Genomic DNA, 72089 nt, shown 5'->3' with positions numbered 1-72089 from the left:
TTGACTTGAGCGCCCAGACAGAGATAAGGCTGTAACTGAAGGACCTTGTCATCACACTAGGACATGCAAGTTGGATCTTCTCCATCAGTATAATTCTTCCAATCATTTCAATCTCCAAGTGACATGGTAAGTATGCAGCAAATCACAGGACAGATAAATTAGTCCCTGGCCTCTGCTCTGCTTTTTTTTTTTTCAGTTTGCATTTTTCTGGAAACCTGAATTCTCTCTCCCACCACACAGATGTTATTACATGGCCAAAATACACATAACCACTCTAACATATGAGGAGTTCATTCTAGTCATTTAATAGAAGAAGGTATGCTTGTTAGATCACCTATTCACACATCTGTATGACTGGAGGTGTAATAAAGAGGGATCAATATGATTGTAGAACAATGTGTTAGAGATGGTAATGATTTGTTGTGGTCTCAAAAGTTGGACGATACTGCTTGCAGTTCAGGTACAGGGAGAAACTAAACCATACATTTGCCAGTAGCTTACAAACAGAGAGATGCACTTCTTAGGCTAGTTAATATGACAGTTGTAGCCAGCAGATATTTCAGGTAAACAATGGCAGGACATGACTTTTTTACCATCAAAAGGATTATTTACTGCTGTAAGTACCTTGCTTTTCAGAGCAGAACATACAAGCGTTGTTAAAGAACATAACTGTCTGTTTCCAAAGGTTGCTGCCTCATAGACCATATAGGAAAAGCATGTCATCCAGCTTCAAAATATGTGTATAAATCTCAAGGCAGAGCATGAAAATAATAGTGAATACTTTCTCAAGTTGTTGCTTCTCAGTGCTCATTAGTGTTCAAAGTCTTTAAACTAGAAATCTTTTTAAATACAATGTTTAAGAGAAGGACAAATCTTTCTTGAGTATCTAAACTGCTTTCAGGTGGGAAGGGGCTATTTTGCGTGGTTTGTTTCATTTTCTTCATGGGAAGGCCTTATCTATTCATTGTATCTGTCTTCACTACTTAAATTATTTTTTCCTTATTCTTTAGGTGAAAACATTACTGTCTTGAAGGTACTTATATTCATTTCCAATCTATATAATTAAAGCTAACATCTATGCAGAAGCAAAGCAGAGATACTAATTGGCTTTCCAAGCTCACACAGAATTGCTCAAGTCCAAGACTAATGCTATATCCACCAGAGGTGAGCTCTGTCAAAGCATTTAACCCAGGAGAGCTGCCCAGCTATGAGCTGGACCACAGGTGAAAGGAAAAAGAAAAGCATGTCCAGACTGGCTAATGTGAGGCTGATAAATTCTGTATTACCAAAATTTAAAACATTTAGGTCAATATTCTTATATTAGCCTTCAACTACACCATGAGTTTGAAATCAATATAATGAGGAATGTATGTTGTGGTTCCTGTTGGACCAAGCTACATTTATAAGCCTCATGAAACTCTAGCTGCTAAAATTTGTTTAAAGACCTAGGCTGTGTGGAATAATTTGGAAGCTTGCAGTAATCCAACCTTGAAAGTACAGAGGAACAAAAAAAGGAGATAAAGGGCTGTGACCTATTGATCAGAGTGGCATTACAATGGTTTCAGTTTTTATAACATAGATTTCATGAAATAAATATGAATATTTGAAAGAATGTGATCCTTTTAGGGTACAGTTCCATTTTATTAAAAAACCCCATAAAATTATCTCATAAAAAACTATTGCTTTTCCTCTGAAAAGAAGGAAAAAACTCATTTTAGCTACATAAAGATGCAAAACCCACAATCATGTAAGAAAGGGGCTTAAAGAAAACACCACCATAGCAAATAGCCACTACTTTCATACTGCTCACCTACCAGAACTCTGACAAGGCTAACAGCAGCAGCAGTTTTAAAGCTTCAGAGAAACTTCCTCCTTAAATATGCTTATGATGCTGTATCCACGGACCAAGCAACTAATCCGGGTAGCTGATAGTTGTTATTTTCATGGCTTCCCTTTAAATTGTAGAAAGCAGTTTTATTTTGGATAAGAAAAAGTCTCAGCTAGAACTGAGAATGATTAAATCACAGTTCTATACCTCGAGTTAGGTCATGACCTGACTACCGGGGTGAAGGAATGAGAAGATCACAGGAGAACCCAAAGGTGCAAATCATCCAAGAGCCACAAAAGTGAAAACAGACTTTTTCTGCTATCCTTTCCACTGCCTACACTTGTCCTTTTGTTCCCAGTCATTTTGCACTACTAAATAAAGAGCTCTGTCAGAACTGGTTACTTCTTTAAACAAGAAATTTGTAAACCCTTTGCACAAACCTGCATACTTCATTTTTCCTTCCCTTACAGTCCACACCTTAACTATGTAGAGAAGCATGCAAGATTGAAAAATATATTGGAATTATTCATGAACGCAAAATGTAGATGGAGAAGAAAATTTCTTGAGCAATTTTTCTGTTTTTCTTATAGACACCTCGTCTTCCTTTTACTCGCACACAGAATTTTTTTTACTACAAACCTAATAAGACAAGGATAAACTGCATTCTGCTATGGTTCTTTCATCATCAACAAAATAATCATTTGCATTCTAACTGCAAGCCCTTTATTATTCATGACCAATCAGAAAGAACACTGACAATTTTCAAAACCTCAATTAAATTTCAAGGCTCAGAATGTGAAGGGGATGGGGGGGGTGTGTGGGACCCCCTTGATTTGTCCCTAAAAACCATGAGCAAATTTGACAGCAAAGAGACAGAAAGAACCCCCACAGGGCTGTTTTATGAAGCGTTTTTCCTGCTTCTTTTGGGCTGTCAGTCTCTGGATTAGAGAGAGAAATAAGCTTACCAGAAGTGTATTTCTCTACCAGAAATATATAGCAGGTCAAAGCTGAATTAAAAGTTAACTTTTCATGGCAACTTCAAGAAATGTAATTGCAAGCTGAATAGTCTTAGTAGGCATAACTTTTTATCAGATGTTCCTCATGATTTGCAACACATATCACATGTAGATTCAAATATATGCATGTATAAACACTTCTTTGTCTTTGAGGGGAGAAATGTCTAACCCATTTTCTCTCTGGGATTTCCATTGACTGATGTGATACCTTTAGCAGGGGCAAAACTGGTCAACCTGAAAGATCCCTGCTGAACTCAGTCAACAGGCTGAACATGACCTTGGCAGCTGTTTCTGCTTTCAAGGTCACTACAAACCTTATAAACTGTTTTCCTTTCCATTCCTCATAGGATTAAACAGCAATATGGTCAAAAATAACTAACTTAAATATAAGTCTCAGGAGAAAGTCAAAAAACAATAAATATATCCAATGGGGAGATATAAGGTGCAGAAAAAGGTCCATTCAGGGTCATATCCATGGACTATGGCTCCTACTCTGCTGCGGTTTGCTACACCTCTTGCTGAAGGCAGACTGTTATCTTGCACATTTAGAATCTCTACACCACCATCCCCTGCCTTTCTTTTTGTCAGAACATGCTTCTTACAGGATGAAATGAATCAGATGATAGGAAGAAGGCATTATGTCTTTAATGTTCTGAACTAGAGACGTTCAGCCTGCAGCCTAGACGCTATGAATAAAGACGGTGAGAAAGAAAGGATTTATTCCTTTCTTCCATTACAAGTTTAGAAACCCCACCCTGAGCATGATGGGAACATGAATAGCTATAAAGGAACTTGGGGTTTTTGCCAGTCACTTGGGGCACACCAGAGGTTGAGAGCAAAAAGTAGAAACTGTGACTTGGATATATGTTTGTCCCTACCTAAGGTTAAGCAAATTGGGAATTACTTTTGTAATGTAGTAGTGATTGGCAAGGAATCTCTGGGAATAGGTGAAGCAAAATGTGCCATACTTTCATTTTCCCCACAGCCATTTAGTCTCCTGTACTCAGGGAAAAAGAGTCACAGCATGAGAGTACACTGAAATTCAGGACTACCACACAGCGGGGAATCCCTAGTAGTATTCTGTGAGAAGTTTCTGCTTACTTTCACCATGCATACAGTTCAAGTAGAGTCAAGCTGCTGAAGGAAGCTTTTCCAAGGACCTAATTTTACCCTTGGATCAAAACAGTATATGCGTTCATGGAAGTAAACATGGACACACTGACTGTTCAGTGTGTAACATGATTTAAATATATCCAAGCATTTGTCTACCAATCCTTCCCTCCTACTTTCAGGTGATAGGATACAGAGCATGTTCAAGATGCATGGGCATTTGGATATTGTTTGAGTATTTTCTCTCCTTGCCCAGTCTCCTTATGGAGAAATAAACAGAAGTGTCAGAAAACTTACAAAAGACCTGTTCTTTTCAAATTGCCAGATTACTTTTGAAGGCTCAGATTTTCATTCTTCCTAACAGGATGGAACTGCCGACTTTACAATTTCTTTGAACTGCCACAATGGCCCTAAGCAGTCATAGAAAGGCTAAGAATCTGGACCAGAAAGTTTGGAATGGCTTCAGAAAATCATCCCAAATTTCCTCTGCTATACCAGCTCATGTTGCCAAAGGAATAACATCCGCTGCTTTGGTGCTGTGCAGCGCAGCTGTGTGACTATTCAAAAGTACATTGGAAAACTGCAAAATCAGCAGGCTTCATTTGCATGCAGTTCTGGATTCTCAAATAGGTCTAATTTAGCAAATACCCCACAGGAATAGGAAACACTATGAACATATTGAGATAATTGAGAAAATTCCGGGAAAAAATGCAGGGAGTTGTTATGTACACTAATCATTATTTCTGTCACTTATTCCAATTTGTTTCGCCTGCTTTTGTTTAACTGTTCCTTTTTTCTTCTTATATTTTTTCCTCTACTCTATTAACCTGTGAAACAACGGCTTATGAGATACAATTAAAAAAGAGCTTGTCAAATTTATTTTAATATAAGAATTATGTATTGGTATTGTATTTTGGTGGCATTTGCAATTACACATTAGGATAAAGCCTATAAGGATTATGAATCTTCCTATTCTAAAATGATTGTCATCTGCTGTTAGGAAGAATTTTTTCCCTCTATAGAGGATACTATATAGCACATTTAGGTGTATAAAAAGGATTTCATGTCTCTGCCTGAAACACTGGGTAAGGTTTTTATTTATTCATTTATTCATCAATTTATTCTATTTCAGTAATACTTCAGGAGTGCAATCAGGGGAACTATTGTGCTAGGCACTGAACGAATGAAATCCAAAAAGTCCTTGATCCAGAATATTTATAATGCACGATGGAACTGTAGAATTAAATATTCTCTTTCTATTCAGTGTCTAAACAGACAATTAACCTTTTCCCAGCATGGTAATTCTTGAGACTTGCCTCAGGTCAGTGAAGTAACAGTAAAGAAACAGATGAAGTACAATAATAAGATCAGCTTGTAAATTGATGGAATTCTTTTCGCAGTTGCTTCTAAACTTTCTGCAGTAACAATGAAAGAAATCTGGGTCCTACATAGTCACCCAGTACTTGATTGTATGCTCTACTCAGCAATTCATGCTAAGCAATATAGTGAGAGTTCTAAAACATCAGTTCTGGCACCGGGTACCTGTGAAGACAACTGTCTGTAAAGCGGTCGTGCAATACTATCAGTCACACGTACCCAAGCAATACGCACTCCTGTGTGGAAAAGAGGGCTGATTTACATACTTGCATATAAAAATGCTCTTTAGATTCTTTTTGCATCCTCTTTATATTCAGAACTGATTTGATTAGCTATGTCTTCTCACTCCCTGGGTGCACTCTATTAGTCAGCATTGTGGCCCAAACCAACTCTTCATCTTCCCTGAAGGAGAGCCTAAGGATTCATGTCACGAGGAAGTCCACATAACTAACTTCGTCTGGCCTTTCTTTGTGTATCGTGCTTGGAGAGGTTGATGCGGACATAGAAGGAGGCACTGTTGTACGTGAAAGAAATTTCCTGAATTTCCTAAGGCTCTAGGAAACCCTGGAATAATTATAGTTGTTGCAGCAATTTGCTTTTAGGGGAAAAAAAAAAAAATCTTCTCCTAGATTGAATAAAAATTTGACCTCTTTTTTTTTGCATAGCTATACCACAACATAGCTCCACGTGCCCATATGTCTTTTGTATCCCTGTTTCCCCTGTCTTTGCATGCTGTTTTTCTTTTGATAATACTGTCCTTCATCAGCCCTTCATTTCATGTCTTTCCAAGACCTTAATTAAAAACTACGGTTCTACATTTCAACAGATGACTCTAAAGCATGCAAAAAAACTGCAACAGGTTAGCAACACGGAGATAATCAGTTAAGGGCTGGAGGGAAGAAGAGATAGGAGAAAAACTGTGTTTCTCCAGGTTAGCAGAAAATCTTTTCGTTTCATACGGTCTTTCTTTTAAAGCCTTACTCTCCAATATTTGTATACAATACAGAAAGCAGAAAAAAAGCAAATAAAGACACTCATTCATGTATAAAATGCAAACAAAGAAAAAAATCATTGCTGAGTACCAGGAATTGGTTGGGGTTTTTTTTATTTGTTGGGTTTCGTTTTGTATTTTTTTTTCCTGTCTGAAAGCTGTTGCCTGGGTCCATTTCCAAAGAACTAAACATATAATTATATAACATGTAATTACTCAGCTTTCCAATTATATACATCAGGGTCAGAAGTTCCCTGCATTTGCATGAAAGGACTAATGAAATGGGTCTCAACACCTGGTCCTTACTTGAGGAAAATAAATTTATTGAATGAAATCCAGTGGTAAAAAAAATAGCATTAGTGTTTTGTATACTTATTTTTGCCAACAATTTTGCTTTCTTAATAAAAATGAGAACAATGCAGTAGAATTAGGTTGGAAGTCTCAAAGGTCTTGAGTCCCTCGATCTTCCTAAGGACAGGTAAGATACTTAAGGCAGCAAAGAATTAGAATTACTTTCCTAATTCTCCCAAACCACCAACAAAGCTGTAGCCTGGCATATCCCATTATGGAAGCCCATTATAGGGACATCCAAACCAGAAAAATAGATGGCCTACTTCCCAAAGAAGACTATTTATATTCTAAACAAGTGTATTCACCTTATTAAAGTCTATGCTTTTTTCACTAAATACAAGGTACGAGTCTGCCAGGAATTCTGGAACAAAAACCAGATCTTTTAGACTCCTTTATCAAAAGTTCCCAGTGTAAATTTTGAGTCCACTGGCATTAGCAGAATTCTTAAGTAGTCTCAGTATGGTCATGTTTTCACCCAAGATCTTTCCAAATTCTAGTCAACCAGGTTCCATGAAATTTTATGAGTTTAAAAAAAATTAAAACATTTATTCATTGCTTAGAAAATGCTGTGACATTTTCCTATGGAGCAGCCAATAATCATTCTACTCATGTGGAATGCCATCCACAGCTATGTGATTCATTGCCAACTGGCATAAAAAAAAAATGCATCACTTAAAGGCAAAAAAACCTTTGTCCTTTTGTTGATCGGTAATATGAGGCAGCGAAGTGTTGAAACAGTGAACATTTGTCATATATCACACAAATTCAAAGTCAAGTGTTGGAGACAGGGCAAAAAGCTGGTTCCAGATTTTCTGAAGATTTTTGCTGAATCATTCAGAGTGTAAAGTTAATGTCTGGCAGCTATAGTGAAATTTGCAATGGTTAGCAAGGTCCTTAAGGTAGAAAGACAGATGCTCAGAATGAAACTCAGAACACTAAGGAAGGAAACATCTAAGCCAGCCAAAAAATTTAGTAGACATAAGTCTAGCTGATATTCACCCTTTCTTTGAAATCTGGTTGCCTGCCTGCACCCTTGAGTTGGGTGATTCCATTGGAAACTAGAGTTTTCAGCAAGATTTAGTTTTTAGGCTTTCACCTTCATGCTTTGCTTTTTTTAAGAAAAAAAAAAAGTTTTTGTAAACTGCCCTGCTACAGTTACATGAGTTCTATGAAATGGGTAGTTTATTTGCCTAATTTTTTTGTTCAGTCTGGGCCTTTGTCATCACCATCTCAAAATGATTATCACAATATAAACAAACCTGGGAAATATAGTTCTTCTCATGGGAGAAAAATTAAATAAAGTAAGCTTCAACTATGGTACGTACAGGCAAATATTAGCTACAGTAAGACATTACTGAGATGGCTAATGGAACTACACTGATTTGTACCAGCTGAGACCTAGTTCAGTACATTCAGTCGAGTGATACCATGAGTCACTGCCCATGAGGGTTATTCCTTTGACCCACAGTACTTTTGAGGTGTATGAACCCTTATTATTAGGAACATCTGTTCCTGAAAGTGTGTCACTTAGCCCTAAACCCCTGAGCCCAGTAACTGAGCCCCACAGGTCATTGAGCAATTCAATCTCAGGGCCCTTGTTTCAGTAAAGATTCTTTCCAATAGTCCTTTACTGTCTTCATCAGCCTCCTCTACTGTAGGTTTCTTCTTAATGAGATTTTCCATACCTTTTCAGAATTATTTCAGTTCCAATCTTTCTTCCCTATAATTTTCAAGTCTCTCTTATGTACTCTTAGTGCTTACTATACAAACCCCATTTCACTTCATTAGCACTTAGAACTATTAAACCACTTTTTCCACCCCAAATGTCTGTTTTCCATGAGAGAAAGAGAGCATCTCAAGCTTAACCCATTAGTATCATTAATATGTTTTCAGTTTTTCATTCCTATCATATTGCTCACATTACTTAAGCTGATACTACTTGAAGTACGATTCTGGCTGGAATATGGACATGTTTCATCCTAGTTCATCTGCACCTGGTCGAATATGCGTTGGGATGTTTTTTCATCCAATTGTCCAACTGATGAAGGACAGTACCACAGGTAGCTCCTCCCCCCCAATATGTTACTTTGAGACACTTCTTCCTCTCAGTCACATAGGCAGATCTTATTTTTAATATATTTCATGTACTTAGATTGAAAAGAACTTACAGGTAGCAATATTCCAGGCTGATAACTGTTTATTCCTTCTGTAATCAGTTATATTAGGACTGTTATACTAGTTTAAATTAATCTAGCTTTTTTCTGCGGTGAAGTTTGGTATTCAGGCCATATCAAAGTTCACAAGATTTAAAATTAATCTTAGATTTTTCTATTTTCATCCTTTTAAAGTGAAATAAAGCTTTCCTTATATTGAGCAAAATGCTAGAGCTACTTACAAACTCCTCATCCGATTCACTGCTCCCACAATACATTCATCTCGTGCTTTACGTTATGCATTTTCCATCTTTAACAAAGGTGTTTATCACAACACTTCTCACTCTAAACTCTAAGCTGGTTGCCTCAGTTTTCGAAATAAACTCACAAACATTTTCTGATGTTATACCTCGCTTTTTACTTAAAGAGTGATCCAAAGCCTTTCCATAAAACACATCAAGTAATCACTGACACTTTGATAATACTTTGAACAGGTAACAAAAACATGATTAAGGATGATGAATTTTCAGTCCTTTCCATGTAATAATGGACTATAATACACAAACTGAAGGAGAACTTGTAAACTGGTGGGGTTTTAAATACAGCTGAGAATTAAAAAATACTCACCACCCAAACCAAAGGAGGAAACATGGAATCATTTAACACTGTTACAGCAACTTCCTTAAGTCAATGTTTTCCTAATAATAGTCATAATGCTTTCGTAGCCCAGAAAAGGAAAAGAAATAGCCTTAGATCTAATAAGATTTTGGAAAGTTACAAGCTGTTCATGTGTTGGATGTTATTGTAGTCAGAACTGGGCATGTCTGAAAATAACCATGTTTATCTCAGCCTTTTGGAAAAATCTGCTATGCTCACTTGCTTCACTGATCTCTCGGAGCTGGTATACACCTAAACAGGTCTGTCAGAAAGAAAACAGGCTTTCCAAACTCTTCAGGAGGTCTGTGGGACTTTAAAGCCATTTATTCGAAACTTATCTTTCAAAGTTAGTCACAGAATGTTTTTCTAGCTCATGTCCTCATTAATAGTTTTGAGGAAAGATATATAAAAGAGAAAGAAAAATGTTTAAAAAACCCCATCTTCCTGACTACATTTATATAACAGCACAAAGTTCAATATATTTTATATAGCAGAGACTTGTCAAATTGAGAAACAATTATTTTCACTGAAAAGAAAATAAAAAAAAAAAAGAAAGAAAAATCTGCCAAAGAACACATGATGGACGCGATCTCTTTTAACATATTTAAAACTGCTCACATCTCAATCCATGATAAATCTTGCAAAGATCTGTACTGCTGTCAAGTGGCTGCATTTATGTAAAGACGCAGAAAGACTCTACAGAAACCAGATATCACCTTCATTTTTACCATGCTCTGGACTACAGGGAACAAACTGAAGATAAGTACTCTTAAGTTCATAGGGACTCAGGTTTCTGTGGAAGATAGCACTAGAAAAGTCATATAATTTTTAACCAAAAGATCCCATTTCTTCCATGCAAAGAATCAGCTTCATGATGCTTCAGTGGGGATGCACCTATTTATTTGTATGACTTCAATAGTAACTTCTGAATCCAGAGGTAGATGTACCCGCCTTTTCTTTTTATCTGTATTTTTTGGATTTAGCTTCATTGAGAATAGTGGCTCAGGTCCCTGTAGATCAAATTAAAAAGAAAATATAATATCTGCACTTTTTAAAGAACATTCATATCTTTGATGATTTAATGGAGATTCATCCTCCTCTCCCCTCTTGAGCAAACAATGGTGTAATAATCACCTAATAGCTGTCTTCAGTCAGAGCGTTGTAATTACAGAAATAACCTAATAATACCTAGTAGCTTGCTATTTTTTATCATCAGTATAAGGTATCTTTCCAGATGACTATAGAATAGCTCTAGGCAGTAGTCTTTAAGTTTTGAAACTAGGCTGTGGAAGGAAACTAACATAAAGAAAAAGGTGTTATTACCTTTTACTTCTAGGTAATAAAGAAACATTTAGAAGAGTGGGCAAAGTTTTCCTTCTCTATTTTACATGGAAAAAAAAGCCGTTTTATGACCAACTATTACATTTTAAGGATGAGGCAGAGAGGAGGGAGGAAAATCAATTTCCATTTGGAAGATATTTAAATAGCTTTGTCATGGTCTGTCCAGAGATGCCATTTCAAAACATATCTGAAGTGACTTATATTTCATTTTCTTGCCATCTAATATTCATCTACTTCCAAAGTCAGCATGAAACTGATTATAATTTTAACAGGACTCCATCATCCAAAGACACTGGCTAGCATTTAGAAATTCCTAGTCAGTGAGCATATCTCGTCTTGTATTATCCAGATGCTTCAACCAGAGATTCGATTCTAGTCACTGTTTTCAAAAAAGATTCCAGTATAACTTTAGCCTTTTAGCACTGGCTGTTTAAATCATACCATAATCCAGGTTGGTTAGGAGCTATGTTTAAGAACTCCGTTCAGACGCTGCTCTCCTGCAAGCACAGGTCAAAGTTTCTACTTGGCATCAAACATTCCCAGCAAGTGTTGTTTAAGAAAGAGAGAAATGGAATATTCACAGTCCCTTGTAAAATAATTCTGAAGTTGTTACACATTTAGTGGGAACATCTGGATCCATGGATAAAAGAACGCAGCTGTCATATGATTTATGATTCCATTTTCCTGTCTTTACCCGGGGCCAATTTCAGTCTTTTTTTACTCTCACCCCCCACCTTTAACTCATATAACTTTGTCATTTTTAAAGTATTTTAAGATGGTTCTCACTTTCTGGCTGCCCCAATAAATCCACCTTGAATTCCTTATGCTTGTTACTGCAGTATCTGTTCAACTAACAGATATATTAGTCTTTGAACAGACACATTCCAAGCAGAGCTACTTTTTAATAAAAATAACAAAAGAATGATGCTTGAAATTGAATACAATTTTCACTTTTTAATTTTATGAGTTTGCACTTTAATATACTCATGCTTCTGTTAATTCAGATGAGCAATGTCAAAAAGAAAAATTAATGCTATTTTTATCCTATCAAAAGCTATGTCTTCTAATGACTCACAATATTTATGGAAATAATATGAAAAGTTACTTCTGATACCATTTTTCCTTTTTTCTTTATAAAAACATAAACTAATTGCATTCAGATTGGAAACGATTTACCATGGATCATTCAGCATGTTACTAGCAGATGTGGGAAAAATAATTCAGAGTGCAATTTTCTGACATTTTTTGTCTGAGCTCAGGTACATTAAAATTTGTACTATTTTAACACTATTTTAATTCTGCCTGTGCAATTTTAACAATACAATGTCCTTGTTGTGGTAAAACACAGGCTGGAATAGAGCTTCTTTGTATGAGGACATTACAAAGCACTTTAAAATCAATAGAAAGCTGTTTACATTAGAAGTTACATCAGTGTAACTATATAGTACCTGTATATAATACTGGGACAAAAAAGATGTCTGATCTTAAGATCAGACATTGATAATAGGGTAAAGATGGCTTAAATAGCTCCAAGTCTTTGAGCCCTGGGCTTAAAACTAGGCTGTCCTTGAAAGGTATTGTAAGTTATAACAGCCGCCTCTGAGCTATTCAGCATCAAGAGACCTGCACAGAATCACTCCCTGTGAGGATGCCAGGGCTTTTAAATTCACCAATGCCTTTCCGTTAATTGCAACATGCATAAGGAGAAATGTGTTATGCCCAGAATTAATTTGTGCTTAAATTATTTTGCAGGAATAGAATAACCGATTTAAGTAAATTAGACCATTCTTGATCTTTAACTGGGGAAAAATGGAATCCAGAAGTGTTTGTTCCAAAATCTGGAAAAGCTTAGTTAACTTTTAAAAGCATGTAGTTATAGATATAGGCATTTAGTGGTTTTTACTATGAGTATTTATTTGTAAATCATTATGCCAGTACATCAAAATACCACAGATCCTATGGGTTCATGATTTAAAGAAAAAATAAAATCCAACCAAACAGAAATTGCAAACAATTCTAAAAATACTCCAGTAAATGTTATTTTGATGACACTAAATCTTGTGTGAAATGTTTCGAAAAACTGGTTCAAATTTCATTAATTTCAGTTAATACTAACCTATTAACATTTAAGTGACCAAATCTCAGTCATGCCAGTAAAAATTCTGTACTGAGGTTAATTTAAGCTAAAACCCTTGATTTAAATCTTTGAAAAGTTCAGACGTGCGAAATAGGACAGCTGGATCTAAACTTCTCATCTTGTAGGACTCGCCAAACCTCTACATGAAAAAAGAAATAAATTTTAAGAATTTGCTTCGTTCTTCCTCCCCACTTTTTTAAGTGAAAATTCAAAATGTTTTTGAATTATTATAGATATATTTTAATAGAATAAGCAACTCTAGTATTTTTATCAAATGACTGAAAAAAAATCCTGTGGCCAAAGTAGAAATAGATAAAGGCAGTAATATGAAGGTAGATTAGATGTTATTTCACTTAAGAAATGAGAGATTCCTAAGAAAGGTCTATCCAATATCTTTGGGCATACAAACATGCCATGGGTAGTTTGTACCAGACAGTGCTAATCTTGATTGTAAACCATGGTTCAGCTTTTCTGCATGTGCAAGATAGTTTTGAATGAAGTTCATTTCACTGCACATCTAATTGCTTTGATCCAGAAAAGTCCAGAAATATTATTACACACTTATATCTATATGCACACAGATGTCTGTTATAAAACTGACTATCACTAAGAAGTCCCCTTTTTGGTAAAAATCTGAATCCTGGATCTGACTAACTGTGCTCGAATGTAATTTTTAAAAAAATTACTGGATGTAAATTGAAGTCAACTGTCTCTAGTAAATCAATAACGCTAAACTACTTTGTACAAACTGCAAATATGACCTATGCTTGTGGTACTTAATTTTTGTCTTCTTAAAGGGATATATGCTACATTAGAACATCTTCAAATTACAGCATACAGTTCAAAACACAGTCAACAAGCTTCCAAGCAATTAGGGGTAAGAAAAGACCTAGCACTAATGAAACTTGATATGCTTTTAAAAGGTGATATTTGCCTTCACTGACCTTCTGCACAAATCAGCAGGAATAGCACTTTAAGGAACTGATTGCAGCTCAGAACATTACCCAGAGGAAATGGTACAAATACTCCAAAGCAGTTACTGGAAACGCTGAAATAGCATGTCACTCCTTTCAAATCATATAAAACATTTAGCCTACAATGTTGTAGCTGTATTTTTTTAGGTCCACACATTTTCAAATTATTTCACATTCCCCCTCCCCCTTTTAAAAACGTAGAAAGGCTTTACTTAATGTCTTTTTTAAAAGGGTGCTTCACACATGCTTTCAGTCAGATACTTTACTGACATAAAGAGCAACAGCCATAGAATTTCTTTCTGTTAAAAGAAACTGCCTATGTGTATGGAGTTTATCAAGAATGGTCATTACATAAATAAAATGCAACAGATCTGCACTAGTTAACTTCCAAAAGTATTTAATATAGTGTCACACATGATATTACGAATACAGCTGAAAAGATAGGTAAGATAAATAAAAGGTAGGTAAGATTGAGCTTTACCTGAGATGGCACTAGTGACACAGAATTATAGACAATCTCTTCACAATTAAATGGTATGTTCAAGTCCAACCTTAGTCCTGCTTAGTTCACTAGCAGAGATATTGCATGGGAGTTCAGGAGAAACAGGTTGCCTCTTTTGAGTAGTTTAGTTTGAACAGATTAGTCAATAACCAGTAAATGCTGTGAATTTCTTGATTTAAATTTATACAGTATACTGCATTAAAATCGATTTTGTCTGAATAGTTCCAATTTATCAGACAATGGCTCCAAATGGTTCCGTATTACTATTATAGTGTCCGTAATTATTTACTGCTTCCTCAATCTTTCTTTAATTTTATCAGCTGTTATTTTAACTTTAACTCCCAGGTCACTGATAAAAATACTCAACAGTGCCAACCCGCTATAACTGCCTCTATTACCGCCTTGTTAAAACACCCTCACTCAATTCTGATTCTTCTATGACATCTATGTTTTAAGATCCCTCAGCTGGACATCCTGAATTCTATGGAATACGTTCTTTATCCTTGCAGATAAAGCAGCTCACATGATATGATGTCAAATGGATGTCTAAGCACGTCTAAGTATATTTTTTCTGTTCAAAATATGAAACAAATTCATCCTTTAATAATAGAATGAATCATGCTTATTTAGCAAGATGTATTTAAATATTGTACATTCACTAATGATAATTATTTCTCTCATTTCCTAATTATTTAGGAATATATGTCAAGCTCACTATGTGAGCTCAGTATGTGAGCTTGACATCTGTCTCACCAGCCTATAGTTGATTAGGTCATCCTGACTGCCCTTTTGGAAAATTATAATAATAAGTATTTGTTTACATTTATAGAATGTCCTTAGTATTTTAAAATACATTGATAATTATCATCGGGGGACTAGACTTTTAGTCATCTATCTGTTCACAAGATAAACAGTCTACTCAGCTGCTAATGGATGTGGAGTAGTTCATCACTTTTATATAAGCATATCATTCTTATTCTTTCAAAATAAAAATTAGGGAGATTTATTAAAAGCTAGCATTTTCATTTTTACTAAGAATGTTTTATCTTTTCCAGTATCTACCGGCCAACACTGTTACTAGTTTTTTTCACCTATTATATTTTAAAATGTCCTTTTTCTTGGGCCCTGAGCAATGTATTTTATCTTAATAGTCTTGTTTAATTTTTAGGAATTTTATTTGCATTTTAGTATGTGAAGTGCTATTGATTATTTTATCCATTTATAAACAGTTGCTTATTTTATAGCTGGTTTTGTTTTGCCTTTGAAATTTCATGCAAATTTAGTCAAAACTGTCCAACTCCGTGATGAAGACCCTACTAAGCAGAAAGATATCAGAAAATCATTTTATATTGTACGAAGTGCAGAACAGAAAACTCACTCTACAAGGAAACTTTTGGAAATGTTGTGTTTATGTGCTGGTTTTGGCTGGGATAGAGTTAATTCTCTTCACAGTAGCTAGTCTGGGGCTATGGTTTGGATTTGTGCTGGAAACAGCGTTGATAACACAGGGATGTTTTCGTTAGTGCTGAGCAGAGCTTACACAGAGCCAAGGCCTCTTCTGCTCCTCACCCCACCCCAGCAGCGAGTAGGCTGGGGGTGCACAAGGAGTTGGGAGGGGACACAGCTGGGACAGCTGACCCCAACTGACCAAAGGGATATTCCATACCACATGACATCATGCTCAGCATATAAAGAAGAAGGAAGAGGGGGGACGTTTGGAGTGATGGCGTTTGTCTTCCCAAGTAACTGTTACACATGATGGAGCCCTGCTGTCCTGGGGATGGCTGAACACCTGCCGGCCCATGGGAGGTGGGGAATGAATTCCTTGTCTTGCTTTGCTTAAGCGCACAGCTTTTGTGTTACCTATTAAAGTGTCTTTATCTCAACCCACGAGTTTTCTCACTTTTACTCTTTGGATTCTCATCCCCATCCCGCCAATGGTGAGTGAGTGAGTGGCTGCATGGTGCTTAGCTGTTGGCTGGGGCAAACCCACAATTTATGACAAAAAAAGAAAAAAAGCTTCTAAACTTCTAATCTCGCAAAACCCAAAACCTAAGGACACCATCAAACATTGAATAAGAGGTAAAAATACTCATATATTTTGTCAACATTATGTCTTTAATAACAATGAAATTTGCAAAAATCATGACTACTTTTTATTAGTGCTACTATAGGAAAATGACTTTTTCTTACTAGAGGTGAAACCCTGTTTCTAATAAGTCAGTGATGAAACTTCTAGGATTCCACCCAAACCAAGAGTTTAATTTCTCACGGGAATTTTCTACCTCATTAGAACTGGAAGAAAATAAGCTTTCTTATTTTTATGGTAAATTAGAGGAAACTGTATTTGTCTGCTTTCATGTCCAAGGAAGAACGCTTATTTTTGCCTTTATGTTTCCTCTATATGGAACAACACTTCCTTTTTGAACTTTCCAAAATGGTAGGTAGTCAGTTTAGGACAGCATGGTTAATTTTTAATGCACTGTTTACATCCTTTGTCTGACTGCTATGATCTTCCATCTCTCCAACTAAAAACTCCTAGCCTGTTGAAATGCTGAAGCTAAATTAATGATCTTAAAAGTCAGCAAACAGTAAACTGTACTTTTTTTCCCAACAAGTCACTAGGTTGGCTTTATTCACAAAGACCTAAAAGTATATCTTGGAATGAGAACCTGCAAAGAGCTCTTCCAGAGTTCAAATGGGAAAGTTCATTTTCAACATTCTATATAATTTTTCTCTTCTTTGATGAGATTACCAACAAATACTTAGCAAACATTTTCATCTGTGTAACAGAAAAAGATTAAAAACTGCTACCAGATTTTAGTTATTTGCAACTAGTCTTCACCAGAAATGAAGCATCCAATCTGGAGGTGCTTAAGGTATAATACCACCTCACTTCTCCATTGTCAATCCTTTTTCCTTCTTGCATTGTCTAGTATAATTGTGTCTTCGCTTGTTCGCTTTAAATGGGAGGCTTCAAGTCATCATGATAATTCAAAAACTCTATTGACACATCAAAGATCCTCTTGTAAAAACCAGTAATTCTGCTTAACAAAGATTCTGTACTTTAACACAGGAGAAGAAAAATTGTCCCAAGAAACTTGTCAATTTACCAGTTTGTGTTTGAGTATATGCAGCATGAGAGTACAATATAATTAATTGCTAAAACAGATCACAAGGGTTTAGGTTCCTGTACTGGTTAACATTATCAAGAGCCTGCTTTTTTTTATAATGTCAATCTTTTTTTTTTTTTTTTTTTTCCTCCTTGACTTGATTGGCAGAAAGACCCAACTGTTACAAACAGTGTTGAATTTGATGCCTTTACCATTGCTTAAGGGGGAGAAGTCAAAAGACAGATGGAAAAATCAAGTGTTGTAATGGTGTTTCTGTCATAATTTTTATGCAGACAAGACTGTCCATAATAAGCAACAGCCTGTTTAAACATTTAGCAAATAGACAAATATGATCTGTAAAGTGTGATTTTAAAAAGATTTTTTTTTTTTGCTTACACCACTTGTGGAAACTAGATTTGATTTTATGCTCAGTTTAGCAGGAAGAAGAGAACACGTTTTGCTTCCCCACAAGCACAAATAAATTGTAGACTACCTAGAAGGAGATACATTATAGAGAGGGGCATATATGGGAAGCAATAGGGGAACGCGAGCATTTCATCTGCTTGTAAAGGTACAGAGGAGTAAAGTGCAACCTGGTTCAGATAAGTCTAAAATCTACTTCAGTCTTTATACTACCAAGCCCTTCACTACTGAGTACTCAGAAAGCTTCACCAAAAGGTAAATTAACATTTTATGAGGTTACAATATACTTACTAAATAATTAATTTAATTATTTTTAACGCTTTCTTCTTCACAACTTCTCTACTTAGCTCCAATGGGAATGGGAAGTAATAAAACGCAAGCAGAAATATTACAAATACTGTAGAGCTCTGCCAGAGGGGGGCCAGTAATCCCAGTAACAAGTACAGATCAGCAGGATACTCGCCATATTCTAAAGGGCTCTGTTTATACACAAGAGTTGTACTGTTATGACTATATCAAAAGACTTATGTAGTGCAATCCCTTAAGTGTGGCTATGATTGCTGGCATAATGGTATGAAATTGCTTTCACTACTACAGTTTATTTATTCTTCTCCAGGAACTAGAACTGATATAACTAAGCACATAATTGCACATATCTCAGTTTAAAGGGGGAAAAAAAATCTTAGCCAACTGCATTTTACCAGTTAAAAAACTATGTTTAGACCAGACTTTAGCTTCCAACTGCAACAATTTTCATGTGGAATTTCCTTTAAGCAAGCAGTATTTTATTTCTACTCAAACTAGGAACTCTAGTACACAGCAGACTGTGATTATTTTCATTTTTTTTTAAACTTCTCAGATTGCTGTTTGTATAGCTTAGCTGTATATAAGGGGGAGAATTGCTAATTCCCCCCAAACTACCAAAACAGGATACAATTCTTATTCCCTTTCCTACTGTTTCTATAGCAGGGAAGCCATTTAACAGGGAACTCCTGGGAAGAACGGAGTTGTCAAAAACATTGTAGAAGACCCATGAAGTTGACCCACTCCTCTTGTTTCCACCACAGAGGACAAGCACTCTACTTTGATCAACAAAAAAGAAAGTGAAGTCTTTGTAGAGAACTTATATGAATATTGTTTCATAAAGACATGATCTGGATATACGTTAGTAACAAGGAAATGGCTTCCTTCAAAGTCTATCACTTATTCAAGTAAGAGACCTTGGTGTATATCTTTTATATGATTCTGACTTGTGACATTGATCACATCAAGTGCTCAAGAAACATTGGGGCATATTTTGCTGCTCTTTACAGCAGAATTTGACTGAGCTCCATATTGCTATTGTATCTGTGCCTCACACCCTTTAGGTGACTCCTATTACCAGTCAGAAAAGGTGCAAAGAATGTGTCTGTCAGGAAAAAGGAAGTGAACGGGTGAATTCCTTCACACGTGTTATTATATGTGTGTTAAATTTGTACCTATACCAAAGTGTAAATGACTGTCTTGTGCTCACAAATATATTTATGTTTCTGCGAATAGTTTAATGTGTTTATACTGAAACAGATACATGTGTTATGTCTGTTGTAGGGGAAAGGTATGAGAGTGTGTTATGAAGTGTTTATAGACATGCCTAATAGGAACATTGAGATAATATATTTTGATTGAACTATTCATTCTCAAAACCAGGATATTTTACTATAAGTGTTTTACTTTCAGTGTTCTTTTATGTAGGCAATCTTTCAGGTACATATTTCTCTGATTACTTGTGCTGACACAGAGACAGAAAGAGAAAAGCTAAAAACATTGTTGCGTTTTTTTTCCCCTCTTAAAACATCTGTTTTGACACTTTTTCTTCTTTTTTTTAAAAAAAAAGTTCCAGGATTGTTTTGGTTTAGTTCCATGCAGAATAAAAACAAATGTCATACACGGAGAGTTTTCATGCACCGAATCATTATTCTCCAGCAGGTTACAGCTATGGTGTGAGTGTGTGTCATGTGTGTAAATAAAGCACAAAGGGAATGAGATATTACTTTAAATGCCTTCACCTATGCAAAGACTAAATAAAAAATGAACAAACACACATTGTAAAAAATAAGAAACTGGATAAGGACACCCGCATTTGACATGAAAAGGAGAAAGATACAAACAGCCCCAAGCCTCCAGGTGCAGGGAATCAAACCAATGCTGTCTTGCATTCCAGCCACATCTTTTATTGCATATAGAGTATAAAAGACATGTCTCTCTAACACTTTGCAGCAAGTGGCCGGTCATTACTAATTCTTCTGGTATTCATTGTAGGGTGATAACAATCGTGATGACCTAACTTTGTTTTACATGTGGGATTATTTACTATTCTGAAAAGGCCTGGACATTGGATTCAGAACTATGCAGTAGCATCAGCAGTATTATATTCTGTGCTAAAGGGGTTTTGTGGTAACTCAATCACAGAACTGTGCTCTGGCTGTTACTTTGCATGGTAGAAGAGCCTTCAGTGGGGTACAAATGGGGTTTGGGGTTCAGGGTTTTATTTCAGTCTCTGAGACTAGCAGAGGCATCAAGCCAGGAACTACAGCCGCTGAGGTTTCTGGCAACCGTCTCTGTTATCTGAGAGAAAGCCAGTCCTGGTACTATTTGAACAAAGAACATACAGCAGTTACAAAGATTCTGTGGAGTTTATGTCAAGTGTCATTTGAATTGCCCAGGAGTGTCCTGGGCACTTCAAATGTCATTATCCACTTGACCTTGGCTACCACTTAAGAAGCATGTGGACCTTCCCTGGGTCTTGAGTCATATATACCAACCCACAGGGACAACTCAAGTATCCTAGCATCTCTGCAAAGCCAGGGAATACCTGTGCTTATGTAAACTGAACAGAGCTTCCCCTGTTCATGTCATTCAGCAATAATTTTAAGGCTGAAGCTTCTGGTCATTAACAATTCAGAAGGCGCTGTTCTGTAATATTAAGAGAATGAGCAGCTATAGCTTGATTTTTTGCAAACTACAAAGGAAAAGAGTCTCTTTATAAAAGCAAATTTTAAAATGTTTGAAAAGTCAACTGAAAGTCATGGGTTCTTGTTTGTTTTCTAACACTGCTATCAAAGCAGCTTTAGAAGTTGGAGCAAAGAAGTACCGGGAGTTGGATCCTTATGGGTCCCTTCCAACTTGAGATATTCTATGAAGTATCTATATGCGATAGGTTTAACATGGGTGGTGGGTTGACCTTGGCTGGATCCCAGGTGCCCACCAAGCCACTCTCTCACTCCTCTCCTCAGCAGGACAGGAAGGGGAGAAGAATAAGATGGAAAAAACCTCATGGGTCAAGACAAAGGCAGTTTAATAAAGCAAAAGCAAAGGTCGCACGCAGAAGCAAAGGAAAACAGAAGATTTATTCTCTGCTTCCCATCAGCAGGCCATGTCTGACCACCTCCTGGGAAACAGGGCTTCAATACATGTAGCAGTTACTCCAGAAGACAAATGTGGTAAAAAACAACTGCACCCCCTTCCTCCTCCTTTCTCTTAGCTTTTATTGCTGAGCAGACACCATATGGTATGGAATATCCCCTGGGTCAGTTTGGGTCAGCTGTCCTGGCTGTGTCTCCCCTCCCAAGATCTTGCCCACCCCCAGCCTACTGCTGAGGGGGAGAATCTGGGGAGACAGCCTTGGTGTGTGCCAGCACTTCTCAGTAATAACCAAAACCCCGGGGGGTTATCAACACCTTGCTGGATGCCAATACACAGCACAGCACTGTGAGGGCTGCTATGGGGAAAATTAACTCCAGCTCAGCCAGACCCAATACAACATAACAAGATGCTCATTTATTTTTTTTATTTGAAATTTGATGAGGTTTAGATGCAACTTGGGTGTGTAGAACTTGAAGTGTAGAATCTCAGATCAAAGCACTTGGTGCAAATATTATTAATTTTGGTGAGGTAGGTTTCTGCCTGAGGCTATAAAAGAGATCAAATCACTTCTGTGCCCTCTCTGCTTTTTGCTTTTTTCTTTTTCCCCTCTTCAAAGCTCAAAAAGGACAGAAAATCTCAAAACAGCCATAAACTCTGCTATGAAGCACAATGTTGGCGTGGTCACATAACCCTGAACCATTTTCTCTAGTTTAGATCCTGTATAAACTACTACAACATGCACTTTCTTCATGCTATGACTGTTAAAAGAGGAATGACAAGTTCAAAGAATACACAAAGAAAGAAAAGTTTTGGGTGGAGAAGAGAAATGAATCCTATTTATACCTCACTTCACTTCTGTGGCAAGAGTAAATGAGTTTTAACAGAGGTATAATTACAACTTACATATTCTTCTGGGATCTTTGGGGTATGGTTTTTGAAGGACCAATACAGATACTTAGAAAACTTGTGGTCTGATCCTAACCAACAGCCTGAAAGCTGGCATTCCAAATGCTTGAAGTCATCTGCAGGATCAGTGCCCAATCAACACTTGGGTTTCTCAGTGAAGCCTCTCTGTTTTACTGTTGTGAATGGGATCATGTTTTGTTTTCTGTATACAATATATTTTTTTTGGTATACACAATCAAACTGAGAAATTAACATCCACATGATGGCCTCAGTAAACATGGCCGGATACTGCTGCACTGTGAATGGAAAACCATAGAACCACATTTGAATGCAGGTGGTTTATTTATGAAAGCATTCTGTGACCCATGATATATTCAAAGCTCTAGTTAGTGCTAAAGAAGCCCAGCAGAGATAAAGGAAGTACAAATTCCATAGTCACAATCCAACATACTTTACAGAAAGATTATACAATACCTTGCTTTACAGTATTCCCAAGAGAATTGTATCACACAATAATTTGCATGACTAAAATGAAAAAAACACTTTTGAGGAAATATATGTTTCTGATCATTGAAACTCTATGGCCTATCTGGTTCAAGTAAGACATGGCAAAATATATTTTACTTATTAAAACCTTTTATAAAAGACTTAATAGGTATAAAGTCTTTGGAGGGCAACCAATGGTAATTATTGATTATAACTGGCACATAGTTAAATAAGGAAACATTTTCAAGGCAAACTGGCAGAAGCACTGTTTGTTTTAGCACTGTAACAAATGCAGTTCAGAAATCCTTGCGGGCTTGTGAAGAGTTTTATTTTTTCTTTTCCAGAGTGCAAGCAAAGTGGCAGTACTTCATTAATTCAAGATAAAAAATAAAGTTTGCCTTCTAGACACACAGAGATGATGATGTCGCCTTGCTTACCAAGAACTCAGTCTCAGGCATGCTTTTTTCCTCTCTGGTAACAGTAAGTGTACAGAGCACTTAAAGGTTGCCAAGAAGTACAATAATTCCCTCTAAACCACGTATTTCTGTACTAACATTGACAGATATATTTGAGAGGACTGCGTAAGGAAGAAATGGAAATATTATAGCATTTCCACAGAACATCTGCAAGAAGTTTTGTGACAAAAGCTTCAAAAATACAAATTAAACATTATAAGGAAGATTTCTGAAAATTAATTCTAGTTTAGGACTTCACCGTGGTGAATTCAAAAAACCTTCATAATTGGTGAAAGCAGATGCAGCAAAACTAGAAAATTTTACTGGGGAACGTAGTTGAGCTGATGGCAGTCAATAGACTCAGTTGCAGTAGCATCTGCTTTTAGTTTTCAGCTCTATCATAACAGATAGATAGGTGATGCCATGCAATGTGCCCTCGTGGCCAAGAAGGCCAAGGGTATCCTGGGGTGCATTACAAAGAGCGTGGCCAGCAGGTCGAGGGAGGTTATCCTCCCCCTTTACTCTGCCCTGGTAAGTGGCCACATCTGGAGTTCTGTATCCAGCTCTGGGCTGTCCGGTTCAAGAAAGACAAGGAACCACTGGAGAGAGTCCAGCAGAGGGCTACAAAGATGATTAGGGGACTGGAGCACCTCTCGTGAGGAAAGGCTGACAGAGCTGGATCTGTTTAGACTGGAGAAGAGATGACTGAGAGGGGATCTTATCAATGCTTATAAATATCTAAAGGGCGGGTGTCAAGAGGATGGGGCCAGACTCTTCTCTATGGTGCCCAGTGACAGGACAAGGGCACAAACTGGAACACAGGAAGTTCCATTTGAACATGAGGAAAAACTTCTTCACCTTGAGGGTGACAGAGCACTGGAACAGGCTGCCCAGAGAGGTTGTGGAGTCTCCTTCTCTGAAGATATTAAAAACCCACCTGGATGCGATCCTGTGCAACCTGCTCTAGGTGATCCTGCTCTAGCAGGGGGGTTGGACTAGATGATCTCTAGAGGTCCCTTCCAACTCCTACCATTCTGTGATGTCTCTCTAGTATCTTCTACACAGCAAACTTTCAGAAGCAAAAACAAATTAAGGTGCTGTATGAAATGTGAACCAAACTGTGGATTTCTAACTAAATTTTTATTTGTTATCAACACAAAAACCAATCCCTCTTTATAAATAAAGCAGATTTTAGAAATATATTACCTATTGAACTTATATACCAGATGGAGTTACTTTCACTACCTTATCTGTTTCCCCTTCTATCCTACGTTTTGTTACACTTGCCTGTGTTTTATAAGTTTGCAATTAGGTTTAGACTCTACAGATGGATATATAGTAAAGAACCTGGGCACAGCAGGGTTTTTTTTAGGCAAAGATTTTCAGGATTCATATTTGTAATCTCTTCAAGGCACATATTCATTATTACTATTATTTGATTCCAGTAACCCAGAGAACCCATATTAACAGATGCTTTTAGGAGGAGGCTGTGGGGAACCGTATTGGAGGCCTTGGAGAAACCCAGATAGACAATGTCCACCACTTGCCCGACATCAACCGAGAAGATCACTTTGTCGTAGAAGGCGATTGGGTTTGTCAAGCACAATTTGCCCTTAGTGAATCCGTGCTGGCTTTTCCCAATCATGTGCTTCATTTGATTTGTGATAGCCCTCAGGGGGATTCGTTCCATAACTTTCCCAGGGACTGAAGTTATGGAACTCATGGGCCTATAATTTCCTGGATCCTCCTTTAAGCCATTTTTGTAGATGGGGGTGACATTAGCCTTCTTCCAATTTTCTGGGATGTCCCCCAATCTCCACGACTTCTCAAACATTATGGAGAGTGGCCTCACAATGACGTCAGCCATCTCTTTTAGCACCCTTGTGTGGATATTGTTAGGGCCCATCGATTTGTAGGAGTCAAGCTCCTGTAACAGTTCACACACCAACTCTTCCTTCACTGACAGTGGGTCTGTGTTTGCATCAACCTGGATTTTTGTTCCCAAGGCCTGGGGCCCAACAGTGCTGGTAAGTGCAAAAGAAAGTGTTGAGAACCTCTGCCATTTCAGTGTTGTCGGTGATTAATTCACCTCTCCTGTTTAACAGTGGGCCAATATTTTCCTTCTGTTTCTGCTTGTTCTTATCTATTTATTATTAACCACTGACGCAAACATAACGCTAGATGAATCACTGGCAACATACCTATGCGATCTGTCAACTGACTTAACTCCATGGGCATCAGCAGAGTCAAACTGATTTACCTCAACTGCAAATTTGCCCTATGGATCACATTTCAGACACTGTTTTGCTTATCAAATATGAAAAGAAACATTTTACCTACTAAGAAAAAGGGACATGGAAACATCAGCTAGCTTCATGAGTGCAATAAAAAGAGTATTTAGGTAATTAGCAAAGGAGCAAGTCTTTTCAAAGAATAAGTTAAAAATGCAATCTATTTTCTGAAACGTTGCTTAATTCCTGCCCCTTATCTTAGCACTGGCTGCATAATCCTCACTACATGATGCTATTAAATACTGTATACCTTCACTTGTTTTGAGAAATCTGTAGATGCCTTTACATGGGTGAAAATAGTCACAAAGAAAACAGCATATACTTATAATTCACACAGAAAAGCACATAGTATTTAGTTGTGCATGTCAATCTCTCTTTTCATTCTAATGAGATGTTTCATGCAAGTATCTGTTCTTTCTATTTCCCAGTATGAAATAAAAACCAACCACAAAATCACCACCTATCAAATATAACCAGCAAGTACAAGTTTCCTTACAACAGACTTTGAGTACTTTCACAATGCCAGCCCTGAATTTGCAGTAATGCCAGCAAAACACCATTGGGTGCCTTAAACCTCTTAAGTGAAAAATATGTTATCCATTAAAATGCCTTATGACTATCCATACTACATCTTAAAAAATACTCTGTTATGTTCCTAGGGATGAAGTTTACTGAACTCCAAATAACACATTATCCAAGGTTCAAGCAACCAAGGGGATACTAAGCAGACATTTGATACTGAATACTGTACTTTTGTACATTTCTAAACTCATATCATAAATGGTCCCTGCCAATAAAGACAGCATGAGAAAGATTTGTTTGCTTACCCTCTGCAGTCTGAGAAAGTACTTAGGCTGAAGTTAAAGGCTAAGGAACTTAAAATTTTTATCTCCCAGTGAATTTCAGGGCTTCGTAACACCTTTGTCCAGTTGTGAACAACACATTCTGCAAAAAGAGAAAAGGAAAAAACCACATGAAAGTCAACTCAAAAGCATGCATAAAACTTCAATTATACTTAATTTACGCATGTTTTAAGTATTGTAATCAACTGTAACTCGAGCTACATAATGCTTTTAGATGCTTATTTTATGTTAAATGACAATATTAATAATTATCAAAATAATTTTGATAATTTAAAAAAATTACTTATCAATTGGAAATGTTTTGAAGAAATAATTAAATACTGCAGAGCATTATATTTTTCAGCACAGAATAAACCAAGCTTGCATAAATTACCTGCATTGGCTCTCCTTGGATTATAATCTCGACTGCGGGAAAAGTAAAATATCAACCAAAACTAAGATAGTTATCCCAGGAAATGATGTCCTGATTATTAAACTGCTCCTACTTTCAAGTCACTATTCAGGTTCAAATGAAGCAACTAATGAGACCACTAGACAATGCATAATCTTGGGTAATGAGCAGCCAGATTTTATTTAATAGCTTCTTTCCAGTCAGCTAACTGGGGGACAGATGGTCATTTCTGTGGAGTATTGTAAGAGTTAGTCACTTAACATGGAATTTCAAAAATCTCTTTCTGGAAAACATAACAGTCACATATTGTCCAACAGAACTGGTGCCATTGCGTGGAAGTTAGCAGTACTTTCTCTTTTCCTCCAGGGCATTGCTTTACACTTCACTAATTCAAATAGAAGCTGTGTGGCAAAAGCCACAAATCATAGGATCATAGAATCATTTTTGTTGGAAAAGACTTTTAAGATCATCAAGTCCAACCATTAACCTAGCACTACTAAGTCCAACCACTAAACCATGTCTCTTAAGTCCCACATTTACGCATGTTTTAAATACGTCCAGGGATGGTGAATCAACCACTACCCTGGGCAGCCTGTTCCAATGACTGACAATCCTTTCAGTGAAGAAATTTTTCCTAATATAATCTTAGGTGCAACCTTGAAGAAGTAATCCAATTAAATCAATTTGATATTTATTCAACCTTGATGTGCCTGTAGCATCATTTGTTATGTGAGCCTTTCAGACTTCTCAGCCAACTTAATCCATTTCATTCTAATGCTTTTCTCCTGTCTTTATTTCCATACATCTTCATTACCAACACTCCAGTTCAAGCTGCTGCTGAAGGGTTAAGCAGGAGATATTTATTAAATGTAAACTCAAACAAATGTTAGCACAGAGCAGCTACTGGAAGTACAGAGATAAAAGGCCATTTGCTGGCTTAATTAAAATTAATCAGAAATAATGGACTGTCTTGAGGAGGAATAATATAAACACATAACACTAATCTCACAAGCCCAAATTATACAATAATTCAAGACTCCAAGTCTCATTGATTTAATACAGTATTTAGGGATAGAGGGTTTAGAAGAGATCAGAATGAGTTCTCTTACATGATAAAATTCATAACTCTGATTCAAAGTCCTACTGTAATGTTTTAAAACAATTCATAATTAGAGTTTCCTTATGACATCGATATCAGTTAGAAAGGCTTTCATAATGTGATCTTAATAGGCTATTAATACCAGGACAAGATTAAGGGATTTGTTCTATCCTTCAGGAGTGCATGTAGCTGCTGCTAAGACAAATGGAAAGTATCTATTCATATTGATAACCGTAAGACATGTTCTTTGAAGTTCACACCCATCCTTCCATACAGAGTTGGGAAAAACTAACTGCCTAAGATAGACTGACATTTCTTAACTGGTCAAATCCCTTTTCTAATCTTTCTCATAACTATCTGGTTTTCAATTTTTGCGACTGTTCTGAAACCTAATGTCCCCTTTTCCCTCTATTTGCTACCTCAGTTTTCAAATATCTATATTGAAAGAAGTAACTGGTTTGGCTTTTTTATTTGTTTTTGGGTTTTGTTTGTTTTAGAAAAAAAAAACCCACAAAGCAAAACATGTATTTGCTAGAATATTGCTGTCGTGGTTTATCTGGTTTTGTTGAGATATTGGGTCCCGTGTGCTGAGTACATTATAGATGCTTAAAGATATTGTAAGCAAGAAAAGCTTATAGAATCACAGAATCATGGAATAGTTTGGTTTGGAAGGGACCTTTAAAGGTCGTCTAGTCCAATCCCCCTGCAATGAGCAGGGACACCTTCAACTAGGTCAGGTTGCTCACAGCTCCATCCAACCTGTTGTATACATCTTGCAAAACGCGCTTAGTTCTTAGACTTTTTACATCAGTGTACTTCAGAAAATTAATCCCAATTAACTAGATTACTTTTACCTTATTACATGGCTGTGTAAACACCTTGGTTCAGAATTAAAATAATCTTAATTCAGTTTATCTTAATTTACCTTGGAAGTAGATTATGTTAAATCAGATTTAGGTCACTTTAATTTTGAGGGAGAGTATTCACATAATTGTTTATGTGGTTTAACTAATGCAATTTAAATTCACACTTTTAGTCCATTTAAATTATTTATTCCCCTGTGTCCTCACGTAGACAGACCTTTCCTCTTCTTCCCATGCTGTTGTTTTAAAAGCTCCTATTGTCTCTCACACACCTATAGGATTGGGCAGAGTTCATTGCATTTCTACCAGGCTATTTTATAAGCCTATCTGTTTGCTCCCTCCTATCATGCAATAAATAATTGATGTATGTAAGTATAGGATCCCTCTTCCTTCTGGATTATTTCTGTTCCTTTATGAAGACTCACTATTACTAAGGCATTTGTAAGGAACAGTTACAGCCCTTAGGGTACCACAGGCTGACAGAAGTTGTCATGTTCTTGTCATTTAAGAGTTTGAGCCTATGTAAGATTGTCCAGAAGAAGTCACTGCTGATACTATAACTTTGTCCCTGATGCTCTTAATGAAATTCTAACAAAAACATTTGCTGACAGCAGTCACATTATTTTGGGTGTACTGTACTTTCTTCATAAACACAGGTCATCAGCTCATTGGTATACTGGCCAAACCATGCCCTCTAAAACAGAAGATTGTCAGGGACCTCCCAGATCATCAAGTTTACTCATGGTATCATAGGCATTAAAGTTGGACAAGTTGTTTGTCTCCACTATTCCTAGTAGGAGGCTGTTACAGAAATTCAGGGCTCTGATAGACAGATATCTTCTAATACCCTGCCTAAATATACTGATGAATTGATAATGTGCCTTTTGTATTGTTCTTTGTGGACTATACATCTCTTTTTATCCCAGGATAATTCATGGAGAATCATCCCTGATTAACCTACATTTTACTGCACTAAGCCAGGATCATAAATTTTCCTTAAGCGAGATTATGATTGCAATAGCCATTCTAAGCATATGTTCCAGTTTTAATTCATCTTTACTTTTCCATTCATTCAAAACACGAAGATTTTATATTAGCTATTTCAAAAACGTTATTACTACCTTATCTTTAATGACAACAGCATTTGGCTAGTGATAAGATCAGGTGTCCCCTTTTTTCAGACACAAACTTCTTCATAAAAGAAGCTAAACCTAATTGTATCTTGCATTCAGTAGGCCTGTGAGGGCTTGGTCCTTGATCCAGACAAAAGCTCAAAAGAAATTAGGAAACTTCTTTACATTGCTAACTGCATAGTTATTGATTACAGTCCGACCCTGAATATTTCCTGAATTCAGGTCAAGCATGGAACAATCTCCAAATATTTGTATTGTATTGTTCTGAGATGCAAGAATAATGTAATACAGAAAGTTAGTCTAGCAAAGAAAGAGGATTAGTCAGATTCCTTTTTCTCATGTATTCCTGGCACCAATACGTGACTGTAAAAGTCTGGAAAAACAATACAGTGATTTATTCAAAGAAGAGTTATGAAAAGAATACACATTAGCTACTTTTGAAATAAGTATTTATCCTATTAAATACTTTCTATATAATAAAACAGCACTAAGTTTACATTACTAGCCCTTACTGAAAACAGTCACCTGCGCTATCTTCTAATTATTATTTTAAAGAAAGATTGCAACAGCTGGGACGTCTAAAATTTTACATAAATGTACTTGCAAACTCCATTTAAACCTTTTACTAACATACGAACAGAATTAGTATTTGCTGAAGAATAATTCTGATGCTCTTGCTTGACAGAAAAACAAATAAAAATATAAAATAAAGTACGAAAGTCACAACCTTACACTGTTGTTCAGTCATGCATTAATAAAGAAGCTTAGCTTAACCTCCGCAAGAAACACAGTATATAAGAACTGGGTAATGCACTTCCTGAGAATGAAAAAAGTTTCATAAGGGACACAAGCCCAGGCCAACACAGGAAAGTCAAATTATGCCATTGGAAGAGGAAATCCCTTCTCTAGTAAACATTCCCATCATACCAGTTCAGGCCCCTGTAACAACAGAATTTACAGCAAAACATGTTTTGTCACACAAGCGTCAAATTCTTATGTCTAGCATGCCACTATGGTTATTTTGGTTTATACTAGAAATGGGTTTCAGATCAGAAAAAAATAAACATGTTTTATTCACCCTCATTCAAATTTAGCCACTCAGGTTTTATTCCAAGTTAGATATGATGAAAAAAATGCTCATTTTTGGATTCCCATTTGTAATTAAAAAAGGAATCTTGGAAAATTATCTGTTTTAAAGTTACTTCTGTTGATTGGTATCCACATTGAACTGCATAGCTGGTAAGATTTCCTCTCTCAGGTTCATAGCTAAACCCAGAAGAGTTAATCGTCTTCAGGTAAAGGACTTTAATTTTTCAGGATAGGACTTGTAACGCTGGAGTCCTTGTCTATAGCGGAGATACTCCATGCTACCACTGTCCAAGACCAAAAATAGTCTGTATTTAACTGAAGTCTACATGACTTCCATATCTCAAAGGATTCATTATGCAAATTAATCACCTTTAAGTTCTTGCTGACTGATAAAACACAAAATATGTAAATGAGGGAGAAAAAGCAGCAGTTTGTTTGGTGGTTTTGTGGGGTTTTTATTCCTTGGATAAGTCAAGGCAGCTGATAATGCCATTCCTTTTAGAGCGCCTTCAAATCCTTTCATTCTGTATCTCTCTGCCTTTAGTTTTCCCAAAGCAGAGCTCTCAGAAAAATACTGTGGCTAATATGGAAACATTAGAGTACCCAAAAGATAAGCAAGACTCATGATTAGAATGCTAATTAAAAAAAAAAATAATAATTCCATTACAAAAGTGGTGATGCCTGAAATGGGTTCTGGAATGATGTTATGAATCATTCAGTTATAAACACATATTGAACTTTTCTACAGAGTAGAAAGAAATATGTGTCCACTCCTATTTATCTCAGGATGCCATCAGAGTCTAATATCCTTTGCATTGCTTAACAACAATGTTACAAAACTATGAGTGGTTATTGTTACTCAGTTTTAGCTTTGAACCCTTCTTCTGTCCACTAATAAGAAAACCTCCCATTCTACTCTGAAACACAACACACGCTTTCTTCTTGTCTACATCTTCTTAATGTTCTTGCTCTTAATTAGATATTATTAAACTCTGCACATTTCCTAGAAGTCTTTATTGTATGAAGTTATTTATTGTTACTGCCATATGATATGTTCCAAACTTTCTATTTTCAGAAATGTTTGGGTTTTTTGTTTTTTTTTTTTTTCAAAGATCACTTAAACTTCCTAATTTACAGTATACAATAGGTACGATACCTCATTGTCTCTTCAGGAAAAGTCATTTTCCCTATAAGAATGGCAGTTTTATACTGGAACATCCATAATAAAAATATTTCAATGCCTCAGGAATGTAAGCTATGCTTTTTCCTGTGTGTGGTTGGCATTCTTGTTAAAGTGGCAGCTCTTTCCCTAGCCAGGCTTTCTTGGAAGATGAGAGTCAGCATAGCTGTACAGAATAACGTGATGCAGAGGATAATAAAGAGGTATAGACTCTTAGCACCTTTGACAGCCAGAAACCTACAGCAATCTTGCACCTGGAGAAGTTGTCTCAGGAGAGCCACTTAATGAAAATGCACTGTAATTGTGAGAACATGAATTGTTCAGCAAAGCTTTATTGCATCTTTCCACTATTTTTGGGCTGTCTTCAATTTCAGCTAGAAGATTGAACATGGGAATCTCTATGCACCTTTCAGAAAGCAAACTGCAAAGTGAATCACCAAGAAAAAACAGAACAATGATCTCCAGTAACATAATTTGCAAGTCCAGATAGAATCCATCCAAACTGATGGAATTAATCCTCAAAACATTTTCATGAAGAGCAAGGACATCCGTTCGCACACAAACAAGTATTACATGAAGGGAAAATATGACTAATGCTGTGTTTCATCCCTCCTATTACAGTCCCATACCTCCTTCCCCCATTTCTCCGCATTTCTCAGTTTCAGATTCTCTTTTAATGCTGATGGTACTAATGGAGCTGGCAGAAGTGCTCACCAGGCCACTTTCCATCATTTATCAGCAGTCCTGGCTAACTGGGGAGGTCCCAGTTGACTGGAGGTTAGCCAACGTGACGCCCATCTACAGGAAGGGCTTGAAGGAGGATCTGGGGAGCTACAGGTCTGTCAGTCTGACCTCAGTGCTGGGAAGGTTATGGAGCACATCATTTTGAGTGCCATCATGTGGCACGTACAGAACAACCAGGTGATCAGGCCCAGTCAGCATGGGTTTATGAAAAACAGGTCCTGCTTGACTACCCTGATCTCCTTCTTCCATGACAAGGTGACCCACTTAGTGGATGAGGGAAAGGCTGTGGATGCCATCTACCTAGACTGTAGTAAAGCTTTTGACATCATTTCCCACAGCATTCTCCTGGAGAAACTGGCTGCTCATGGCTTGAACGGGCATACTCTTCGCTGGGTAAAAAAATGGCTGTATGGCCGTGCCCAAAGAGTTGTGGTGAATGGAGTTAAATCCAGCTGGCGGCCGGTCACAAGTGGTGTTGCCCAGGGCTTAATACCGGGGCCAGTTCTCTTTAATACCTTCATCAATGATGTGGATGAGGGGACCAAGTGCACCTTCAGTAAGTTTGTCAATGGCATCAAGTTGTGAGAAGAGATGAGCACTTTCAAAATGTCTTTGTAGCAATGTTAAATTTTTTAGGTAATAAATCTGTGAAAGAATATGTCTACTCTTTACAAAGTACCAGGAACTTGGAAGTCTCAAGAAATTCACCTTTGCTATAAACTGGAAAGATGAGGTAACATCTGCACCTAAATGCTAATTTACGGCTCACCTGATTTGACATAACACTAAAATTGTTAAGGGATTTGGGGTATATTTTAACAAGAGTAGAATCAAATTTGTACTAGTAGTTTCAGACAACTGTTCAGTGATAATATATCAAGGAAAAGGTTGGGTTTGGATCTTGGACTCAAAGAAATTTCACATGAAATTAGCTTCATAAGACTAAGTTTTTACTTTTTTTTCCTCTCTTTTTTTTTCTCAGCTAATGAATCTACATATTAACTTGCAGGCTTCTTTCTGTTTTGAAGTGGAAAACTCTCTCCCCCAAGACATTCAATTCCTTGAAGAAAGGTAAAAATATTAATTTTAGTTGGATGTTTCTGTAGCTCATGGAGACATAGTCATATGGTAGACTATCCAAGCTCTTAATCAAAATATGGAACATCTCATGTTTCCATCCAGAATACAAAGCAGACAGCTAGGCTCAGATTCTCTGCTATGTTAAGAATGAGGAGGTACCAGTAAAATCTAATTAAGTTCTTTGATTAAAGAATAGATGAGATTCTATTCTACTGAATCCCCTCTTTTTTCCTTACTAAATTGTTTCAGACATAATCTATGCTTTCACCTTTCTGCCCTCTTCTAAAAACTGAAAACAGTAACTTCATCTACCCAGATGTTGGGTTTGTCTGTTACCAGTATCCAGTTTATCCACTGATCAGATAAGTGGTATGACACTTTTGAGAGTTCAGCTAATTTTTTAGCACAAATAATAACCAGTCCCCTTCTCCACTTTCTTTTTCTAAATTTTACTAAGTAGATGACAAAACCTGATACTTAAGACGTTTTGGGTTTTTTTAAATCTCTTACACAACTACTTGCGGGCCACAGAACTGTTCAGTAGTGACTACTGCAAGACAACAGTTGATGTAATGAAATTAATTCCAAATTATTATAGATGTTATAAACTGTGAATTGATACACAAATTAGTTTATGAGACATTCAAATTATGAATTCTTATTAGACTGTAATATTTCTGACTCACAACACACCAGCTGCTAAAATTAATTTTACAAATTCCTGTGATGTTTTTAAGGGTATGTATCTTTAGCAAAGCCTATAATACAGCTGGTCAAGTGAATGTAGAAGAAAATGAAAAAGTCTTGTTCCTTATTTCAGCTCTATCATGAAGAAATGTTGTCAAATTTTAAGTTAAAAAACCTCTACTCTCACAAAATATAAGTTAATATATATTATAGTGTGTTATTTCTAAACACTTGAGTGGTAAAAGTTAGAATAGGAAATGTTCATGAAAACTCAGAAATTAAAATTCTCTCCAAAATCAAAACAGATAGTTTTCAGAGTTTTCTCCCCTAACATTTCTTCTTTAATTCCTTCTTCTTATATTCTCTCTGCACTTTACACTTGTTCGGTTTCATCATCAGAACAGCACTGCCACAAAGGATGCCTTACTCTTCTTGCTAATAACTTGCCTGAGTGCTCATACTGGGACTTCTACAGTGAACTGTAAGTTTAAATTTAGAGAAGCATGTGGAGGGGGGGTGGATAAGAGATGCAGCCCTCCCATTGCCCATGAAGCACACGAGATGCGTGCTCCATGCCTATGACAGAGGGAAGTCGCTGTGCAGCCTCTGCTCTATTAGCACTGTGGATGCACCTTACCTTAAGTATACAGCAAAATTCCCACTGATGTTAATTACAATATGGTAAAAGCTACTGTTAGAGGACAAGATATATTATTATGTCTCTGAATACTGATAAAGTACGATTCCGAGTTTTGTTTGTGAAGTACACAGATGAAGTTAGTGCTGAGAATGTCCGGCCCACCCTCACAGCTTTTTCATCCTTATGCTTCCTTTCACAGATACGATGAGTATGCTGACATTTCACGATCTGTACAAGACGGAAAGAGGGAGAGGGTGACACCATAATGCCACAATTCAATAGACTCCTTGAGCACATGCCAAACTTTAAAAATGTGAAGAACCTCAGTACTACTGATTCGGCACACGTATTTATTGCGATAACACTCATTTTTCCTCTCATGAACAGAGGTTCATGGTCACACATTTCTGACAGCAGAGAGCTTCTAGTGCTCTTTCAATTGAAATAGTCAGTGCCTTGAAAAGTCTGGCACAGTTTTATAAAAATTGCTTGCCCCAAAATCAGAAGTATATATCTGGATATTAGCAGGAGGCAAGCCTAGTTTTTGTCAGCCTAATATCTAATCTCAGTCTCTACTGACTACAAGGTGCCTGAGGAATGAAAGTAACAAAATCTGCTACTGAAAACCTTGGTCCAGCAGCTCTTTATCTGAAATTCTTTCATATATTGCAGTTAAGGCAAAGGAAGTCTGGACATAGAAAAATGATATTTTCTTAGGGAGGATAAAAAATAAATCTGTTCTCATCTGGGCTTGTATAGCAAGGTCTTTGAAAAGATTGAAAAAGTCAGTTTATGCACCAAAAACAGGTTGAGTTTTCTAGATGCTTATCACCAAGTTCCAGAATTGTATCTTGCTGATCCAAATTAGCTGCATGAGATATGCTTACACTTCTTTCTCCTATAAAAAGATATATCATAGTTTCCTTCTCACAGATATTTTTTTTTGGTGGCTTAGAGACTGAACACCTGTGTATAACACTGCTTTCAGGGTGATAAATACCAAAAGACAATGATGTTTTCAGCAGACTGAGGAGTATATGGAAAGTATTACAGTGAGAGTTGAAGATTCAGAACATTTTTTTGTGTTTTGACAAAAAGAAAGAGGAAAAGAAAAGTATTTAAAAGCCAGCATCGGAAAACTGTTATGAGATTATTCACAGTTAAGTGAAATGCAATTAAGAGAACAATATGACATCTGTTGACAGGTGAAATGAATTTAGTCTTAAAGGAAGTTAAAAATAAATATGAAGATCACTGTTGGGTAAAAAGTCTTGGCAGGTAACTAAAAAAGAAACAGTGTTGATGGGATATTAACCTAGGGGAAAAGCGTTCACAAATGCATGAAAAGAGAGCAATCAGCAAACTATTGCTAAAACAGCAATGCATTATCTGCCACTGAGAATATAGATGTTTGCCTGGAGATTACCATCAGACATGGGCATTACACTATAAACAAAATGTGCAAGGTGAGATTTCTCTAGGATTTATTAGGTGTTAACCAAAGTAGGCTGTTGGGACATGAGGAGAGGCAAGTGTATCTGCAACGGACATGTGAGGTACACTAGGATGCTGCTCACCGCTCTATTGAATATTCACTTGCACTAGTTCCTGTGGCAAGGGAAAGCTTTCACAAAGTACCTGCCTTAAATGCGTAGAGTTTGGAGTTCATTTACTAGAAGCAGGCAGCAGAAAGCATACTCTTTTGGATTCCATTCCCCAGATTCAGTCCTTAGAGAGCAAAAGCAACCTGGTGATGAACTAATTTGCTAACATAAAAACAGCACCAAATGCCATTTTTTTCATAGTCCAGGAAGGACTATGACCTAGGGAAGAACATAATTCTTGACTCCCAACCTCCTACAGCTGTTACTAAGCTAACACTGCTGATTTACTCCTCTCTCAGGCCCAGTTCTGAAGTCACAATGCAACAATATATTTCCGATTAATGCTGTATTGAGGCTCCAGTCCTAGTGGAGCGTACACATTTCTGATACTCCATTAATGCATTTTCAGCAAAACAAGAAAAGGACTCCAGCTTTTAAAACTATTAAAACATGCACTCTTTGACATTGGCCAACATTCAGGCTTGATATAATTCCTTGCAGTACTATGCAGTGGATTAGGGCATTCTGACAAGATCTGGAACGACCTAAGAGCCCAAGAGCTCTTGATGTGGGTGACAAAATAATAAAATTCTCAAGCTACAAACAAAAAGAAAAAAGATGAATCAAAGCCAATCAAGTAAAGACAGACTGTGCAGAAAGAACCAGTATGGCTAAATTTACACCTACAAGTGCATTTGGAGAGGATTGCTGAGGTGACCTAATGCCTAGCTGCTGCCAGAAGGGTCTCCCACCTGCAGAATCCACCCCAGCTCCTGGCCACCAATTCCCACCAGCTCAAGCACTCCTCTGGCTTCTCACTGAGCAAACATAACTCACTAATTTGGCACCAATTAAACCAGCGTGAAAAGTTAACATTTTCTGAGAGATGAATCAGCCTGCCAGAGGTCAGATGACTGCCAGGTCCACGACTGCCCATCCAAGGTTGAGAAAGGACAGTGGGCACAGCAGAGTGAAGGAAAACAAATGAGATGGCGTTTCTCAGTGGGAATCAAACAAATATATTGGCTTAGCTGTATTTTATAGCCAAACCCCAGTTCTCAAATAAATTTCCAGGAGGATATGCTTCTATCAAAATACTCCATTTTTGAAATCAGAGATCAAATTATTGGTGGATTTTGCTGTGGTTTGGTTCATAGGTTTTCCATCACAGCAGAAAGGTTAGTTGATACAGACAGATTTCTGCCTTCTTACTATCACTAGGAACACTGGCATTAAGGCTCTAATCAGTCCGTTCAGAAATATTGATAACATGCACAAAATCAGTGGTTACCTAATATTTTAAACTCTGTTATGGTGTTCTCTTATGCTCCAGATGCTCACTCCATCACAGTTACCTTTCAACTTTTGCTGTCATATCATACCCCAACACCTACAGTTATTGCATGGTTTAAAACAACGAAAATAAAAAAAAACCTTTGCAAATATTTTTAAATCTTGCTTTTCTGTTCAATAATTTAAATTAAGGAATTAGACACAAAAATAGGCACATGGACTTCAGAGTCATCCAAGTTCCTACAGTCCAGCACCAATTTGTGATAGAGCCATCCTTTCTATACTTACTGTACACAATATCTGTAAGGTTGGCTGTATATTAATCATTTTGGCTTTTCTCACCAGCCTATACCTATGTTAGACAGAATCTGTATTTTTTTTTGTTATTATCTGCTGGTTTACATTCAAATCTATAGACAAAGTCTGAAACAGTAGCTACAGTTATAATAATTCTCACTCAACAGCAGAGAAAAGGAATAGTGGGATCATAAGAATTAAGGATTATCTTACTGCAAGACCTCCATCTGAAGGCACATTTATGTCATATGCAGTGGGAAGAGTCTCAAAAGCTACCATTGCTCTTGGTTCCTCAGGTGGTGTTCTCTCGGTTTGGGTAGCCTTGCACTGAGCCTCATAGACCAGCATGCTGTTTGCACAGCTATTGACTGCAATGTACTTGAGTAATGAATTGTGGGGGGAGAAATAATAATAATTTAAGCTGCTTGCTGTGGTACAAGTCCCAGAACTTTCTAGTCCTTTCAGTAGATTCTTTCTGTTGATAAGCCTTAATCCTGTGATCCTTTTCAGCTTAGATCACCACTGATAGACAGCAATAGTGCTCTTAGAAATAACTTCCATAGGTAATTCCTCAAAGTATTGGTCATCGTCTTAAATGAAGGGGTCTTGGCTGAATTTACTAGTTTGGAAAGTCCTAACATGGCCAGTTGCATCAAAAATATTGTAGGTTCCTTTACTTAAGATTTCAATACAAAAAACTAATAGTTGTACCTTTTTTGATTCAGATGTCAGAGAAAAGAATTCTTCACTATGTGCATAATCTTGACACTGTGTTTAAAAATAACATTGTTAATTAAAGTTGGTATGCAGAACTTCCTGTCAGCAGCTGTTGAGCACTGATTTCACTTGTGACACTGACAGTTTGAGGGCCTGAACCCGAGAGATGGGAAATCGGTTCACATGCTGCTGTATGCAGACTTATAAGGTAGCATTTGTTAGAAATGTATACACACATCCTAATTCATTTTAAAAACAAAAAAAGACTTTAAAGTTCCACATTGAGAAGACAATTACTTATGGGCTTGCAGGACAAGAACTACAAACCCTGATGCAATCCCAGATGAATTCAGCAAAATTATTTCCATAGCTTTAGATGTACTTTGGATGGGCACCAAAATCAGCTGATATAGGTGACAGTGTAAAGATCCTTCTACAAATATTTCAGTGTATAAGTTATTCACTGAAGAATTTGCCCTTTTTTGTTTCAATTTTCCACAGGTATTTGTGCAGCCAAGTTCTACTGGCATGAATTATCAAATACTGAAAAGAAATAACTTTCAAATTACCTTGTTTAAGCATCCAAGGTGAAAATCCTAAGATGTAGTGTCCTTTAGTATTTACTGTAGAGAAATAATATGAGGTAGCATACATGGCAAAGAGCATATTGGATACTAATATTCTGATTTTGTGCTTTTAAACACAAATCTTTACCAAACTGCCACTATCCCCTGCCTGTCCCTTCCTACGATTTCCTCATCCTTCAAAATGCCACAGATTCTTTTATAAAAATTTATACCTCGTTACTATTTCCTATGAACATCAACATCATCTTGTGGTCAACATAAGACAAACTGTCAACAGGTCAGCACTTTACATGTGCATATGCATCCTTTGCCAAGTAAAGGGAGGACTAAACAGTCTGCTGTATTGTGAGATGGGGCCAGAACCTAGGAAACCAAGCCTGCTCCTTGACCTAATGTGAACAAATTAATATTAATCATTTAGGTGTGGATGAAAGAATGGTATCTTTCACTGTTCCTTTCTGTCCCTCATGAAGGCTGCACAAGCCACAGTACCTGTGTATTTATCCTGCCTGAGGAATGTAAGCCAAGCAGCAAACTAAAGTACACATTTCTTCTTACATTCCACACATACGGATGCAAAAACGCTTTCAGTGCAAGGCTGTGAAGCCACACATTTCAAAACAGTCATCTGAGTTTCAGTAAGATAGAATTCATACCTCCACTCGGGGGGTATGTGGAGTCTGAAAAGGCTGTAGAAACATCTTGTCTATTTGGAGTTTTCCACACCCTTGCAAGGTCAGGGCAAGATGGCGGATTGGGCCACTCCGTGTGGCTCACACACTGTAGGGTCTTTCCTATTTGTGCTAAAACATTGCTGCTGCACGTCCAAACGCTGAACTTGACATGTGCTCAAGTGCACAGTCAAAATACACTGGTGGCCCACATAGCCCAACTTCTAGAGAATAAAGCTACAGCATCACTTAGAGATGATGGCATGTTTTATAGAAATGGAAACTGAGGCATCGAAGCACCAATGATTTTCTTAGGTGTGCTGGGGTTTTTTTGCATAGGGAGCTTCACATACACTCCAGTGGTCTGGAGTTTGGTATCAGCATTGTAGTGTCAGAATCACACTTAAAAAAAGCAAACACACACCCCCACCACCTCTTTACAGAATTAGTTTCTCCTTCAATTGCAATAAAAGCAGATCAGTCCCTAAATATTTAGATTGTAGATAAATATTCAGTTGTGACTCAAACCTGAAAACACTCATTAACTTCTTGTAACTTAGGTCCCAGACTTTCAAAACACTTCACCTTCCAGTGAACCCATCCTTCACAGTGAAAACTATGCTGCAATTTAGTACACCTTTGCATCTTTCACAAGTTATCTGTCTATAAACCTCACCTGAGCCTAATACATACCTGAACTTCAGGCTTGTATTGCTCATGAAAGCCTAGAGAGCCTTGTTCATCAGAGCTTGTTCCCTGACCTACAGCTGACTACAGCTTTAGTTCCCATTACTTTTTCATGAAATTTCATACTTAAAATTATGTGGGTTGAATGAAATGCTTCCATTAAAAGTATTTGAAAATATATATTTAACATCACCTGCTGCTCCTGTCTTATTGCATCTTATCAATCAGGAGAAGAACAAGGGTGTCAGAGAATATTTCCTATGTATTTTTAAAGTAGTTTGGAAGGTTTTATTTTGTTGCCACATCTCCACTGATAAAAGGCTCTCTGCCTCCAAGTATGTCTTGTTTGTGTTCGGAGACAAGACTTTGAAAGTATGAAACTGTGTAACTGGAAAGCAAGATCCAGGGAGCAGCAGGATCCCTAATTGCTGTAACTCTGGTAAAAAAAAAAAAAGTCTAGCCTTCCCTCTCTGATCAAGAGAAAATACTCTAATTAACAAACACATTAATTAAGAAAATGCTTGGTCTTTCCAGGACAGATTGTGTTTTTTCCTGTGCATTAGAGCAACGGAGTGAGGTTTCATGCAGTTTATAGCTGGGACATACTATTAGATCACCTACCTCTGACAAACAGTATTTGTTCGGTTAAGTTTTACCATGTAGGCCAAAGTTAGACTGCAGTATTTTTGTCCTTAGCATTTGAAATAGTTTCAGGCCAAAATCAGAGAGCAGGAGAGATGGGATAACTGAGGACTTTGCAGTGTTGAGGAAGTGATTGAGATAGGCTTACATAGCTTAAGCAACTGAACTACGACATGTTTTGAAGCTGTGGATGAAAAGGCACTTGTCAATATGACTGGCAGAAGAGGGAAGCAGGCACTAGGGGAAAATAAAAGGAACTGCTCCTGGATGATCCCAAATCTGCTAGCTGGCATGATCTTGACCAACTAGCACTCTCAGAACACCACTGGCTGCTGGTACCTGTCCAGCATCCACCAACACCTGGCCTCTGCTGCTGGACAAACCATCCAGCCCCCAGCAGACCCAGGTAAGCGACAGCCAGGTATCCTTTCATTTTGATCTGAGGAACACTCCCAGAGAGTCCAAAAGCAACCTTGTAACTTACGGCACATTAACACCAAGAAGCAAAAACGTTTAAGAACTACAGCAGTCTCCAAGCAGACCTTGACAAATAAGAGAGCAAACAGTTGATTGCATTAGAATTAGGGAAGGTTATACAGGAGGCAACACTGAAACAAAGAACCTAGTCCAGAATTAAAATAATTATAAAATCAGTCTAAATTATATAAATTATCCTGATGTATGACAGTACAAGTCAATTACAAGAATAGCCATTATTTTCACTTCAATGGACATATATTTTTGTATGTAGATATTTATAAATTTAAAATATAAACAAAAAATGTTATGTTTTCCTTAAAGGGTATTTTTTCATCTACTTCTCAGGAGGAAACCTTTTCTGAGGACCTAGAAAACTGATACTTAAGAAACAATGGGGAAAGAATAAACACATGCAGGATGGGGATGGGGTGGAGCAACCTTTTATATGTTTAACTGATCTCTCCCTTTTGTTTATTTTTTTGCAATGACATCTGCTAGGCAGAGACAACTCCTGTTATTGCCATTAACATCAAATTAAGTAACTAAAAATAGGACTTCTGAATTGAGAAAGTGATGTCATATCTGGAAGTGCCGCTTTTGTTGACAGTTGCTGGGAGAGGCAGTATTCAGGGCGAGCAGTAGATAGTGGTTTGGAACTAGATCAAATGGGCAAGCTTTCCATTAGAGCCTGTGAACACTCTTGTTCTGGTTTATCTTCCACTCTAATCTCAGCATGCAAGTAACTCCTTCAAAACCACTAAAGGGCTACCCTCTGTGTTCAGATCATCTCTACAAGGTAACTGTCCCTTCCAGTTCTGGATTCTGTTTCACCGCTCTCAACATAGCTCTATTCCACTATTATGCTCACAGGTGGAATGCAGGCAACTTTGATGAGTAATTACTACAGTTTAAACTTCAGCATCTGGCTGCTATTTCAGCAACATAATTTTAAACAACTGGAAGCGAAGATTCCACAAGGAATCCTCAGACACTCGATTATTTCTTCATTTATTTTTACCAGAACGTGTAATAAGAAACCCTAGGCAAAACAAAACAAGATCCAACGATATTAAGTTGCAGTGTCATTAAAACTGCTAATTCCATTAGTTTAAATTCAGAAAGGCAAAGGAACAAAATCCCTCAGAAGTGTGCTAGTCTTTTCAACTTATGATAAACTTTCTTGCAGTTTCTCTCTGTCTCAGTCTTTCATTCCCACGTCCCCTTCAAATAATGTAGGAACAGAGCGCCATGGCTGGATTCCAGCATAAAGAGCTGGTGTCATCTGTTCAACAAGACCAAGGTTTTTCAAGTCTAGGAAGCATGTGAAGCATTAAAATGGACATACATTTTTTAAAAATGATGATTTTACATAGTGCTATTTACAATGGGAAGAGAGTCTTATCAGACTAATGCAACATTAGAAAAATGCCAGAGGAGCCCACTTTGCACCAATTATTTTTTATTTTTATATACCTACACACACACCTCTCCCATTATATATTTGAGTGTGTCTGCGTGTATTCTATGTGAATACCATTGTTTTAAATGCACTATATTTATACTGTGAAGCCACCTAAAGCTGCAAGCATCCCTTTTAAATGCTTACTGCCAGAGACCCAGCATCTCATTAGTGACCATAGTGCTTCTGAGAGCAGGTACCCCTGCTGCCCACCGACGTATTGAGTAACACATTCTGGGAACCTGGAGCGCTCCAGGAGTCTGGTTTATTTGGGGGAGTGCCAATGCCCTTAATTTTAACAACCCATCTGAGTTGGGCGGGAGTTCAGTACTTCTCAAATTTAAAGACTCTTCTAGACTAATTAATGATGTTTTTGATACAGCCCAATGGCTTTCTTCACAGATGATGAAAAGGTTTTCAGGTAATGTCAGGGTGCGTTTTTTTCATTTGGCAGAGAAGTTGAGTTTTGGCCCATTATTTTGTGCTATTTTTTAAAGAGTTGAAGCACCTGGCCATAACTGAATACATAGATTTTTTTTCCACTAGGCTGACAGTATATACACCAATGACTCTTGACAGTTCAAGTGATCTGAATGAAGTCATCATAAACAGTCATAAGTAGCAATATGAAATACCACAGACACAACAAAAATAAAGAACAGTATTTTTCTAGTAGTAAACAAATCACCAAGAGGCTGAAGACAGTATTTGGATTTTGTAGTATCCATTTGGGTTCAAAAAACAAATAAATAAAAACTTAGAAGCTGTATTTTCCACTATAAAGCCTTCTATTTTAAAAGAAACAAAAGAACAAATTATGAAATAGTTCAGGAGAATTATTCAGCTGAATTATCTTCATTCTCTTTCCTTCACTGTCAAAATTTTATGAATATTGAAAAAAATAAAGTGAGTTTTCAAAACCAGTATCACTATAAGCCATTCTAAGAGTGACAGCTGCATTGTTCTTGCACCTCTAGGTGAAAAAGATAGACAAGCTAATTGCCTTTGAAGTTGCAGGCTTTTTTTTCGTACTGATCCCATTACTATTTGCTTCCATGAGTTTTTCTCAAGTTTTGAGGCTTTATAGCTCAAAATATAAACAAATTTATTCAAAATACGACTGTCTGCCAAGACTATTTTCTTAAGCCTTTCAACAGATAACCATAAACAGTGACCCTGACTTTTTATTAATGATTCAATACCATCAAGCTGTTCACTGTGACATAGTTTAAAATAAAGAAGTTTGGTTTCCAGTTTGATCTAGTACTTAAAAGCAACAAGATTGATGAGACCTGACCTCTATTACTATCTTTGCTGCATGCTAGTTTGTAACTTTAGACCTATACACTTTTTTTTCGTGTGCAATGGGAAACTGCAGAAATTAACAGGAACATTCACACTATGCAAAGATAAAATATAAATTGATCTCTCCAGGACTATAGCCTCTGCTTCCTTCTGCCTCAGTTTTGCAATCTGTAAAATGTGCAAATGGTATTTATCTAACAGCAGGGTTTGAATGATTAGTACCTTAAAGTTATGGGACTTAGGGAAAAGCACTACAGAAGTACAATATATCACATTTTTCCTCAATTCAAAGTAAGACAAGCAGCATGACTTGAGATAACTATTTTTATGAAACATGTTAAAGGTTAACAAATAATTACTTGTACAGTTGGCCTCTTAATGGGTTTTACAGTCTGGTTAAGGAATATTTGGGACCAAAGAACCAACTCATTTTGCGCTGAACTGAAATAATAAGGGTTTTATACAAAGTGAAAAAACCTAACAAACAAGGATTTCAGATCTATCACAGAAGCTTTATGTTATTCCAAATGAAAAAAAAAAAATTGTTTCATCTGGAATGAAGCATTTTGCTCAACTGAAAATGAAGTGTTTTGTTTAATGCCAGGTTAATGCTTTTTTTAGCCTCCTTTTTAATTTGGGTCACACTTGAAATGAAAAGTACAGCTGTGTAAAGAAAGTTGAAATGCTTCATTTAAGAACTGTCAAAACAATATTTCTACATCTCCATTTTTCCCTTTTTTTTCCTAACTGAAAATATTCACAAAATGCCACTCGAATAATGTTTTTCCCTATCAAATATTTTTAGCAAAGGTACTACACACTAATAAAGATTATTTTGCTCAGTCTGGCAGGATAAATAAAAGCTTGAATCTAAACAGAGAAGCAATATTGGCTCAGCCTATCCTCCTTTTATCATGTCTTCAATTCTTGAGAAGACAATCAAGTCTTACTCTGTACTCCATATTCCATCTTTCTGACTGCATGCAGTATGTTTTCCATAATCTCTTGGCTACCATGGAAATCACCTTAAGCTCAGAGTAATTGTTTAGCACATTTTCTCACCAACTAGTCATATTGTCTAGGTCAAGACTGATCTGACAGCATGAGCAGTGGTCCTCCCTCAGTCGTGAGGATGATCACTTGTTTGCTCAAAGCAGCTTCACTCCTTCAGAGGGGCTGCAATTACTTGGTGGATTAGAAAAAATAGGAATGGCAGGTTTGTGACTTTTTCCACATAGGCCATAGCCTGCCTATCAGTGCACGGTCATTACCTTTCTCAGTGTATCTGACAAAGCTGCAAAGCTTTCTGCATCGCAGACAGTCTCTCAGAGCAATGGGTGTAGTACTTGCCTGTGAGTAGTGTATCTTGCAGCAGTATTTTCAGCACTTTGAAGATATATGAAGCTATGTAGCGTAATTGAAAAGTATTAAGGTATCATGGATGAGGCAGAAAGGAAAGCCTTCACAAACCAAAGGAAGGATTATAAAGGGTGAAAGAATGCCTCTAGAATGAGGTCTTTCCCCGCTTTTACATTTAAGTTCCTCAGGATGAAACAATCAAATGATTGGTACACTAACCGCTTATACCGTGTCAGGAATACAGTAATTACACTCTAAGATACAGCTTTTTTGCAAATGCATTTTAGTGAGGAGGAACGGAATAGTAAGTGGAGATACCTGTTTTCCTTCTTAAGAGAGAGGATCATGCTAATCATAATCTCATCACAGACTTAGCATCACAAACACTATCATGAACTTAATCTGCCATAATGCACTCAGAAATTTCATGGGAGAAGCCTATGAATTCAAAGCACACCTAGGAGAGAGTGGTTCTGTGTATGCCTTGTTTCTTGATAGCTAATTTTTAGAACACGCTGTTGATCATTGGCTACATCTAACATTTTCATTCTGCTCCTGGTGGGTCACGGTACCTGCTAGAACAGAACAGCTAGCGCTGAGGACCCAACGTCTGCATGATACGTACTCCCAAGGCTTTACGGTGTACCAGCTTTAGTCTTGTCCCAAACGAGTGAATGCCCAGTAGTGGTTGGCATGTGTTAGGTGCCCTCCTCAAATCCATCTTCCAGTTTAGTTTCACTTTAAGAAATCCTGTGGGAGTTCTTTGAAATCACAGTATACTGTGAACCAAAGCAGAGTCAGTAGACTGATTTTAAAAATGCATTCCTGATCAGAACTAAAATCTTAACACAGACATGCTCTGAGGCAGGACGCTACACTAGATTGCCCATCAGTCTGGTCCAGTGAAGTTTTTTTTTCATGGCAGGCCTTGTAAGAAGTAACAGGAACTATTGTTACCATTTTATTTTCAGACCAAACTCTTGCTTTACAGTGAGATAGGTTTATTTTATTTTTATTGATATGAAAAACAGTAGCTCATGCTTCTGAAAGATGACATTTCAGTTTGTAGATTTAAAAGACATAATGGAAAAATATTTCCATTTGGAGAAGTGTTTTTTAACTGTGTGAGCTACAAATATAGTTTATGGAATATTTTTGTTACTTTGTGGTTTGTTTTTCTTCTTTAAATGATGGTGGTGAAGAAAGTGTCTGTTTGAACATTCCCAAGCAAGCTACTAGATAATGACAAATGCTTATAAATTACACACTTAGAAACCCACATTTATACACCCTTACTTTTTGACGAAGGCATATGTTATATAGAAATAAAAAATAAATGTAGAAACTACAGCAACTGCGATATCCACAGCATGCACACTGACTACAGACCTTAGCCCAAGGACAGAGAAATTTCTTTACAATCATTTTATTTTTAATTTTTACAGCCAAAACTCCTACTCTGTCTTGCCATCGGGTACTCTTGGAAAAGGCAATATATTCTCCAGAATTAATATCCTTTTTAATAAATAAATAAATCAGCATCTGCAATGCTTGGCACACTAAACTGCTACGTTTTTTCTCCTCCTTTTTGTTGGAGTACTACTACTTTTTCTTTGGGCATGATTACTGGAATCTTGAACCGCTGATACATCTTAAAAACTAAGAGAAGGAGACTGAAGACTGTACGTGTATTAATATTTTAACATTTCTCAGGATCTCTGAACTGCTTGAAAATATCAATACATTGAATTTTACTAAAGGAACATTTTTTTCAGATGAGTACACCAGGCAACAAAGCAGTAAATATATTTGTTTAGTTTTTCTCTGCACATTTTAGCTGAGATCCTATTCAACCAAATTGGATCTAATTTATGGTTTGGACAGCTGCTACCCATCTTAGTGACAGATAACTATCCAACCTACCTACTAGTCCATATTTCTAACTGCATAGGCATCTAAAGTCATGGAATGTCTCTTTAGTTACCATGACATTTCCTTAGACATTTAATTATATCTGTCCTTGTGAACTAAAAGGTGTGAAAAATGCAAACATCCCTCGCCAGCGAGTATACAAGCCAGCAGGACAGAAACAGATTCCTATTTGCCACATCTCTTTCCTGTCCCTCAACGCCTACATTTCTAGTGGGAGGGACTCTATTTCAAGAAAATGGTAAGGAAAATGCACTTACCTGAGACACTGTATGTTTTGGTAATTGGTTTATTTTTCTTTGTTCTGGGGATATGAAGAATAGTTCTTAAATTGAGCAAAATTTATTGCCTTATTTAGGTGAGTGCCCTAATCACCAGATTGCTGTGTTAACAATCTCTGACTAATTTCACCTAGGGATGACTGTTAGCCAGAATTTGGGGTGAATCAGGTAAATAAGGGGAGGGATAGGCAGAGTACAAGTATCTGGTTTCTCTAGTCAGAGTGCATTATCACTTTAGATGATGCTTCTCTGTCTCTAGATCAGACATTTCAAATTGTGGACTTGGCCTCAGAAGCTTCAGAAGCGATTTTTTCTTTGTCCTTCTGGTTCAGAATGCATTATACAGAATATTTGAAACTTATCTTGCACTTCACTACACTGAAGAAATACCAGCTAATGCTAGTGTTAATAATACTTTTCTAGCAGCCACAGTCAGCACCTGTGATCAGTATAGTGTCATTTCATTTATTTCCCATAAAAGCAGCTAAATACTCATCATCTGAGGCATTTCAAATTGCACTGGCAATACAAAATACATTATAAGGAACAATCATACTCTGATGGCAATGGATTACATAGTTTATTGGGTCTATTCCATCTATAATTTCCATGATGGCTTCTTGAGTGACTTATGCTGCACTAATCTGCTACCCCATAGTAGAAATGGATTTAGAGCAAATCTTTCTCCACAGGTGGCATTTCCCAGTAATGAATTCTGCCATTCAATTATATAATCACAGTAATTTCTTCATGTTAAAAAAAGACCCCATCTTGAGTGGCACATAAATTACCACTGGATTAAATTAGTGCTACTGCCAGGGTTTTGAGATTTCTCCAGTTGACAGACAGCACAGTACTGGTAACGATGATGAGAAAACATGTCATCTCAAAGATTTTTCAACTTTATTTTTCCATCTCTTCACACTGGCTTCTTTCTGCTTGCTTTCCCAGTAATGTGTGCCTCAGGTATCTTTCAAATTATTACACCCAGAGCCACCACAGGAGATTTTCAGGGCCATTAGCTTCTGGGTAGAAATGTTCACCTTTGCTAAGAAATGACTAGTTGAATCAAATAGGAGGAAAGAATAAAGGGGGGGGGGGGGGAAGAGATTTTTGACACTAATAAAATACTTGGTTTACAAATGGTAATAAACTTTTGCGGAGTATAACTGTCAGTTTGATTTACCCTTCTTCATCAAAGCTAGCACAGCATTAAAGAATTTACAAAATCAGAGCTCTCTGCTGAGTGCAATGGGATATCATATACACAGGCATTGGTGAGAATACTAACAAGTATTAATTTGTTAGCATTAGACTTAGTCCCGTGATGAGACCTCAAATAAAACAAACACAAGATGTGTATGGCTTGCAGAGTTATCATTAATGAATTCCTAAATACTTTGTACCTGATATGCTACTCTTTCAATGAAACAAATAATCCAGTTTAAAAATCAATGAAAAGCAGAGTCTTTTACCTCCTTAAGTACAGGTGAAGTGAGGGAACACTAACACAACTAAGAATAGCTAGTTCAAAGGAGGCAAAGGGGCAAGTATTAAAGGACCCAGAAACCCATTTCACTATTTTCTAAACCAATTGTAAAGAATGTCTGCTTTCAGATGTCACAGGTTACCACAGATTTAACCACAGCAGACTGAAAGTATATAGGTCATCTATATGAAGTTAAAAAACACTGCTGCTGTTCCTCCAGAAAGCAGCCTCAGCTGTGCCAGTACTCTTGGTAACAGAGGTGCACACTGGTGCTACACTTCACTATGTATGACGCAGGGCTGAGCACACTTTAGCCTGACTTGGCCACAGCAAGGTGCACCTGCAACACACATGTTCTCTCATCATCAGAATAACACCACCACTTTGTGCAGACCGAGTCCTCCTCTATTACCTACTCCACAGTACACACTCTTAAGTTTCAACCTGAGGAAGAAAAATGCAGCAAGGGAGTATTTCCTTGTGACATATCCATCAGGGCTTTCACTTTTAAATATTTTTTAGAGTGTGGGGAGCCAAGTCTTCTGCACATCTGTCCATTACACAAAAAAAGTCAGAGTCTGCCCCACTGATCTTCATTACAGCTACTTACAACCATTATCTGTGCATTTAATTACACAGTGGAGAAAACAAAACATCTGAAACATTGCTCTTCTGTTCTTGGCCCCTTAACATTTTACCAACTTAATTTAATAAGTCAGTATCTGTTCGGACCCCTTGGAAACTTCCGAATGAAACAAAGGACTATTCTTTGAGCCCAAATGTTTCCTGTAAGAACATTTTGCACTTGACAGCCTTTTCCAGAATCTAAGTCATGTTCCTCGTCCCTAGAGTCAACTCATCAGGCAAGTTGTTTGAGGCACCTTTGACCCTAATTCTGGGACATATTCAATAGGCAAGTGCCTAGGGACTGGGACATAATGCTTCACAGATCCTCGGTGATCCAAACTTTTACCCTTCAGCACACAGCCCTACAAGAAATGCAGTGCATTTTTAGAAAAGCAATCAGTTTTGATTGGTACCTTTTCTTTAATAATACCAGATACTCCATAGAAAGAAACTTCACAGCAGACAGTTAAGAAATACTTCAGTCATACAGAAAATTGCTTCATGGATTTAGGCAGACTGTCCAAGATCATGAAGGAGGAGAAAAGTAAATATATACCATGTAAAGTTACTACTCAACTCTATCTCTATCAAAAAGTTATAAGATTTTTTTTAAAAAAAAAAAGTGGTAATGCACTGAACAGAACAGAGAGATTATCACTGTTATGTTCCAGTAAGTACTGGAGAAATACCAGGTCACCAAGGATTAGCAAATTAATGAGAGTAAGAGCAACCAAAAGTGCACACACAAAAAACACACTATGAAAGGGATCAGACTCACAGGGTATCAGTTTTTTGCAGCCTTAACCTTTTCTTTACATCATTTAAGAGTTAGGTACTACCTTTTACAGACATAAGGTAAAGGGAAAAAATTTAGTGCAGAATTTGTAGTTAACATAGTTACTCAAATCAGCTCTTTAAAACTAATTTACTGTTTACTCAAAGCTGCTTAGTAAAAATGTTTATGCACCTTTTACACATATTTCAGTTTGACATGTAAAAATTTAAAGTTTAATTAGATAGTCTGTTAGTAGTTATTACCTGTGTATTATTGAGCATATAAAACATATGACATTTTTTATATTCCTTCAGCATCTAAACCGTAAATAACATTATCATTCATATATGAATACCCTTGTTTGTAAAGCTGAGCATTGGTAGGAGAGTAAGGAGAATACTGAGAATACTAAAATATTTTAATGAGCAAAATAAATTTTGTAGAAAACCAATGAACATGGTGGAATCAAACAGCCATTGAGAGCAGGATTTACTGTTCATGAACTCTGGCTCCAGTTGAGTTGATTAAACTATTCTAAATATCTGTGCAAATCCAGAGTCTTTTTTTTTTTTCTCCCCCAACACAGAGTGTTTGTGTGTGCAAAATCTTTATTTCCTCCCAGGTTTTTGGTCTTACATTGCATACTTTTGACATCTTTATTTTGTTTGGGGCTTTTGGGTTTGTTTTTTTTTTTTTTTTCCCCAGCTAGCACCTGTCATTTGAAGATGAGCACACACTCAGCATATTTCTCAGACAATTCTAAGATTTTATTATTTTACAGTTTGGATAAAGAGTTTTCATTAGAATCCAAGAAATCTGACACATTTACCCAGAACTCTGAAATATCTCCTGCCACTTTTGAACTGCACAGTGGACAACAACATCAAAGCAGTGCTTCACTTTATCTTTTTCTTAACTGATTACACATATATTACTCTAAATTAATATCCAAATATCAAAATTATGGACTTCTCAAATGACCCAATAAAACATATATAAACAACGTCATATAAGTAGTTATCTCTGCTGACTATCCACTAGCTATGTCTTATTTGCTCTATTTTTCTCATTGCACTGGTAATTGAAGTTCCATCACATGCGACGTGTCTGCGCCTTTGGGCTGCCTGACTCAAAGGAGGAAAATAAAATTGTCAGTGTGGTATGGAATTATCTTCATAAAGATAGGAAGCAAAAAGTTTAGGGGAGGGTTGCTGTTTGTTGTTGGGGCTTGGGTCCCTTGCCTGGTTCTTGTTTGGATTTAGTTTTTTTGTTGTTTTTGGTTGGTTGGGTTTTTTGTTGCTTTTTTTTTGTTTAATTTTGGGTATTTGACACAATGTGTCAGGGAAAGGAATGCATAACAGCACTACTGGCCAGCTTTTCTTATAACAAAAATGTTTCTAGTTAGTTTTGAAGTATGCCAGCAGCTTTAATTCAGGATTCTACATGACATATGATGCAAAGAGGTCTCGCATCAAGTAAATTCTCAAAGGGTAACTATTGGCAGAGCCTTCTGATACTTGAATAAGATAAAGGTGAAGACTGAATAAAAATGAGGATGAAATGTATACACTAGAACTAAACTACTGATAAAATTACCAGGAGGAATTATTTTTCTCTCTTTCCCTCTTCAAATCAGCATAAAATGTATCCTTTATGGACTCAGAGCTTCCTACAGCATGAAACAGCAGTTATTCAGTAGGGAAAATAAATATGTAGATAATCTACAGTAAATTGTAAGAAAAAAAGAACAGAGATAAAAATATAGCATTAGCAGTTGAGGAAATAGCAAGGTAAGTAAACAAGAACGAACACTACTTTTTTTTTTTTTAATGCTCCTAAGACAAGTGGTTTATGAAGCCCAGTTCTAGCCATAACCCTGCCCCTTTACCAATGGCAGTATAATTCTAAACCTAGGCCAGGGTTTTGTTATACTACTGGCTTGCTTCACAGTTTATACTTTGTTAAATTTTGACTGGAACCAGCAGAAACTTTTTGGGTAGACTTAGGGTTGCAGTCAGAGTTCAGGGTAGCTGGTGATTGCATGCCGAGGCTAGGTCCTGCAAAGCAGCCTGTACGAAGGTTTTCTATTCACAGTAGCCACTTGGTAAGGAATAAAGGTAGGACTGGGAGGAAACATTATGTAAGAAGAAATGTGAAGCTGAAGTGGAAATATGATTCAAATTTGACAGTACGAAATTACTTATAGATAATGCTTCTGCTCAGATTTTCCTTGCCTGGAAGACAACACTGGGCTAGTTTCAGTGACACAGCCAGGACTTTGCCAGCATTAAGATTCTTTTCAGAATAAGCTGATGAGAGCTTTATGGGGATGTGAAGATTGGACCTGGCTGAGCTACACACAGAACATTGTTTTACAGCGTCATTAAAAGATGCCATTGGGTTAAGGCTGTGGACAGAGCTTGTAGGGAGATCAGACAGGCTTGGCTGAAGTCCACATGGGACCATTAGGCTGGCATACCTGGACTAGCTCCAGGTTTTTGCAGATGCCACCTAAACAGACATCATCTGATTTCAGAGGGGTCATTTGGCTTATAAAAAACTACCAAATTATGTTCAGGGAAGATTAAAAAACTCTTAAATTGGGATAAATTCTTACTGCACCTTCCTTGATTTATACTCCATATTTTTGGGGAAAATAATCATAAAGTGGTTTGGGTTGGAAGGGACCTTAAAGATCATCTAGTTCCAACACCCCTGCTATATGGGCAGGGACACCCTCCACTAGACCACATTGCCCAAAGCCCCATCCAACCTCGTCTTAAACACTTCCAGGGAGGGGGCATCCACAACCTCTCTGGGCAACCTGCTCCAGTGCCTCACCACCCTCACAGTAAAGAATTTCTTTCTAACATCTCATCTAAATCGACCCTCCTTCAGCTTAAACCCATTACCCCTTGTCCTGTCATTACACTCCCTGATAAACAGTCCCTCACCAGCTTTCCTGTAGGCCCCTTCAGGTACTGGAGGGCTGCAATTAGGTCTCCCCAGAGCCTTCTTTTCTCCAGGCTGAACAACCCCAACTCTCTCAGCCTGTCCTCATAGGAGAGGTGCTCCAGCCCTCTGATCAGCTTCATGGCCCTCCTCTGGACTCGCTCCAACAGCTCGATGTCTGTCTTGTACTGGGGCCCCCAGAGCTGGATGCAGTACTCCAGGTGGGGTCTCACCAGAGCGGAGTAGAGGGGCCGGATCACCTCCCTCGACCTGCTGGTCACACCTCTTTTGATGCAGCCCAGGACAGGGTTGGCTTTCTGGGCTGCAAGCGCACACTGCCGGCTCATGTTGAGCTTCTCATCAATCAATACCCCCAAGTCCTTCTCCTCGGGGCTACTTTCAATCCATTCCTTGTCCAGCCTATAGTCGTGCTTGGGATTGCACCGACCCACATGCAGGACCTTGCACTTGGCCTTGTTGAACTTCATGGAGTTCGCACAGGCCTACCTCTCACGCTGGTCAAGGTCCCTCTGGATGGCATCCCTTCCCTCCATCGTGTTGACCACATCACACAGCTTGGTGTCGTTGGCAAACTTGCTGAGGGTGCACTTGATCCCACTGTCCATGTCTCTGACAAAGATGTTGAACAGTGCCGGTCCAAGTACCGACCCCTGAGGAACGCCACTCATCACCGTTCTCCACGTGGACATTGAGCCGTTGATCACAATTCTCTGAGTGCGACCATCTAGCCAATTCCTTATCCACCGAGTGGTCCATCCATCGAATCCATGTCTCTCCAATTTAGAGACAAGGATGTCGTGCGGGACAGTGTCCAATGCCTCGCACAAGTCCAGGTAGATGACGTCAGCTGCCCTTCCCTTATCCACCGATATTGTAACCCCATCATAGAAGGCCACCAAGTTTGTCAGGCACGATTTGCCCTTAGTGAAGCCGTGTTGGCTGTCACCAATCACCTCCTTATTTTCCATGTGCCTGAGCATAGTCTCCAGGAGTGTCTGCTCCATAATCTTGCCAGGCACAGAGATGAGACTGACCAGCCTGTAGTTCCCTGGGTCTTCCATTTTTCCTCTTCTTAAAAATAAGTATAATGATGACATACTTAGTAGCTTTCATATACTTCATACTTTTCTTACTGCAGTTACAACTCCTTTTCAAACCAAACTATTTCAAATTGACTTTTTACTACATGCCATGAATTACTGATAGGATACTTTACCAGGAAAACTATTTTATTAGTGGTAAAGTTACGTAACAGTGGCAAAATGAAAGTCCCAAAACCCTGGACCACAACTCTGCATTGAAGTTTCAGCTACTACATTTCCTTCATATCAGTCTTTTGATTACTGTTACAATAACTCTGAGGGCACAGTTGTGTTTTTTCCTCAGTCCATTCCCCACTAATGTAACCTAATTAACATAAATTATTAATTTATTAACAATGATTATTAACATAAATTATTAGTTTCCTCATTTTTACATATTAACAGAATGGTTATAGAATGGTTTGGGTTGGAAGTGACCTTAAAGATCACCTAGTTCCACTCCCCCTGCCATAAGCAGGGACACCCTCCACTAGACCAGGTTGCCCAAAGCCCCATCCAACCTGGCCTTGAACACTTCCAGGGATGGGGCACCCACAGCTTCTCTGGGCAACCTGTTCCAGTGCCTCACCACCCTCACAGTAAAGAATTTCTTCCTAATATCTGATCTAAACCCTTCTTTCAGTTTAAAGCCATTACCCCTCCTCCTATCACTCCATGCCCTTGTAAACAGTCCCTCTCCAGCTTTCTTATAGGCTCCCTTCAGGTATTGGAACGCTGTTTTAAGGTCTCCCTGGTGCCCCAACTCTCTCAGTCTGTCTTCATAGGAGAGGTGCCCCAGACCTCTGATCATCTTTGTGGCCCTCCTCTGGACTCGCTCCAACAGGTTCACGTCTTTCTTGTACTGGGGACCCCAAAGCTGGACACAGTGTAAATTGCCAGCTGAGGTTGAGCTTTTCATTACCATCACCCCCAGGGCCGCTCTCAATCCATTCTCCACCCAGCCTGTAGTTGTGCTTGGGATTGCCACGACCCATGTGGAGGACCTTGCACTTGGCCTTGTTGAACTCCATGCGGTTCGCACAGGCCCACCTCTCAAGCTGGTCAAGGTCCCTCTGGATGGCATCCCTTCCCTCCAGCATGTCAACCACACCACTCAGCTTGGTGTCATCAGCAAGCTTGCTGAGGGTGCACTCGATCCCACCGTCCATGTTGCCGACAAAGATGTTGAACAGTGCTGGTTCCAGTACCGACCCCTGAGGAATGCCACTCATCACTGATCTCCACTTGGACACTGAGCCATTGACCGCATCTCTGACATGCAACCATCCAGCCAATTCCTTATCCATCGAGTGGTCCATCTGTCAAATCCACGTCTCTCTAATTTAGAGACAAGGATGTTGTGCAGGACAGTGTCAAATGCTTTGCACAAGTCCAGGTAGACGATGTCACATGCTCTTCCCTTATCCACTTATTCTGTAACTCCATCACAGAAGGGCAACAAATTTGTTAGGCATGATTTGTCCTTACATCCATGCAGGCCTCCTGGTGTTTTTGCCTGACTTCCTCTTTGCTGGGATGCATCATTCCTGTGCTTGGAGGAGGAGATCCTCAAATACTAACCCGCTTTCTTAGGCCCCTCTTCCCTCCAGAGCATTATCCCATGGTACTCTATCCAAGCAGATCCTGAAGATGCCAAAGTCTGCTCTCCTGAAGTCCAGGGTAGCAAGCTTGCTGTGTGCCCTCCTTGCTGCCCTAAGGATCTTGAACTCCACAATTTCATGCTCACTGCAGCCAAGGCTGCCCTTCAGTTTCACATTCTCCACCAGTCCCTCCTTGTTGGTGAGAATGAGGTCCAGCATACCACCCGTCCTCATTGACTCCTCTATCACCTGTACAAGGAAGTTATCATTAATGCATTCCAGGAACCTCCTGGATTAGCTTATGTCCTGCTGTGTTGTCCCTCCAACAGATATCAGGGTGGTTGAGGTCCCCCACGAGGACCAGGGCTTGTGAACATGAGGCTACTCCTATCTGTCTGTAGAGGGTCTTATCCACTCAGTCTTCCTGGTTGGGTGGCTTGCAGCAGACACCCACTATAACATCCCTCTCTGCCCCTGCCCTCCCTTTAGCCCTGGCCCATAAGCTGTAGGTCTGCTCCTCATCTATCCCCAGGCAGAGTTCCATGCACTTCCATGATGCCAACAAGATCGTAGCCCTGCAGGCATATACATGTCTCTAACTCCTCCTGTTTATTTCCCAAGCTACCTGCATTTGCACAAAGGCATTTAAGTTGGGCCCTCAATGAAGCTGACTTACTGGCTGGAGTGGTTGGAATTCCTTTGAGGTATTTCACCAGTGTTTCCCTGTTGGCTCCTATTACCTCAGAAGCCCCTCAGAAGCCCCTGGCTCACTTCAAGTGTGCTGCAGCGTACCCAGCATGTCTCCAAGCAACAGGCTGAGGACCCTCACTAACACCCTGTCCATCTAACCTTGGCATGTCATCCCAAAGCTTGTCAAAGGCAAGCCTGATATCTCCCTCCTCCTCCAAGCCTAAAGCTCTGTCAATGATCCCCACAAGCTCCTGAGTAAAGACCATCTCTCCCCTTTAGGAAAGGTAAATCCCATCTGATGCCAGCAAGCCTGGTGCTATGTAGGCCACCCCATTATCAGAAAAAGGAAGATTGTGGCAGTGACACTGGCCACAGAGTCATGTATTAATGATGTCTTACTCCCCTTCACATGAATGAAATACATTGTTCTCCAGCATTAAACACTTGGTCAAAGTCATATTCCTTGAACTTCACTGAGTGCATATGATGTAGCCATTCTGCTTACACTTGAGAAGCCCTTGCTTGTTTCTACAACACTTACTCATGCCTGTAGTGCCAAAGATGACATCTACTTTAAAAAGATTAGCAGTCACATGTGTGCATGTATACTGCATCTTGCTGATACAGTAGACTCAGGAATGTTTTATATTATGTTTTCAGATTTTTATAGCTTTGCAGCCAGGACTGTATGTATTTTCCATAAATATTGGGGAAAGAAAGCAATAACCTTGATGTTTGAAAGAAGTGCATAAAACAATGAGCAGATAGAAGGTAGGGCTTTTTTTCCTTCTTAAACTGAAGTAGGTGACATTTCAAATATTCTTGACACTGAATGTAATCCCTTTCTCTGATAACTGGTATTACTCTTAGTCTTTCATTTTGTTCTTTCAATAAAAATACCATTACACTGGGAATGTTTATTTTCATCGTTCTTTTCGTGAGATTGTGCATCTAAATTACTGAAAGCAAGCTCTGTTCACCTGTGTCTTCCCCCCAACACACACATACACACCCCTTTCCCTCCATTTAAAAGCCTGATTTTGCTTCTACTGAAATCAAGGACATTATATTCATCATTTTTCATATAACAGCACCACAACTGCAGTGAACCGTCCTATCTGAAGACATTTCTTTCTCTCTATTGTCTATTAAGTTATTGGCCACAAATATCTTCATTAAAATAAATATGAATTACATCTTCAGCAATATGGCTAAAATAAAAGAATGGCCTATGCCTGCCTTCATTTAATTTCTACTTTTCGACCTGAAGAGTGAAACTCAGGAACTACATGAGCACACTGTCCTATTAACTCCTCCTATTAATGTTCGTCTCTTGTAACTAGGATCCAGGTCACCCCAGACACTGCCTGCAATAGAGAGAGGTAGTATAAATTATGATTTGAACTTTGGTTGCCTATTTCCCCTCTTTTGTTTTTAGTTTTACTCTTTTTGTAGAAACTAAGCATTGAATAAGCAATGAATAAGTCTCCCTGTATTTATACACAAACCCAGCCATCTTAATTTCATTGCTCTCAAGACAGGAAGCCTCATATGAGTTCAGCAGCACTCACAGAAGCAAGGGCGGGAGGGGGGAGGGGGGAAGACATGCCTAACTCCCAAATTGCAAGTAAAGTTAGAACTGTCTATAGAACAGATCACCTTACCCCATTCTTGTCAGCATATTGCATACCAAAGGGTAACTAATCAACTCCCTGTTTGTGGCAGTCACAAAACAAAGGCATAATAAACAGTTCTTCTCTGAAAGCATGTCATCCTACTTTGCCAAGGTCTTTTCTCTCTGTCTTGGCAATGACCTTTACCAAGAAGAAAGAAGAGTATCCAGTTCTCTGAAGATATAGTTTGTTTAATTCCTTCTCATTAATTCGACTGCTTGCTACCTCATGTTCTGTGATCATTTAGAGGAACTGCCTCATTCCCCTATGAATCATCCAGGGACGATCTTCAAGCCTTTTTTATAGAAAGGCATGGAAGATCCTACCCAAAATAGTAATAAATGTAATCATTATGCTTGCAAACAGTACCACAGTCTTTGATTCCATCTCAGGCACAATACTTCTTCTGACAGGTCCCCCTGAACAGTTCAGCTTGTGTTTTTGCAGCCTCTCTTTGCTTCCAGCTATTACCCAAGTACATTAAGCCATTCTTCCTTCTGGATTCCATACAGAATACTTAAAACTTTACAACAGCAAGTAATTAAAAATAGTCTTAAGATCTCAGTCATCATCAGCTCCCAAACTAATAAGGAGACAACCAAATCCGAAATTCTTACATCTTTTGATCCAAAGAGAGAAGAGCACATTATTATATGCCTCTCTCCAGTGGAAACAGCTGTCCACACCTAACTTCCTAATTAATGTCTTTAACTGCATTGGAACAAAGCTTCTGTTCCAAGGATGTGTAAACAGCTGCACTTGTTTCATTTTTGTGAGACTCTCTGTGGCTTAAATTTTAACTATACATATGGTCCTTCTTTAATGTTTATACTATTGGTTTGAGAGAAAGAGCGTCAGGCTAAAAGATGTATCATAATAACAAGTTAATTTAATTCACTAAAAAAAAAATAAAATTTTCCATCTCATTGTCAGACTGCCTCATTTAGATTCACAGTCTTTGAAACTTGTTATTCTGCAAAAGGTGGAGGTTTTTTGTTTGGTTTTTTTTTGTTTGTTTTTTGTTGGGTTTTTTTTTTTTTTTTTTTTACACTGAAAAGACCTATATTGTAAGCATATAAAGGCAGATATTCACAGAAGTAAGTAGATATCCACTTAAGTAGATATGTAAATACAGCCAACTCCCTTGCCTTCAGTGGATGTCTGTTAATCCACATACTGGAAGCTGGCTAAAATTTGCTTGACGTATAAACAATGCTAATACACATATATATTGCAGTCTATTTGACTAAGTATTACACTAGTTATTCTTACTGATAAATGTAATTTATGTATTACTTTATATACTCAGACTCCCTTACAGTGGCATTTCTGTATATCATGAATTTTAGACTTAAATATGTTATTCAAAAATAGTAATGCTCCTAGGGAAAGTGTTATTTAAGAATTAAAGCAAGATGAGAAAACCACTTTTTTCTCTCCCCCCACCACCCAAGGAGCAATGAGGCAATGATACAGATATGCTAAAGATGATAAATGTGAAGTTTTGGTAATAGTTGTATCATGACCTTGCTGTTTCACGTGGAAATGCAAGGCGGCTTCTCCTCAATCAGTAGTCAAATTCCCCATTACCTCAGTGGCACAGTATCAGGTCTGTCAAAAACCACAATCCTTCTGCATTATATGACTGTTCAGAGACTATTTTGCGGGCCTTAAGTCATCCTCAGCATTTCTCTGAGAAACAGCAACGTTAACAAGTCTCCTCCATTACCTAAACAGCAGGAGGCCCCTGCAAACTCTCTCATCAACAGCCCATGAGCACATCCACATTGCGGAAGCAGAGAGAGCATCCGAAAGAGAAGCTGAGGTGTGGATCACTAACACAACTGGTAAGGAGAAATGAAAAATAATAATTTTTTAAAAAAGTAAGTACTTCCTTAGGCATGGGATAGCATTGTCATTATTCCATAGCCTCACTGACACACCAGTATTGTGGATAACCGCATTTATAGAGAAGAAATAAATACAGTGCTAAAGAAACTGAGATCTCCCCTCCCCCAACAACGTTACTGACTTTGATAGGAAAAGAAATGCTCTACCACAGTTTAAATACATTTCAACCTTTGTAAATCTGCAGCCACCTGCAGGACTTCTCTTCAGGAATTTCTTCAGAACCATGTGGGCATGAACAGTCAGCAGGCCAGAAAACTAGCTTACAAGTAAGCAAAATTTAGTATACCAAGTGAAACACAGCACAATATTACACATTATATAAAGTGAAAAAAAGTGGTCCTTTATTTGTCACCACCTTAAATTACACTGAGAAGTTAAAGTGAGCGCCTGTATCAGTAGTATTAGAGTTGAACATTAAGTATACAAACAAGCCTTGTAAGTGCACTATGAAAATCATTAAAAGTTGGTGGGGTTTTCTTTACCCAGGTGGCTCCGGACGGGCAGGGGACCCTCCCCGAGTGCAACCAGACCGCCGGTGTGCGCAGGGACAGGCCCGGCCCCAGCCGCCCCCGCAAGCGAGGGGTCCTGCAGGCCGCGCAGCTGGGCCTGCCAGGTTCGGCCGCTGCAGACCGCTTCCTCGCCTGTTGAAGAAGGCACCCTCCCGCCTTCCCGGTGTCCTCCATCGGATGTAACACTTACCCACTCTAGTCGACACGCGTACTTCGCACTCTCTCTCCTTTCCCGAGGGCAAACCTGGGCGCCTGCTCCTGAATTTTCCTCACAGAGAGGAGGGGCTACCTGCTATGCCAGGCCCTTAGAGGCCCACTCACCCCCTCGGCGACGTGCCCCCTTTTCTACCAAGCACAGCAGCCTGGGGGATGGTGTAGTGAATTAAATCATTAAAAAAGGAGGAGCTCTCTAACGGAGATTATAATGAGCAATAATTACTGTGGAAAACTTAAAGCTGAATGATTGTTTGCTTAAGTAACGATATCCTAAAAGCTGAATAATCTCCTCCATCCCCACTTATATGGGACCCTTGATACCAATGCCATCGTGGCTTTTTATGAAACATGAGAAAATAAAGGAAAAAACTCAACATCGCTTTTCATTGGAAAAAAAAATCCCTGAGGGAAATTATTTAAAAAAATAATAAATCAGAACCTTTATTAAACAGATAATTTCAGGGAGAAATCCTTCTGGAGACAATCAAACTGAATAAAGGGCTGCTTTTTGACTCCTGATCCAGAATTATTATTACTGTTCTCGTTGAAGAAAATAGAGGCTCAAAGTTAAAATTATCTGTCTTTTCATAAAGTAGGTAAGCATCTCTGCTCAAAATATTTTCTAGAAGGGAAAAATAAGGTTGACCATGACTAGAGGAAAGGAAATTTTATTATGCTCATTTGCAGAGAGAGAAGTGATACACAAAGAAATCAAACTCCTTTCTTAAAGTCACAAAGTGAGTTTATATTAAGGAACAAATGAATAGAAATCACCTGAGTTACAGTGGAAGGTTTTTTTCTCTTTACAACAAATGATATGTCGAGGAAATAGAGCAAAAGTAACTGCTTTATGTATGCACATGCGCCTACTTGAATTCCACTGCCCATATAGCTTTCCCTAGCTGCTGAAACAAGGTAAAAATTTCAGAAAATTCATAATTCAGAAGTTTTCTAATGTTTCTTCATTTGTATTTATTTTATCTAGCTAAATTTTGACTTTAAAAAGTCCTATAAGTGTTTCCAGAGAACACAAACACTACTCCAAAAATAGAGGCATGCTTAGCTAGCCACATGGTTTACTCAAGAAGAGAGGAAAAAATTTCCTTTCCTTTTTTCAGTATTTCTAAGGGGTTTGCTTCAAAAAGATTCAGCAAAGATTTGTAGCAATAGCCCAACCTGCAGACAGCTGTCTGTGTTTCAGTCTTGTGAGTTTCTCACAAGCCCTTGAAAGGTAGATTAGAAGATTATCAATGCCCATTTTGGCTATTTGAACATGAAAATTTAAAGCAGTATGTTCTCCAGCTCACTGAGTTTCATAGCTAGGGGTGTATGATGGATGTGCATCCGGTGACAGAAGCTCTGTGTAGATAACTACCCCAGGTTTGGACTTAATCCCTAATTTACTTAAAACTTTGTTCAGAAGTCAACCTGGATCCTCAAATTTAAGAATGTTTCCCAACACCTCTCAGTTTTTATTAGTGAGAAATGCAATAAAAGATCTTATTCTATTTTTGGTAATTTTAATCACTATTCCAGACAAAGACACAAGCAAAGAAAAGTGAGAAAATAAAAAATAAAACAGACAAAACAGTGTATTGAAGTTTTTGTGAACAGCAAGAGTCATCCTCACTTTCAGTACATTTGAAGGACTAAGCTTATCTTTATTATTTGCAGATTAATAAAGCATCTTTTTTTATTATTTTTTTATGTTGTACAATACAATAGCTGGTACTATTCATACTGCAATAGAGTACTTTCCATAAATGACTACAAGCAATATATGAAGGGGGGTTGTAACTGGAAATTATCCATAAATAAAAAGATGTGGTCACATTAGCCATCTGCATTACTCATTCAAAATTACCTGTTTCATAATTTTTTCATAACTTTTTAGCAATACTAAACAGTATAAATCACATAAATAGAATAAAAATGGTTTTATATTTCTTGAGAAAAAATACCTGTGATTTCAGAAATCATTTTATTTTCCTCAGCTTTCACTATAATCAAGGTATTTACTAACGTGATTTGTTTCCCCCTTCACCAGCTAAAAGGGCAAAGCTGACAGGCTGGTGACAAGATCATTAATTTATTGTTTCTTCAGCTATGATAAACTATAGGTGGAGAAATTACACTAATATGAGAACTTAGTTTTCCTCAGCCAACAGTTACAATTCCAAAATTATTTGGAATTGACATACGTGGAGTTTGATAGTCATTCAGGATGAAAAAGGTTATTTACTAGATGAGGCAAAATGATTGTCTGACTGTCAGTATTCAAAAATGACCAAAAGAAGTAGTAGTCCTTTGTTTTTGCAGCAGGTTGTTCACTGGTTTGTTATTTGTCCCTGTCACATCTTTATGACTTACAATCTTTTCATTAATTGAAATTGATAACATGGATAGCTAAAAATGAAACAAAACACAATGTGATACCATTCATTCATTCTGCGGTACTCAGGTGGTATGGACTAAACAAAGATATGAAATAAAGATTATTTAGTGCTCTCAGCACCAGGAAGTTTAAGCTGTTGAGCACAAGTATGAGCCAACTCTTGAGGAAGTTCTTCCTTGGACTTGGCTGGTCCAGCTACAGAGTGAGGAAGAGGACTACAGGTAATCAGGATAGAGACAGATGGTTCATAAGTCAGGATGAGTCAGGTTTCTTAGTATCATTCATTTTGCCCTTGATTAACAGGATGCAGCTACCATATTTACTCACCCATCTGCCTGCAATTCAATGTAGTAATCATCAAGAAAAATAACATCAGAGGGGGCATTGTTTATATTTATTTAAAAAGTCAAAGATCAGTGCTCTGAGTGCATGCTGGGGCTTTGGCTGCTTAGGCTCAGGACCAAGTTAGGTAATGGCACAAGTGTCCAGCTTTGGAGAGACCTGTTTGAGAAAGCTCTGCTAGGAAATCTTAGCAGTGTCACCCCAACCAGCAGGTATAGAATTCCCTGTGTCTGTGTACTGAAGAGTGGATATGCTTGGTTTTGCATACATGCTATACAGATAAGCAAAATGTCCCTTCATATCAGTTGCTTGTCAAATGTCTGTATCATCCTTTGCCTGCTTATCCTGTGCAAAAGTATCTAGAGTTTAGTTTTGGTGCTGCAAAGCAGTGTGGCATAGATTTTAATTGCATAAAGGTTTTCATGGACTTCAGTAACACCTTTTATATGCTTGAAATTATACATATGCATAAGCAACTTATTAAAAGATGGCATTAAAAATTAAATTATTGCATTCAAAGGTAATCTCAGGAATGTTAAATTTAAAATCTGTAGGAAGAAAATTAAACTCTTCATAATTATCATGTCCACCATGCCAGCTCAGCAACCTTTGAGGAAATCCAGCAACCTTTATAGACACTGTATTCTAGCAACCTGAGGTTCTTGTTTTTGCTGGAAGAAATATGCCAAGCTCATGGAAAATTGCCTGAATAGTCATCTTTTTAAAACAGAAGGATAAAATGTAATAATAACAAGGGCTTCCTGTTCCCTTTTCTATATGTTTAAGTTTTAGGGCATTAAAGCTCTTTAGAAACAACAACAACAAAAAAACATTTGGGCGATGTATGCTTAATTATACATATATTTGACTGAAAACGTGTAACGTATGGACAGGATTATAGAGTTCTAAAAATGCTGGAAGTAGCAATCTGGTAATAGAAAATGTACTTTTCCTAGACCAATATCATTGAACTGTGGCAAAACATGGATGTAGATAAATCCTAACATTGCAGGTCTGATTCAGGGTTCTGCTAAACTGAGCTGCTGGTCTGGGGGAAATAGGATAGATGCAATCAGATAACTTCCAGCTTGGCATGGGCTTTCTTTCTCCTTGGGGATATAAGCAATCCTTTTGCTCATATTCTGTAGTACAAACCTAAAGGACTGAAGTAATCTCACTGTGAGGAAGCAGGCAACTCAGATGAATCTAATAAATTGAATTGGTTTATAGCAGGATAGTAGCACTTTTTCTAGAGGGTCTTTCCAAGGACAAACAAAGCAATTCACATTTGGCTCAATAACATTCACTTACATAGCAGGAAAGAATAATTACCCTATTGCAGGAATGAGAGGTGAAATTTAATAGCTTAAGTTATTTTGTAGGTCAGATAAGATGATCGTGGTAGTTCTTTTTGACCTTAAAATCTATGGATCTGTGCTTTGAGCTGTAGAGGCCTTTCTAGATTTTTTATGTATGAACTAAAAGTTGAACACTATTTAGAAAGATTAGAAACATTTTTTTTTCCTCCTTAATAAAGATATGGTAGGAGGCAGATGCTGATTTTACTCACCCTTTATAAAATCTCTGATTTCATTTCAGACACAGTGTCAACAATTTATCCCCTAAGACTAATCATGATTTTAAAAAGCTTCTACCATCTTTGAATGAATTGTTTTCAGTAGATTTAAAAGTCACATCTAATGAATACAAGTATGCATCATTCATTGATCTTTGCAGCACTTACTGTATGGCAAAAAGTAATGAATATGAGGCACTAAACAGTATTTCATAGGTTCACATCAGATTAGTATGATAACAAAGAAATGCTGAATTATGCAGTTTGCCTACAAAATTGGGTGGAAGGAATGATTTTAATTTCTGTGACAATACTTTAAATTTAAATCATAAGTGGTGAAGAGCAGATTTGTATTCTTTCACTCCTTCTTAAGCTCTGCATGAGCTGGCAGTGTGCGCTTGCAGCCCAGAAAGCCAACCCTGTCCTGGGCTGCATCAAAAGAGGTGTGACCAGCAGGTCGAGGGAGGTGATCCTGCCCCTCTGCTCCGCTCTTGTGAGACCCCACCTGGAGTACTGCGTCCAGGTCTGGGGGCCCCAGTACAAGACAGACATCGAGCTGTTGGAGAGAGCCCAGAGGAGGGCCACGAAGCTGATCAGAGGGCTGGAGCACCTCTCCTGTGAGGACAGGCTGAGAGAGTTGGGGTTGTTCAGCCTGGAGAAGAGAAGGCTCCGGGGAGATCTAATTGAGGCCTTCCAGTACCTGAAGGGGCCTACAGGAAAGCTGGTGAGGGACTGTTTATCAGGGAGTGTAGTGACCGGACAAGGGGTAATGGGTTTAAGCTGAAGGAGGGTCGATTTAGATTAGATGTTAGAAAGAAATTCTTTACTGTGAGGGTGGTGAGGCACTGGAACAGGTTCCCCAGAGAGGTTGTGGATGCCCCCTCCCTGGAAGTGTTTAAGACGAGGTTGGATGGGGCTTTGGGCAACGTGGTCTAGTGGAAGGTGTCCCTGCCCATATAGCAGGGCAGTTGGAACTAGATGATCTTTAAGATCACTTCCAACCCAAACCATTCTATGATTCTATGATTCCTGTGACAGTATGTAGCACCTCCCAGTTTCTGTGAACAGCAAAGGAAAAACCGGAGACACTGGCTAGATAGTATTTATTTTTATGGATTAGATTTCCAACTCAGCCTACCTGCTGCCTTCCAAAAGAATGCAATTTGTTAGAAATATTTCCCCAGAATAAAAGCATCAAATGCAAAAATAGTGTCACCCAGTGGTCAGGAAATACCTTATTGTTTTATCTTGCTCAATATTTTTGCCATTGATTTTGGGACAACTTGTTTCTGTGAGCAAAGTGGTTTTGAGGAAGCAATAGAAGTTCTTGATTGTCTGTAAGGTAATTAATTCCTCAGAGGAGAGATATGAAGAAAAATCCAAGTTTTCCTCTATTCAAATTTCACATTTTCTTATGCTTATCTAAAATATGATTTTCAGAAATTTACAAAGAGAAATCAAATGATTCAGTGGTTTACAATGCTGACATGACCTCACTTCAATTTAGTTTGGTTTCCTACATAGCTGTTGTCCCAAACTTTCTCTACCTTACCAATACGTATTGATATATACATATGAAATCCTCACCAAAATTTTGTGATTCTTTTTGGTGAAAATTGCTGGCACAGCTTGCAGCACAGTTAGAATCCTGGTGGATCCTTTGCCTTAAGTTGCTTATCAGCTCTGAGTGAAGATAAACTGACAGTTCTCTGGTGTCTTTTGTATAACCAGATATGTTCTTTCACCATTCACTGCAAAACTATTATGGAGCAACTAAAACCAGAAACCTATAAAACCATTCTCCAAGAGTAGCTGGTGAAAACAGCTCACCTATAGGTGAAATATGAGAGTCAAACCTGGTGAGTTAATCAAAAGGACAGGATTAAACAATAACAAAAATAGGTTCTTTTATTTTCCTTTTTTAAATTTTATTTTACCTGTGCTAAATATGGTAACAACTATTGCCTGCAGCATTATAGTTACAACTATTACCTCACAACATTATCATAATAACTGATATTATGTATAAAAGCCAGCAATCAAAATATTTTGGGGAATGCCTGACTTCACAAAAAGTGGAGTCCTCCCTTCCCTTCCCTTCCCTTCCCTTCCCTTCCCTTCCCTTCCCTTCCCTTCCCTTCCCTTCCCTTCCCTTCCCTTCCCTTCCCTTCCCTTCCCTTCCCTTCCCTTCCCTTCCCTTCCCTTCCCTTCCCTTCCCTTCCCTTCCCTTCCCTTCCCTTCCCTTCCCTTCCCTTCCCTTCCCTTCCCTTCCCTCACAAGCCAGTGCAGCAATCAAAGTAAGAAGGACATTTTTTCAAATATCTTCCTTTGTGGATTTACCTCTTTGGATTGTGCTAATTTATTGTCCACTAACATAATTTATAAGCATTTGGGAGAATCTAAACTGCATTTGTTTTTGAACTTTGGATCTTCTTAGTACAGAAAATGGGAAGCAATTTTCTTTCATAAGTGATGATCAAAATTGATGACCAGTAACCAAGTATTCTCGTCCTTTTACCCTATGTATGTTTCTGAGATGAACCTGGGTACCATTTGACTACATTATTGTGTGTGTTTGAGTCAAAACTTATTCTGGAGACCATTTTACTGAAATTAACACCAAAACTAAACACAGCAGATATTTGAAAATACTGTACAACTCAAGCAGATGAGGAACTGAAGAAAGAAATATCATGCAATTAAAGCTGTGAAACATATTTAGCCTGATTTCAGTGAGCTGAAGTACTTATAATTCTTGGAAGAGGGTCATGAGATTTTAACATACGTAAGAACTTTGTTGTGTTCATCACAGCCTACTAGAACATGAGTTTACCAGTTAATTCCAGCATATGGCTTCTATTTATCAGAACAATTTCACTTCTATTTTTTCTGATTTCTGCAGAATGCAGAACAAATTTTCTGGAAAAATAGATCTTAAGGAATATATCCCATTTTTAAGTGAAGAAGTTACATTCAAATATAATACACTCAAGAAAATAATCACCTATTATTAGCACTTGCTAATGTCATGTATCTTGCTTTTGAAATGACATTTCAAACATGAATTATTGATTATAATATAGAATTTCCATTTCAGAGGTCTTTGTCTTCTTGATTTTCAGTTTGTTGAAAAAAATTAGAGGGTAGCATACTATTTTGTGAGATAGCTTTTTCTGGAACATGTCTTAATAAAGTTCAAATTCCTGACCAAACAACAGAAACAGTCAGTCACAGTCTTTCTTGCTTAGCTGGGTAGTAAGTGATAATAAACTTTGTAAAATTAAAATAAAAAGAAATACAAATTAAATATGAACAGGATGGAATGCATCAAATATGTACTGTGCTGCTCTGAGAGTCTGAGTTCAAGCAAAGTTCAGTGGCTTACTGCTTCAGTGAAGAAAAACATGGGCGTGGAACCAAGCTTGCATTAGCAGAAACCTATCAGAGGTATCTTCTGGCTTCTAAACTAATGTTATTTAATATATGTACCATACTCAAAACATGGGCAGTGAATATGAGTTCTACATCAAACTGAGTGCATTCAACTCCTCCACGGTAATTTAAGACACCTGAAGATAATTTGGAGAAGAAAACTTTTCAGGCCAGAACGTGTTCAAGAAAGAAGACAAAAAATCTTTTGTGCAGAGTATAAACAGTAGCTTCAGGTTCGTATAATTAAAATCCACATTGTGTGCTAAGCTCAACAGACTGTTTCTATATATTAAGTATGTTTTAGAAACTGTTTAGAGAAAACTCAAAGCAGTCCAAACTAGTATATTTAAACGTAGTTTTGGGGGTTGGGTGGGGTTTTTTTGATCCATTTGTTTGGAGATTATAATCTTCATCATACATCCAAACAGAGAATAAGTACTATTTAACAAGGAATAAATAAGTTCTCTACCTTGCTTTGGAGAATTAACCATCAATTTCTCAAGTTTCTAACAGTGCAAAGACATATTCTGAGCCTCAGAAAGATCTGAGAACCACCTTCAAGCCTATCACTGAGATATTGTTGCAAATGTTGCGATGATAGGCTGCCATGTATTTGGTACTTAAAATCATAATTAGTTACTATCTCCGCTTGTGCCCAGAAGACAAAAAAAAAAAGAAAAAAAGACAATCAGCAGATTTTAGAAGTACCACAAAGCTTGTTCTAATTTACACTTCTGTAACATTTAAAACAGGTTCTGCTTCATTTCATCACCGGTTATGACTGATGAATCCAAATTCCCTGCTGTAGCTTTAGGGGGAGGAATCAAAACCTTATCTGAATGGTGTAGAATTGCCCTTCACTAAAGCAGGCAATCATCTCCTGTGCTAATTAATGAACATTCCTCTCATGCAGGGCTGCCAGAGGGATTTTATTTAGAGGGGAAAAAAAAATAATAAAAAAATAACCCGCAATTTATTGCGGTCTCCTCATCCTCCCTTCTGGCTGCCAATTCCTCTTCTCAGACATGCTCAGCAGTCCCTGATTCACTTTCTTTTCATTGTTCCATGAATATATTGATGATGGTTTTAAGAGGAGCCTTTGAGATGAAGGTTAGTCACAGTTTCGATCCCTCTTTAGTGTGTTAGAAAGCCTACTCACAAGATGAAGTCAAGCAGATAAGAAGTAGTAGGAAGAAACTGAATGGAATCTGTTAGTGAAAAAAAAAAGCAGTAAGTAACAGGGAATGGCAGTTGACTGAGGTGAGAAAGAGATCAGGAACTCAAGGAACCTGGAAGGAAAAAGAGATTGTGGTCTGATACAGTAAAGCAAGCAGGAGAACTCTGTTGAACTTTTATCATGACTCCTGGCAAAACCTCCAATGACAAATATATTCCAGACAATATAAGAAAGGTTCAAATTTCCACATAATGTAGACATAGTTATATAGCCATGAAAAATATTTCAATGCATTTTTCTTACACCATTTATCTGTCTGTTGCATGCAGGCTTATACCATATGAACATATGCATGTATTTAACACTTGAGACCTATTGTTACTCTTTTTAGTACAATTTCCCTTTAAAGGTAACACTTTGCAGTGTTTTATATGTGTAATGCTCAAGTGTTCTAATTGTGTGAGGTCAGATTGGATTCTGTCCAAATGACTAGAATGAGTTAAATTCAGAAAAGAATTTTGACCAATAAAAGAGAATAAGGTGAGAGAAAAATATAATGTCAATTTTTTTACCTGAAAGCTTATTTCAAATTTTTGTTTCAAAGTTTTGATTTGTTTCAGAATCAATCTACTTCTCAGAAAGGTGAAAAAAAGAAAAATAAATTGTAAAAACATGAGGGTTTTTAATTCTTTTTTAGTTTTGAAAAATAAAGTGAAGAGCAAAATGTACTATGAGCAGAGGAATAAATTAAATCTTACTTTCTAAGAATTTGCGTCTCAACATAATTCCCTGTTAAAATAACTTCAACAATCTACTTGACATTTTCTTTGCCTTCAACTATTCTACAGTAAATTCTCTGATTCTTTCCATCACAGATCAATTACCCCTTCCAACAACACCCAAAGTTACCTTCTGCATCATCAAATCATCATCTGGGAAAGAAGTAGGGCATACTGTTGTTAGTTTTGATGATCCAGTATTCCAAGAACTTCTGAACTCAGACTGCTTTTTTCCTCAAGTAATAGAGT

This window comes from Grus americana, chromosome 5 (genome assembly GCF_028858705.1).
Source record: "Grus americana isolate bGruAme1 chromosome 5, bGruAme1.mat, whole genome shotgun sequence".
In the NCBI taxonomy this organism is placed as follows: domain Eukaryota; kingdom Metazoa; phylum Chordata; class Aves; order Gruiformes; family Gruidae; genus Grus; species Grus americana.
This window is presented reverse-complemented; position numbering follows the sequence as displayed.